Raw genomic sequence first — 71,507 nt, 5'->3', positions numbered from 1 at the left:
TCACTCCACATCTGGAAAGGTCCTGTCTGTCCCAAGGTCAGCTGTCAGCTAGGAGAAGATGCCGATAATCCAGACGTGGGCAAGCCCACAGCGGGTAGGTGTGGGGCTGTGCTTGTCCACAGAGGTCCTTGCCCCCACAGGGCAGGGCGGGGGCAGGAAAGGAAGGCTTCCTGGAGGAGAGGATGCCTAGCATCAAAGAAAGGGTAAGAAAGGGTATTTCAGGGGAGGGAATAACCACAAAAGCCTCACCTACTTGTCACCCACCCCCCCAGCCCCCGAAGCCCATGCATGGACTATTTAATAGTAAAAAGAACAAATACAGATCACTTTATGTTTCAAATCTCATCCTAAGTGTTTTGCATTTATATAATCATCTAACTCTCATAGCACCCCTATGTGTGGTGACATTTGTTATTGCTGTTTTACGGATGAACAAACGCGCAGAGATTCAACAACTTGGTCAAGTACACAACAGAACTCAGGCAGCCTGGCTCCAGAACCCCTTACTTGGAACCCCCGTGCTGGGCCCCCTCTCTTTGGGTATTACGCCTGTGAAACTTACTTGCACATCGTATACAATTTACTATTGCAGCAACATTCGTGTATAGGGTATACATCAAATTTAATACTCACATACAGGAGTTTATATTTTGTTCCAACCCTTCAGTGGATTGTTTCGGGCATCTACACCCTCGAAGCCGCAGTGCGTTGGAGGGAAAGGAACCACAACGGAGTATGACTGAAGCAAACCGACCAGGAGGGGCCTATGTTTTGTAGCAAGTGGTAGTTGGGATGAGAAAAGAAAAATCTTCCTGCGTTTCGAGATCTCGGCATACGTTGGATTGCCTTCAAAGGCCCTCTCCCAACGGCTTGGCTCCCAGCCTGTTGCCATCTTCCTTCTCCTGCCCTCTTGGGTTCCAGAGATCTTGACTCTTTGTTTCCGACATTCTGATAAAGAGTGAGTGAACAGGAAGGAAGGGGGTTTGTAAGCGTCACAGCGAGCTATCTCCACAGACATAAGCAACAGCATTCAGTACACAGGCAGACAGAGAAAGTACTATGTTGGAGAACATTCTCCTCCACCTATCAGTGTATGAGAGATGTGGCTGTACCCCGTGTTTCTGCATTCATTGTTAAGTACCTGTGGTGTACCGGGGACCGGCCTAGGCACCCAGGGCATGCTCCAGCCACACTGAATTTTTTTTGACGCCTCTCTCTATACCACAGTTTCTCATTTCTTGGCTTTCTGACATCCTGTTCTCTCTGTGGGAATGCTGTTCCCTTCACCGCCTGGATCTTTTGCCTGGATGATTCCTATTCCTCTTTCGGGTCAGGGATCAGAGGGCTCCTTCTGTGGGTAGTGATGCTCTCCCTTCCTGAATCGGGGCCCCGTGCTCCCTAGGGTCTTACACTGCCCTTGGCCTCCCTCGGTATCGCATTTCTTAGTACTCTGTAATGTAGCTTTTGGCTTCCTTGTCTGGATCCCTCTCAGGAGGTGAGTAGGGAGAGGATAAGGGTCCTTGATGTGCTCCCCATTGTATTTCCATGGTGGCTGACAGCCATAGAGTAGGCACTTAATGGATTTTCAATCGACTAAAGTAGAACATACGAATGTAGTTTCCAACGGCGGCAACCACGTGAACCTAAGTCATTTCCATCCTTCTCCATTGGAGATTGGACAGGATCCCATCCCCCTTCCTGCTCAGATAGGCATGAGTCCATTCTTCTGGGCCTTCTGTCTCATGGAGTTAATATCCATGGAACGGGTGTTGCCTTGCTCGGCATCTACTAAACAGAGATATTACTTGCCAAGTATTGTTTTACTCCCTGATGGACATGAGCTTATTTGCTTCTTAGAACAACTCTCTGAATTAGGTACTAGTATTAGCATTGTTTTCATCTGATAGATGAGGAAACTGAGGCATGGAAAGGTTAAGTAAGTAGCACAATGCCATATATCTTCTGTTTTAGTCAGGGTTATGGTAGGAAACAGCACATACGCATTGGTATATTAAGGTAGGCTTCAAAAAAGAATAATTTGTTAGGTTGACACATGTGAGATTGCCAGTATTTGATAACTTTTGATCTTCAAAATGGTAATTTTATAAGATCAAACCAAATACAAATCTAAGAACAGAGTTTAAGGCAATGATAAGGCACGGTGCCATACATCTCAAGGAGCTGTAACCACCATCTGAAGGAGTGAGAGGAGGGAGTGGCTACCAGGGCCTGAAGAGAACTGTCTAGAGAGGCCACTCTCGAGAAGATGTGGCCTCCCAGTGAGCCCATAGTGATCCATCACAGAGAGAGCTGAAGGAGTCAATTCCCAAACCTACCTCTCCTCAATTCCTGCATTCTCTCCTGGGGCTCCCCATTGGCTGAACCCAACTGGAAGCTGGAGGTCAAGGGCACCTCTTGATGCTGTCCATGGAGTTCAGCCTCTTGGAGCACAAAGCAGAGTGGAGAAGGATAGAGGGTGGTTTGCAGAAGCACATGGGAGGCATTCAGCACTGGACTAGTGGGCAGTTCTGGGCAGCCTGGCACCAGGGCCCATGCTTGGACCCAGCACCTCTCACTCTGAACTTGGTAGAAAGAGTTGGGTCTATAGTCACTGGGGCACCAAAAGCTCCTCTTAGGGATTTCTACTGAGTTTCTCAGGGACTCAGCCTCAATAATGAATTATTCACCTTTCATATTAATATTTGATTTCTAACAAAAGAGCCGATTTCAAGAGGGCCTTGGTGCCGAATGGAGCCAGTGTGAGCCCAGGGCTGTAGCCCACTCTTTGCAGGTCTGCTTCACCTTGGCTGTTAAATATTTTAAAGGGTGGATAAGGGCCTATAGCATGTTTCATAAATGTTTTAGAAGTTGAGGCTGGCTGTCAAGATGATGGCACATTTATGAACATGGATGGCATCCAACCGATTGAAGGTAGCTCACTCAGACCACCAAAACTGGACTCTGGAAAGAATCATGCGATCCTGGAATTTAAAAGCCCACGCTCTGAGAAAATTTTGAGGTTAAAAACAAAGAACAAACTGGGGATTGCCAGAGGTGAGGGGATGGACAAACTAGGTGAGGGGGATTAAGGGTACGGACGTCCAGTTAGAAAATAAATAAGTCATGGAGATAAAAAGTACAGCATAGGGAACACAGTCAATAATATTGGAATAGCATTGTATGGTGACAGGTGGTTACTCTACTTATCATGCCAAGCATCACATAATGTATAGAATCGTTGAATCATGGGGGCACCTGGCTGGCTCAGTTGGTAGAGCGTGGGACTCTTGATCTTGGGGTCATGTGTTCAAGCCCCACACTGGGTGTACAGCTTACTTAAAAGAAACACTCAGATTAAAAACAAGTAAAAATACGAATTGTTGAATCACTATGTTGTCCACCTCAAACTGAGACATCGTACGTCAACTATACGTCCATAATAAATACTCTCTAAAAAAACCGACTCAGTGATTCGAACATGAACTGATAATGATAGAAAGAAACAAGAATTATGCTTAATCAAATTCTGTGCGCCTGAAGTCCATTAAGGAAGTCAACAAATAAATAAAATCTATGTGATCTGAAAAAAAAAATAAAGTAAAAACCCCACCCAAACGCCAAGTTCTGGGCAACCCAGTGTTCTTCCACAGCAGTTGGGAAGTTCTGGCATACAAGCCAATAGGTCTGGCCTGGAGCTGGAGATGGCCCCGTCATCTCTCCCCTTTTGGCACCTTTGTACTTGATGTTTCCTCTACCTAGAACATCCTCTACCTTTAATCCCATGACCAAATCCTACTCATTCTTCAAGCATCACCTTTTCTAGGAAAGCTCCTGTTATTTTCCATTTCACCCCAGGCCAAGGAAGCATCCTGGGTAATGGGATGGTGACCTGTTTCCCCCACCAAGCTGCGACTCAGCTGTGGCCAGAGACCACGTCGCGGTCATCTCCGAAAAGCTCTAGTCCAGCATGGTGCCTGGTGGTCCACACAGGTTGGTCGCATGAGTAAATAAGTCAGTGGACCCTGCAGTTTCAGAGGAAGCCACCAACAGCTGCTGTGTTGGTTCTGTGGGCGCCATGGGGGTGGGGGTGGGGGAAGCTGCCAGAACTCCAAGTGTTTAAAGAAAGGCAAAAAGTCATACGAGAGATGTGCGTACTGAGTAGCTGGGCTCTTTTCTGGAAGGTGCGTGTGATTCCAGTCCCAGGGGGTCAGTCTGTCCCTAGTTTTCATTTCAGGGAACAACTAGCAGAATCTTAGCAACAGGAAGCCAATGTGCCTGAAGCCCCAAAGCCTTTGGTATCAGACAATTCTGGTTCAAGTTCCAGCTTGGTCACTCACTTGGTGAATGCCTTACCCTCCGTGTGCCTCCGTTTCCTTGTCTGTAACATCAGGGTGATCATTCGTAGCCCTCCGGGCTACTGCAAGGTTTAAGTGACATTATATATGAAAATTAACGGGCACGTATTCAGCAACAAGTAAGGTTGCCCCTTTCCCTCTTCAGGCTGTTTTACCCCAAGGCAGGAACATCAAGGGCAGGACTCTGCACGGTCCCGTTGCCCAGACAATGTGCAGAGGGCTGTCTAGGAATTAACCAGAGTGCCAGTCAACAGGCTATTCCACGTCTCTCGCTCGTCCCTCAGTGTTTTCCATTCTCATTGCAGTGTCGCTGGTCTGTGTCCCCAGTGCCTGGGGATCTCAACCAAGTCCTGAACTGTGTTACCTCCCCGGGCCTGATTTCTACCACCTCGATCCATTTCCACGATTCCAGCAAGGATTATGTTCCCAGAGCACAACTCAAACCAAGCCACTGTCCTGCTTAAAATCTATCTGTGGCTCCCCGACGCCAACTGAGCTGAGCCCGGGCCCCCTGAGATGGCACTCCACTCTTGCTCACCCCTGGCTCCGAGTTCCCTTGCCTTGCACTGCTTTCTCGCTCCCCCCAGTGTTCTGGGGAATTGAGTCTCCCTGCGCCGCTCTTCGTGGAATTCTCAGAGCAACTTGGTCTTCGAGAAACCACTGTCGAATAGCTCGAGACAGAAGTCACCTTGGCCTCCTCTGACCCTGTCAAGGGGTTCTGTGCTGCTCTCTGGCTCACACACCACCACCCGCCTCACCACCACTGGTCTCATCTGAATGCCTGTGTCCACCCCCCACCCCCAACCCCCCAGCAAATTTCTGTGTTGTAACCCGATCCCGATGTGACGGCATTTGGACATGGTGCTTTTGGAAGGTAATTAGGTCGTGAGCGGGGGAGTCCTGGCGGTTGGGATTAGTGCCTTATAAAAAAGGCCCCTGGGACATCCCTGACCCTTCTCCATCCCTGGGACGACGCAGTCTTAGAAACAGGACGCTGGCTCTCACCGGACATCAAATCTGCCAATACCTGATCTTGGATTTCCTGACCTCCAGAACTGTGAGAGATAGATTTCTGTTATTTAAGCACTCAGAACTGATTTAGACAGATACCACCACCATCAGTCATCATCACTGCTTCTCTCTTTATTTACCGTTATTTTAATACGTCTTTTCTGTCATTCCTGGCTGAATGCCCTCACCTTGAGGGCAGAGTTAAATCTGTGTGGTCTTTGTTGTTGTTGTTTTTTTAATGTTTATTTATTTATGAGAGCGAGAGCGAGAGCGAGCATGAGCAGGGGAGGAGCAGAGAGAGAGGGAGACACAGATTCCGAAGCAGGCTCCGGGCTCTGAGCTGTCAGCACAGAGCCCGACGTGGGGCCCGGACTCACGAAAGCAAGTTCATGACCTGAGCCCAAGTCGGATGCTTAACCGACTGAGCCACCCAGGCGCCCCTCTGTGTGGTCTTTGTATCCAGTCCCAATGCCCAACCCAGTATCCATCACAGGGTGTGTGCCCAGGAAATGCGCACTGAGTGAAGGAATGAATGAAGGAGTGAGTTTGTGAGTCACTGATTCCAGGCTATCTGGCTACCGTGGCATTCACAAGGACGACAGCAAAGGAGGAAAACGCACGGCCCTTGCTCTCCCAAGGACCTCACGCCCAGCTCTGTGGAGCGGAGCACAAACCAGAACATGAGGGTGGGGCCGGGTCTGTGTGGGGAAACCAAGGAGGGGTGCCGTTTGCATCGTTCTGCAGGACAGAGCCCCCATCCTGCTACGGGGAGGGGTGCAGGAAACGGGCAGCCTCCTGCTCCAGCTCCTTCAGCCTCCACCTCAGCTTTTGACCTGAGACACAGCCTGCGACCGAAGTCAGCAGGGTAGTCGGGTCTTGCCTTTCCTCCCCAGCTTGGAGCTCCCCCGATGGGCAGCCTACTCCGGAGCTCACTGCTGACGTTCAGATCCGCCCTGGGCCCGGGGCTCTCCCTGGCCGCTCCTGTTTCCTCTCCTCTACCCTTCATGACCTTCCACCCCAATAAGCCTTTTCAGTTCCTCACTTGGCTTTGGCGCCCGCTTCCCGGAGGACCCAGGTGCCGCACTCTCTTGCTCATTACTCTGTCCCCAGTGCTTAGCAGGGCCAAGGAGGGCTCCACAAGGATCTGTTGAAGAGCAAGCAGATGGCAAAAGAAGGTGATACTCTAAGTAAAGAGCTTCCTACGAGTCCTGATGGGACATCCATCCGTGTTCTGGCTCTTTTTTTAGCCAAACTTACTTCTGGTCCTCTTGTCATTGGCAAGGGCGTGTTGAGTATTTTATCCGCCAGGAGCGCCATAATGGCCCTCCTCTCTCCTGAAATGACAAAGCACTTTCGTGTGGATATTGTTTGCAGCAGATGCCATATCCCCTCAGCTTGGGAGGTATTTTCCATACCTGAGGGAGAATATTCAATCACTCACTCCCTCACCCCCTCACTCAATCAACCAATGGTTGCTATGGGTTAGACGCTGTTCCTGGTGCTGGGGGTCCAGTATACACCAGACGTTTAAAGTCCCCGCCCTTCTGGAGCTTCTGTCTCAGTCACAGGACCTTCAAAACCTGCTGTGGTCCGAGGTGGTAGATTGACAGGCCCCAGGAGCTCCAGGCCAAGGATGCCGTGTGTGCTGGAATCTTCCACTGGCCCCTTAGATCCGCCCTCCAACCATCTCCTTCACTGACCTGCATGGACCACCAACAGGTGTCTTTGTCTTCTGCCTCTGGCTTCCAACTGGTCCCCCACCCAATGGGAAGTTCCAGCAGGTGACCAGGGAGCGGGAGAGGAGTCAAGGGGAGATGTCTCTCCCCCTCCCCGCCAGCTCCCTCCCTGCTATACTGCCTGGGTTGGTAGAGTCCCCATAGCTCCTGTCAAGCTGCCCTCCCTTGCAGCTACTTGTCTGGGCTCTGGAGACTTCTCCCTCCCGTGTGCTTTCAGGTTTGGGAGAGTGGTAATAGCCCCGCACTCTCGCTAGCCCTGGGCTACTGCTCCATTCTGTTTCGTTTCTCTTAACCGGCCCAGACCTATGAAAGAACTGGCTCATGCCAGCTGAGTCTGAAAGATGTCTAAAGCTGATTCTCCTGCCAAACTGAGGGCAGCCAGTTCCAACATAGCCATACTCTGTTGGCATGTGCTAATGGTCAGTCAGTTGAACCCTTGTCCTTGAGATACCAGTCCTCTGCGTTACCCACTTATAACCTGCTAGAGCCCTTGGGTGCTCTCTGAGTCATCTTCTTGAAGCCCGTCTTTAGAAGTGAAGGGGGAGACACTGTCCATCCTCCAGAAAAGTGGGATTCACTGCCCCTTGTCCTTTCCGAAGACATACTCCCTGCCAACTATCTCCCAAACTCCATGCGTGACCCTTTCCTACCCCAGTGTGACCGAGGGGCTATCTCGATACCCACTTTGACATCTAAAATCTGTTGTATCTTGGTGCCTCAGTCAAAGCTCTTAGACATCTCATCATATAATTTTTGTGTAGTAGCAGTAAGAAAGTTGGAAATGGAAGCCAACTCTAAGGTAGCTTGAACTCAAAGCTAAGATACCTTACAAAGGATAAGAGTGAATGATGGAGATTTGGCAAGCCTGCCCATGGGAATGGGGGCAAGGGCACCTCATCCCTGACATCTTGTTTCCTCACCAATATGACTTCAGAAGCACTTCATGAAGTGTGATTAAGATTCAAGGAGGCTGTGAGTTGCACAAAGCCATGGCAGGTCCTTGATCGTAGCAGTGGATCACGGTTCTTGGTTATTCACACATAGGACAACTCGTGTGGTTCTCACAACATGCCTATATAGCGCAGACTCTATTGTTAATACTTCCTCTTCACAAGCAAGATCATTAAAGCACAAAGAGGTTGAGTGATTTGCCAAGGTTTTCTGGTTAGTAAGTAGTAAAGACAGGATCTGAACCAAAGAGTTGAACTCGAAGACCTTGGTCTTACTCACTGTCCTCTACAATCTCCTAATCAGTCACAGCTCCATTAGCCCGCCCCTTGAATTGAGGTCAACTGGCTTTGTCCAGTCCTCCCTGCCATATTTTCTACACCCAGTTCTATCTTCATTGTAGCTTGACAAGCAACATAGCCCTGTGGGGTTGATTGTGCCAAAAATGTGGAGTTATAGCTCATGGATGGACATTTAGAGGACTTTGCACAGATCTGGGTTTTGGAACAAATCTGGCTCTTTATATACCTGACAGTGTGCATGCCAGACTTAGGAAGCCAATATATAGTCTCTACTGGGACGGGGATTCCAGGGCATAAAAACCTAGTGGCCAGCTGTTAACCAAGAAAATAAATATTTCACATTTCTTGGCAGGAAGGAGTGCCACATTTCCCCGTGACATCAGGAAAATGGGTTGTGTCTTCTTTCCACCAGCTGTCCTCTTCAGAGATAGCCAGCCTGTAGCTCAAAGCAGCCTGCAAGGTAGGAACCACACCAGGCCCGGCCCTTCTACCCGGTGTCACTGGGGAGCTATGACATCTGGTCATGCCACCTACTCAGAGGGTGACTTTGGGCTAGTCACTTCCCCTGCCTGAACTTGTCTCCCCAACTGTAAAACAGAAGGGGTGGACTAGAGGCTCCTGAAGGTCCCCTCGCGGTGTATAATTGTTAACTCATGGGTCCATGTGCGCTGGGCAGTGAAGGGTTCAGATGCTGAGGAAAGTCCACAGGATGCCAGCAAAATGGAAATCGGCATTGTGTAACCAGGTGTGTTAAGTGAAAGATGGTTGGGAGGGAAGGTAATGCCTGGGTTATCAGGATCTCAGGATAGGTTCATTATCGTTTCTTCCTCCCGTCCTACTGCACATAGACCCCAAGAGATCGTGAGAAGAGATCTGATTGCTATTTACGGTAACACAGGGTTTGTTTTGTTTTGTTTTGTTTTGTTTTTTAGTTCCCAGGACCACAGCCCCCACTCTTTCAAGACCAGCTTCCTCCCACAGCAGAAATCAAATGGGCAACGTAGAGTAGTGCTTAAGCATGGGAGCCCTCGTGTCGATTTTCCCCAGGCTCAAATTGCAGCGTTTCTACTTAATAGCTCGGTTCCATTAGCAGGTCTTTTAAACTCTTCAAGCCTCAGTGTTCCCACCTGTATAATGGGGATGATATTGGAGCTTACTGAATAAAATACAAATGGTATTGCAAATACTGTGGAGTAGTTAGTAAATTTTGGTGACGATGATGATAATGATGCCAATGATGTCTGCTGGCATGCCACAGCTTCGCATTGAAGGGACTGATGTGCTTCCTAATCTTTAGTTCTAATGGCCCCTGCTTGGGTCTGGTGACTGTCTCTGGGCCATTTAATGCTGGGCATGTGAGAGGGTACTCTGACTGGCTCACTCAGGAGCCAATCAAGAGCAAGGGGGAGCGCAGAGAGATGGGGTCAGGAAGAACATGGGAGGTCCTTCTAAAGCCACATCAAGTGGGAGGAGGGCACTGTTGAGAAGAACGATTTCTGTTTTTGCAACCAAGATTGTAGGCGTCTGCTGTAAGATCCCGTAACAGATTCACTGTGAACTAACAAAACCAACATGGCAGGACCTCTCAGACCTGAACGGGCTTTTTACAAGGCCCTTGGTGCGGTGCTAACAATGTTTCCACAGGGTCATACGTTTTGGTAAAAGTAAAGCATTTTAACCACAATGGGTTAATCCTGCTGTCTCTTTCCAATCTGACTTCTCATCTGTCACACTCGCCTCTGTAGGAGGTGCCACCGGAGTGGCTGTGAACATTTTTGGTAACTGGCTAAAAGGATGTTGAGTTAGGGACACCTTTATTTTTAGTTTTGTGAAATAAATGTATGTCATTCACAGTTATTTCCATATATAGTTATATTCCATATATAGCTCGCCCAGTGCAGGAAGAGCTTCCAGGAAAATTGCCACTCATTTAACTGACTTAACTGGCATTATGACCTAAGTGCAAGGCCGCAGATGGATTCCTGATATGAACGTGATCGATGGCACCAGCACCAGAAGTGGATGGTTAATGGAAGAGAAATAAGGCTTGAAATATACAAGAAAGCAGCTTATCTGCAAAATGTCTGACTCTTTCAAGCTTTCAGAGTCTCATAATTGGATGGCTGTTTTCTTTCTTTCTTTCTTTCTTTCTTTCTTTCTTTCTTTCTTTTTTAAGTTTCTTTATTTTGAGAGAAAGAGAAGCATGGGCAGGGGAAGGACAGAGAGAGAGAAGGAGAGAGAGAATCCCAAGCGAGCTCCAAGCATAGCCTGATGTGAAGCTTGAACCCACAAACTGCAAGATTTGAGCCAAACCAAGAGTCAGGTGCTCAACTGACTGAGCCACCCAGGTGCCCCACGGTTGGACAGTTTCAAGCACACATGGTAAAAATCCACATTGCACTCGGGTGACATGTCAGCCTGGCAAACATTTTTGGAGGCTCAGAGGACACAAACAAGATGCAAAAACTTTGTCCCAAATGTGGGTGTAGAGTTGGTATTTTCAATTTGTATTTCTCTGATGATCAATAAAGTTTTCATATGATGATTGGTCATCTGTATGTCTTCCTTTGTGAGGTGTTTGTTCAAGCCTTTTGCTCATTTTTCAAAAATGGGCTTTCTTTTTTTCTTATTACTGAGTTGTAGAAAGTCTTCATATATTCCGATCGCAAGTCCTTTGTTAGATAAATGTATCTTGAATATTTTCTTTTAGTCTGTGCCTTGACTATTCATTTTCTAATGATGTCTTTTCATGAGTAAAATTTTAAATTTTATGAAATATGATTTATCAATTTACTGTTTTCTAATAAGTGCATTCTGTGTCCTCTCTGGGAAATCTTTGCTTATCCTCGGGTGGAGCAGATAGTCCCTTGTGTTTTCTTACAGAAGTTTTCTAGATTTAATCTTTACATTGGTCTTTGACTCATTCCAAATGAATTTTGTATTATTTGTATGAGATAGGGAGTCAAATTTCAATTTTTTCCGATATGGATTTTTTTTAAAAATTCAGGTTAGTTAACATACAGTATAATCTTGGTTTCAGGAGCAGAACCCAGTGATTCATCACTTACATATAACATTCAGTGCTCATCCCAACAAGCGCCCTCCTTAATGCCCATCACCCATTAAGCCCATCCCCCCATCACTTCCCCTCCAGCAACCCTCAGTTTGTTCTCTGTATTTAAGAGCCTCTTATGGTTTGCCTTCTTCCCTGTTTTTATCTTATTTTTCCTTCCCTTCCCCTATGTTTATCTGTTGTGTTTCTTAAATTCCACATATGAGTGAAATCATATATTTGTCTTTCTCTGACTTATTTCGCTTAGCATAATACATTCTAGTTCCATCCATGTTGTTGCAAATGGCATGATTTCATTCTTTTATCGCCGAATAGTATTCCATTGTGTGTTTATATACGTGTGTGTGTGTGTGTGTGTGTGTGTGTACATGAGATCTTTATTCATTCATCAGTTGACGGACATTGGGCTCTTTCCGTACTTTGGCTATTGTTGATAGCGCTGCTATAAACATTGGGGTGCATGTGTCCCTTTGAATCAGCATTTTTGTATCCTTTGGATATATACCTAATAGTGCAATTGCTGGTTTGTAGGGTAGTTCTATTTTTAATTTTTGGAGTTTTGAGGAATCTCCATACTGTTTTCCAGAGTGGCTGCACCAGTTTACATTCCCATCAACAGTCAGTGTGGATTTTCAATTGAAAGAGCACTACTTGATGAAAAGATTTTAATTTTCCCATAAAACTGCTTTGGTACTTTTGTCAAAAATCAGTTGACCTAAGGCCGCATGGGTGGTCCAGTTGGTTAATCATCCAACTCTTGGTTTTGGCTCAGATCATGATCTCATGGTTCGTGGGTTCCAGTCCCACGTCGGGCTCTGCACTGACAGCACAAGGCCTGCTTGGGATTCTCTCTCCCTCTCTCTCTGCTTCTCCCCTGCTCATACTCTCTTTCTAAATAAATAAATAAGCAGTTGACTTATTAAGTATGAGTTTATATCTGGCTTTTCTAGTCTGTTCTGTTGATCCCTTTGTCTCACTTTATACCAAGACTACAACATCTTGTTAAATGTAATTTCAAGTGGTCTTGAAGTTGAGTGGTTTCAATCCTCAGAATTGTTCTTCTTTTTAAAAGTTATTTTGGCTTAAAAAATTATTTTGGCTTTTATATGTCCTTTGAATTTCCATATTCATTTTAGAATCAGTTTGTCCATTACTACCCAAAAAGGCTGCTGAACTTCGATAGAGATTGTGAGAATGAGTAGGTCAAACCTAGGGAAGACTGAAATTACCAATGTTAGTCTTTGAATTCATGAATGTGGAGTCTGTCTCCGTTCAGTTAGATCCTTTAAAACGTCTCTCAGCAAAAATCTGTAATTTCGATGAGCAGATGTTGACCATATCTTAAAATTTATTCTTAATTACTTCAGATTTTTTGCACTGGTATTTTTCTCCCAATTCTAGGAAGAAAGCATTCGATTTTTGACCAGCAATTATAATTTTATCTGTAGTTTTTCTTATTATATACATATTAACACATTAAGAAAGTTTGCTTATATTCCTAATTTGCCAAGACTTAAAAAAAAAAATCATGAACACGTATTGAATTTTGCCAACTGCATTTTCTATGTATATTGAGATGATCAGATGCTTTTCTCCTTTATTCCATTAATATGATGAACTACACTGATTTTTAAATGTTAAACCAACCTTGCATTTCTGAGAAGAACTTTACTTTGTCGTAGCATATTATTTTTTTTATATATCGCTGTATGTGATTCAATAATTTTAGAAGGATTTTTACATCTATGTTTATGAGAGACAATAGTGTATAGGGGCTCATGTCATGTATTTCCCTTCTCTCGGGGATCAGTCCTGCATTGCTTGTTGCTTGATGATATTGAGGACAGCAGGCTTATATATTTTGTCTAGTTTTTAGTTGTTTATGGCAAGAAGGCTGGTCTGGTATCAGTTACTCCATCTGGCCAAAAGTAGGATGTCTGCTCAAATTTTTAAAATCCAGTAATTTGTTGAGACGTTTTTGTCATTATAAATGAGGGTTCACTTTAGCACCTGATTTTGCCTTTGTAATTCTGTGTTATTTTTCTAAAAGAGGGCCCCACACTGTAGAAACTATCAACCCCCAAAACTGAATCTGTCTCTCATTAAGACTATTTTCTTGGGGCGCCTGGGTGTCTCTGTTGGTTCAGCATCCGACTTCGGCTCAGGTCATGATCTCACGGTTCGTGAGTTCGAGCCCCTAGTCGGGCTCTGTGCTGTCAGGGCCAAGCCCACTTTGGATCCTCTGTCCCACTCTCTCTGCCCCTCCCCAATTCTTGCACGCGCACGTTCTCTCTCTCTCTTTCTCAAAAACCAAACATTTTTAAAAAAGACTATTTTCTTGAATGAAAATAAGAGTTTCTACTCCCTTCCTTGGTGCTGTCTGCAGAGGTGGTAGCTATCTGCTACTCAGCTTTACGGCTGCCCTCAGACCTCTGGTGAGGCCCAAGGTCATTAAAAAGGGGACCAAGAAGTTTATATGGCGCCAGGGAGACTGACATGTCAAAATGAAGTGCAACTGGCAGGAACCCAGAAGCACTGACAATAGGATGGGTAGAAGTTCAAGGGCCAGATCTTGGTGCCCAACATCACTGGTTACAGGAACAACAAGAAAACAAAGCCCATGCCACCCAGTGGCTTCTAGAAGTTCCTAGTCCACCACACCAAAGAGCTCGAAGGGCTACTGATGTGCAACAAATCTTACCATACAAAGATGGCTCACGATGTCTCCTCCAAGGACCACAAAGCCATTGCGGAAAGAGCAGCCCAGCCGGCCCTCAGTCACCAAACCTGACGCCAGGCCGCACAGCAAAGCAAGTGAGTAGACAGACAGCTTATGTGTGTGTGGTATTTGTGTTAAGAAAACCATTGGAAAAAAGAGTTTATTGCACAAATACAAAAAAAAAAAAAAGAGCTCTGTGAAAACCCAAGAGGAGGAATATGAGCACCACCAGGTTCAGGAAAACTCCCAAGTTGGAAGGGGTCGGAAATAGAAGCTTCACCCTACCATACTGTATGCATCTTGCTTTGCCTGTATTAGTCAGCTCTTGAGAGGCCACCACGGAAGCTCAGTGTGGTTCAACAGTCCCATCTTATTTCTCATCAATGTCTTCAGGTTGGCGAGGGTGGCTCAGGCTGCAGGCTGTCCAGGGAATTCTGATGATGGTGGCTCATTTTCAGACTCAGGCTGCAGGGGCAGCAGAAACCCAGAGTATATTCTGACTGTGTTGGAAGGTCTAAAGGGAAAATCTAAATGCAGAAGCAAATTCTAAACCCCTACTTGGATCATGCCCACTAGCGTTCCTTTAGCCCAAGCAAGTTATGTAGCCAAACCCACAACAAAGGCTGGAGAATTAACTATGGGAGGTGGGAAGAGAAAAGAGTGTATACGATATCACTATATAGGAGTAAAGAATCAGAACCCATAATTCAATCTGCCACACTGTCCATGTTTCATTTGTTTGTTCTGATCACTGTATTCAAGACTTCAGGCTGTGTGTATGGTCCCTAAGATTTTCCCAGTCCTCCCTACGTCATGAAAACTCTCAGTATATTTATCCTTCTGACGAGATTTTTCCTGGAAACTCCTATTTATATCTCTTGGGAATTACACTGGCCAGGTCCATCTTTCTGAATCAGAGCCCTGTCAGTGGAAAGGCCACCTTTGGGTCACTCATCCATCCCTGGACCTTTGGTGGCTATTCCTGAGCAAAGAAGAGTCTGTCACAGCTTCCTGCGGAGGAATATTGGGGAGGCAGCCTCGACTAGAAGGGGAAGTTGGGCACAGTTGGCATCATGACTGGCATATCCCGTGACAGGGACCATGCTGGGTAAATCATAACGTCTGCAGCAGACTTTTTTCTCCAAGATTCTTCCACTTGGGAGGAAGTATGGGGAGTGCTGACGGGGGCATAGTGGTGGAGGATATAGCAAAGAGTGGAGTATACTGGTCCTTTGTGGGAAGCCTGGGGCTAAGGTAACTGATGGCGGCCAAGTGATATTTAAAATATCTACTCATCAAAACAAACAAATAAATAAATAAAATAAAATATCTACTCATCTATGTGGCATGGGAACTAGCTAATGAGAAGGGGCTACCAACAATAAATCTTGGTGTGCTGCTATCTATTCCTGAAGATACTATTCAGGTAGCATTGCCCCCTCTAAAAAAAAGTGCCTCGACATTTGTCCCAAGGTCATGTAGCTTGTAAGTAGCAGAACCTTTTATTACATAAAAAATGTAACCCATACATTTGCACTGGGAGAACAGATTTACTAAACTGATGACAAGAAAATCAAAGTTCAAAAACATCAAGATTCTGGTCCAAGATCTATAGACGGATCAGTAGCATATTTGGGACTTGAACACAGATTTGTCAGGTTCTGAACCTGACCTTCATTTCTGGATGACTTCCTGGCTCTCAGAAAAAGCTAAGGGGTGGTCATTGGTGACGAGTGAGCGATAGACTTTCTGCACATGCTCATGATTCAAATGCCCAAAAAAATGGACTTACCCACAGAGTTTTCCAGAGAGAAGTGAGATGAGAAAGAACTATTGCCCAGTTCTGGTGGCCAAGCCAACATCAAACCAGAACACCCCACGGAAGCTAAGTTCACACATCTCTTTAATATTGAGGCAGAGTCTTAGAACTTCAGAACCCAAAGTTCTACAGCAGAGTCTTCAGAACTAAAAATACTGATGTGAGCTCCTCAGGACGAAAAACAAAGTTACCAACGAAAAAACGTGGCCAACTAAGGTCAGATAATGACCTCAGAGGCTGGGACAACAGAGGCTCAGATGGCAAGAAGCAGGGAGGGTGATAGCAACCACAGGAAGGACAATCACTCTGTGGGACATTGCTGGACCCCTGCTCCAATAATTATAAATACAAGTCTCTTTGGGAGCTGACTCAGGGTTTGGGTAAGCCAACCATGTATGGACTCCAGTGGCACCTACATGTGTATTCTGGAACATGCAGGTATGTGAAGAAGTACCTGAAATTGACCTTTCCTGCGCTGGATTTCCCACAGATTAAGTGACCTACAGGCATCTCAGCAGCTTTGATTTGTGGCTGGTCCCCATCAATGGGTCTTCGTTGGTCTGTGCCTTTGGCCTTTCACGACAGAAGGGGCCCCTTTCTGATTAAGAGAAAGATGGCAGCTTATGGGTAGGGATGATCTGAGGAGTCATCTTTGGGTCTTGCCAGAATTAAGGCTGACCCACCTCTCTGCTCGTTCTAACTTTGATTTCTTTGGTCCCAATGAGATAGATGCTAGTTAAGGAACTTGTGCCTTTCTTTCTTTACCAACTGCAATGCTTAGGACTGTTCAGCTGTTACCCATAGCTTCCTGCCCTTGGCTGAGAGACGGGATGCTCAGAACAGGACACTGAGTTGTGCTGTCCTCCCAGTGACCAGGACAGACAATGGAGTTGAAAGCCCCAGCTTTAAGGCCCAGTTTACCTACCCGGCAGGCTGTCCCAGGCAGGGAGGTATGTTGACCTTGGATTACCCTGCTGTGGATGCATCTGATCTCTTATTTTTCAAAACTCCCCCATTATTGTCTAACCGTAGAACATACACCTCTTAACAAAGGGTCTTGTAGGGAAAGGTTTGCAGATATCTTGTGACCTTCTCTCTCAGAGCAATAATGTGGCCCTTCTGCCGGGAGTGTGCACAGTTTTGTGTAACTTGTTTACGAACGGTGGAGAATATCAGCAGTCTGCTCATTCCATCTGCTTCCCATGACAGAGAAGAATCGTCAGGTAGTGGTGTCCAGCACCCCCTACCCCCCGCCCACCCAGCTCACAAAGGGGTCTTTCTGGGGATGGCCCACCATAGAAATTCTGCCCTTAGGGAGGGGGAAGCCACTCAGTCCTCTGGGAGAGCACTGTCAGAGGAGGAATCAGGAATTTGACCTCTGGAACTCTCTTCCCAAGTGTGGCCGCAGCCAGTCTGGGCTCCTGAAGCAGCTCTCAGGGAAGTGCTTACGTGGCGGATGGGATTGTTTCTGGCAGAGAACAAGGAAACCAGGAAGCGAGCGGGTTTCCTGATGCTCTGCGGGCAGCCGACGGGGAAGAGAGAGCCCTAAGACTAAGCACGGTTGATGGCAGCATTCACAGGAAAGTGGGCTGAGGCGGGGGGCTGCTTAGAGGAGAGGGAGGAAAAGAGAGGAAACACAAGAGGGAGAAAGAGAAATGCGGAGAGAAGGGGGCAGGAGTGGGGGAGGATGACGGGGAGAGACACTCTAACTGAAAGACTTCCTGTGAGGTCGTATACAGTTGGCGCCAAGACGGGGCACTTGTTCTCCCAGGCATTCTGCTGGGAGCTGTAGCTGCACTGTCTCATTGGACTTTCCTAATGACCTGGGATCGGGGTGTTACTGTCAGCTTTGGATAGATGAGGGAAGCCAGCTGAAGAGACGGAGACTTCACCTAAGACCAGCACAACCACCTGGGTCCCGGGGTCCTGGCCCAGGTCGACATCTGGTTCCATCTGCCTCACTGCCTCCAAATATGCCTGATCACCTGGGAGGCCCTGTAAAGACTGGGGCCAGGCTCCACTCTGGAGCTGGGATCTGGGAGAGGGTGTATGTTTCCTGAGCATCCAGGGGTATCCCACCGTCTCTTTTGTTTGGGCAAGTGACTTCCCCAGATACTGTCCTCGTAGCTGTGGTGAAGGATACCACCGAGACCACTCAAAGGGGTCACGGGAAGGCAAGGGCAATGCTCGGGCTGCTTTTGAGCAGGCTTAGAGGTTGGTTGATAGCCAACACTGTTGACAACCTGACGGTCCAACAGTAAGAAAACAGGGACACGGGTGATGCTACATCTAAACAGCAGGATCCCAAGATTCATTGATACGTGACCATAGTCCGGATTGTTAATGACAACGTATCTGGGAGCAATGTTCATAGCATGGCACCATTTGTATAAATTATAGTTTCTACCTCCTCCCGAGGAAGTGTCTGGATGGCTGTTGACGATGGCTGTCTGGAACGCCTTTGGACCCAGCCGATATGAGGAACAAAGGAAGCTGTCCATTATAACAGGGAATGTGGGGACAATGACCTAAAGACTGTGCCTTGCCTAAACGCGACACTGCTTTCATATTTCAAGGAAAATGGTCTCTCCAAACAGATGCACAGTCCACCTGGTTTATAACGTATACACTAAATATCATCTTGATTCTGGGTGGTGATCTCTGGAGATTATTTTAATTTTTAAAAAAATGTATAGAATGTTTTAAAAACTGCAATTCTTTTCGGCTGGGACTATGCATGTGTGATTCATGGAAAGACAGACAAGGATGAAAGATAGGACTGAGCTGCTGGGTCAACTGGCCCCCTTCTGTTGCAGCATGAAGAGGTCTCAGCCCCCGCTATGCAGGAGGGCACCCCAAAGCTGTGCTCCTTGGGGTTAGGATGGCACATTATGGGGGATAAGGTGGGGGCAGAACTCAGGGTTCGTGGATAAACCATTTGCTTTGCACAGAAATCACAGAAACAGGCAGTGGGAAAAGAGCTTGTGGTCCATGTAGTATCCATGAAACTCTTGTAAAAAGAAAAAAACAGTCTCTATAAACTTTCCCCAGACTTCCCTGGACATCTCTGGACTCGTATGCTACGTGACTTGAAGAGACTTGATCCTGTCTGGGTTTCAGATGGTTTACTGGGTTTAAAAAAAAAAAAAAAAAAGGAAAAAAATCTTCGGGAAAGGGTCTCTGCCCTGCCCCTCCCCCATCCCGTAGAATCAGAGGGACCCCAAATGCCCCCTCTGCCTTCCCAGGGTGTGGGTCCCTCTCACTGAACCTGGAAGGTCTTTGAGGCATCCTATGTCCTCCACTGAACCTCGGGCTTCCCCAGGGATCTTTCTTTCGGGGTCTCAATGCCGCTCTTGGGCTGCAGTGGGGAAGACCGCGCTTGGGACTTAGGCTCAGCGCCTTGCTGCGTGACCTCACAGTCCTCGTGCCTTTGCCAAGTCAACTCACCTTGCAGGCCACACTTTCTGCATCAGTTACGTGAGGTAAACATATCCACCTGATGGGATTAGGGGGCTAGCATCACCCCCATTTCCAGGGGAGGAAAACCAGGGATCCCAGATCACGAGAGCCAGAAATGGGGTTCAAGCCACAGGCAAGCACCTCACAGCTCCGAACCTAGGCTTCCAGGATCGGGCTTTCGGCTTTCGGAGGTCCCCCCTGCAGGGGTTGAAGCGAAAGGCATCCATTCAGCTGTGCTGCCTGGGCCAGCTGTGGGGAGATCAGAGCGAGGCAGGGCTGGTGGGAAGCGTTGGGCCCCGAGCCCGAACTGGCCAGATTCCAGCAAGCTCACCCCCCCACCTTGGGCCCCGCGAGGTGCGGAGCCAGAAGGTCCGATTCCGCTTTTCCCGACCGTGGTGCAACCTTGGTGGAATCAATTAGCTTTTTTGAGAGCCGCTGCCTTCATCGTGTAAGATGGGGAGAAGGATACACATCTCACGGGGTGGTTGTGAGCCCCGTGCCCCCCGCCCCCGCCTCCAGTAGGATGGGCGCAAAGTGCTGGGCGTGGTTGTGATCACTGTTATTAATCCCCGGGCTGGGCTCTGTGCGCGCGTGAAACTGGAGACCCGAGGCCACGGTGGCCTCTCCCTTCCCTGTTCCCTGAAGATGCCCCTAGACCCTCGGGAAGCTGTGGGTTTGCCCAGTGTGCGCTCCTGGGTCCTGCTACACGAGGGTGCAAAGAAGACCACGCAGGCCAGAGACGCGGGCCAGAGCACCTCCCCTCGGCCCGGCAGGCACTGAATGGGCAGCTTTATTTCCAGGCTCTGGATTACGATGATCTAGAAGAACCATCTGGAGGCTGATCCGAGGGCTGGAAGGGCAGTTTCCCACCCCCCCCAATAAATTTCAAATGAGTATACTTGAAAAATCACGGGGGCTTCTACGGCCCAAACCAAACAGGTCTGTTTAACAGAATCACATTCAGGTGTTTTGTTTTTTTTTTTTTAAATAAAATAAAAAATAAGTATAGACAAAAGAATGACAGTGAATGAAGTTTGAAAATACCACAGTGTTAAAAAAAAAAAAGACATTGGTAGTATTTTTTTAATCCATTGCACCTTTATTGTTTACTCTGTTCACTGTTCAGAATTTTCATACAGTCTTTCCAGAATCACACGCAACCTGGGAGATGGCTCCCTCCCCGACAGCCCATTTTATTCCCAACCAGCCTCCTCTTGTCCCTCGTCCTTACTTGTATGATATTCTGCCAGTGTCCAAGGAGTTCCCAAGGGTTATTTATTTTTATGGAGGAAGGGAGGGGGTGAGATGTGCAGAACTGGACTTTCACAAAGCCATCGGGTTTGTGAATGACCCTGAGGGCCCTTTCTTTCCTGCGTCTTCCCCTCCTGTGCATCATCTCTCTCTCCAGCAGCCCCGCAGCCCTCACTGGGCTAAGGAATCGGGCAGATCCGGGCAGATTCAGCCACATGATCTCAGGGAAGTTTCCTGATCTCTCGGAGCTCTTTCTTCTACAAATGGTGGCAAAAGAGCCCCTCCCATCTCGCAGGGGGATTACAGGGTTATAGGGGGATTTCAGCGACCTAAGGGATATAAAGTCTCTGGCACACAGTGTGCCCTAAATGCATGTCTACTTCCTTCTGGGAGGGAAGAGAAGACACCTGATGAATACTGTCAGAGTCAGGTGCTCGGGGGCATCTGCTTTATAAAAGAACCTGGTCCCTTAAAAGAGCACAAGAAGTGACTCTCTAATGGTGGAATTTCAGACACCACAACAAGGGGAGGGAGAGATCTGGCGGTAGCGACCTCCTGGGCATCATTTGAACCCAACTAGGCGAGCTGCTGCTTCTTTCATCCACGGGCAAGTCTGGCACCGGCAAAAGGAACCGTGACCCTCTTTGTCAGGGTATGTCGCCACAGCCAGGCAAAGGCCCTTCTCAGGGAGCCAGGAGCAGAGGGCAAATTTGTATATATTCACCCATCCCTACCAGGGAGGAAGTAGCTTTGTGTGGCTGTAAACCAGGAGCTTTAGGAAGCACAACAATCTTTTAGGGTGATCACTGCATCCCCTTCTAGTGCCCTTAAAAAGTCACCTGTCATGGGGGCGTCCTTGCAGAGCCCGAAAGAGCCACGTGAGCTCTCAGGCTGGACAGCCCACGTGCCATTTACACCCCGCCTCCTTTGGAAAAGGTCCCAGGCAGCTCGCTAACTAAGGAAGGAATTATGCCCCTGTGCTGGCCTTCCCTCCTCGTTCTCCCTAATGTGCACGGTATGTGGCCACTAAAATAAAAATCTGATCAATGTCACCAGAATGAAAAAATAATGCTGGCAATAAGAAGCCGACGATTCTGTCCTAGAGTTGATCTGTGAACGTAGCTGCCCTCTCCTCTTCAATGACAGTCCTTTTTACGTTTTTTCGAAGCTGATCTATCGCTCAGTCCTCGTTCATGCAAAATTCTCAGTAAGGATATGGTACGACTAAGGTCCACATGCCCACAATCGTTTTAGATCTCCCATATAACAACAAAAAGCCGCTCAACGGACAATCTGAAAACATGCATCCACCAGGACCAGGGCTGGTACTATGGAAAAATGTCCTCCAGACCAGAGAGAGAGAGAGAGAGAGAGAGAGAGAAAGGGAGGGGGGGAAGGGAAAAGATTCAAGATGTTCGAAGCAGGACTAGAATGGCTATACCACACAACACCTGCAGTCTACGGGGCGAAGCAGATAAAACCAACGAAAGCTCGAGGACTCGAGGAGCGCCTCTCCAAATATTTGGTTCATGCTAAAAAATAGAGCACATTTATTAAAAATATATATTTATAAACGTTGATATGAACAGATACACACGTCAAGCCAATGAAAAAAGAAAAATAAGTTATCTCCCCAGTATCAAATAGTTAGCCACGTTTGATGGATGGGATTCTGTCAGAGGGTGGCCCCTGTGGTTTCTCGTCCCGAACGGCTCGTGGTCGTCAAGTTAAGGTGAAGCCCGTGTCCCAGGAGACGCACCGACGAGCCTCGCCCGCCCTGTTCCTCCTTTCCAATGCGTGAAATCCATCAGAGACCCGGGATGAGGAGTTTCTGGACCCATCCGCTCACCCATGGCATCAAAGGCTGGTCTTCCGGGTGTTCTTTCGGGCCCCGGGCCAAAGACGTTGAGTTCCTTGTCGTGTGAATGAGTTTTGTTGGGTTCATTGTGCTTTAGTGTCTGCTCTTTGTAGCAGGAGTGGTTTGTTTTTGTGACCTCTTCTACAGTTCGAAGGCGCATTTGCTTGAGCAGCGTGTGTAGGTCAGGCCTGCTCGCTTGCACGGCAGCGTCCGATCAGTCACTTGCCGACACACAGGACTCCCGTCATTCGGCCATCCCCGAGGCCCCTCAGCACCCTCTGAGCCATTCACAGAGTGGTGTATATGTATACAAATATGATAACAATCAGGTTCAGAATGGTCCCGATAATCCCCAGCATCGCCAAGATGCTCTCTTCCTTACTCTCTCTCTCCTGGCCTCCTCTGTCCTCCTCATTTCCACTCGTGATTACCATCTTGGTGGCAAATGTCTTTATCTTCCGCCCCAGGCTAACCTGTAATGGAAAGAGGCAGCACAAAAGACGATCATTTATAAGCATCCTCTCCACGGCAGGGCAGAGCCGGGGCGGAGGGGAGGGGATTTCACGCCTGGGCACTAGACCGTGCGTGGGAGTGTAACATCACCCAGGGATCCCATCCCGGGACGCGCCGCTCTGAGCCACGGAGCAGTAGCAGAGCACGGCTTGTCAATTTCCAGGGTGACTGTCCTGACACTGACACGAAGAGATCGGCCCAGGAGTCCAGCCTGGGTGCCACCTTTTCTACCAAGCTTGTTCTCTCCCCTCTTCCTTGAAGCAGAGGACAGAAGCTACTGCACAGCAGTTGAACGAAAACACAGGCACCCTCCACGGCAGCGGGAATTTTACGTGCATTCACGTCCTACATCACACCCCAGAAACGTCCCGTCCTGCATATGTACAAAGAGGGGTTCCTGCACACGACAGGAGCACTGGCTGCCACGTGGGCAGGGGTGGTCGGGACCCAGGGCAGGTGACTCACTGGGGCCAGAAGGACGGCAAGAGGATGAGAAGACTACCGTAAGAAACTCTAGCAGGAGTTTAAGTTGGAAAGTTCCTTGGCGTTAAAGGGACACATCTTGTACAACTGGGCCGGGCACCTGTGCACTTGGGGACGTGGGCGAGACGCTCGTACAAGCTCCGTTTGTGACAGCAGAGGACCAGAAGCCACCCAAACGTGCATCAAGTGTAGAACAGATAGACCCGTGGTGGTCCGCCCACTAGGCACGTCTGGACGTGATGGAATATTATACGGCAGTGAAATGAACGAGCTGAGGGCACCTGTGACAACGTGGAAAAAGCCCCAGCATGTGATGCAGAAGACTTTGTGCAGCAGGAGTCAAACCACAAAGGCTGAGAACAGGCACAACCAAACAAGATGGTGTTTAGAGACGCGTACAGTAAAAAAGCCTTGGTTTTCGAGCATAATTCGTTCCGGAAACACGCCTGTAATCCAAAGCACTTGTATATCAAAGTGAATTTCAAGAACCACTGGCTCAGTCGTGATCAGGTGACGTCCCGCCTCACGTACTACGCGCCCTGCAAGACATCGCTCGTTTATCAAGTTAACGTTTGTGAGCAATGTTTTCTCGTCTTGCGGAACACTGGCAGAACACGTTACTTGCGGGTTTGGTTTTTAGACAAAGCAAGCGAATAATTAACGCAAAATTCAGGAGAGAGGCTTCTCACAGGTGAGGACGAAGAGGGAGGCCATCTGGAAGGAGCACCAAGAACCTTCAATACACTGGCCACTTGCCCTTTGTTAAGCTGGGTGGGGGACACCTGGGTGTTCATTTTTGCCTCATTATCTTTTGAACTGTATTCATAGGTTCCAGATTTTTTTTTTTTGTATGAGGCATTTTGCAGTAACTGAAATCATTTCTTTTTTTTTAAAATTTTTTCACCTTTAATAGCTCTAAAAGATAATTGTTTAGATGTTTAAAAAAATATCATAGGGTTTATAACAAATGTAGAACTAAAATACATGTAATAAGAATAGCACAGAAAGTGGAGACAGTAAATCTGTTGTAAGGATCTTCTATTTCAGGGGCACCTGGCTGGCTCAGTCGGTAGAACACGCGACTCTTGATCGTGGAGTCGTGAGTTCAAGGGCCACCTTGGGGGTAGAGTTTACTTAAAAAAATAATAATGATGAACAAATAAATAATAAAAATTAAAATTAAGAATCTTATATTTTATGCGAAGGACTTCAATAGGATTTAGAGATCGATGGTGGTAAGATTTATATTCCAAAGACTGGAGCAACTCCTAAAAAAAAGGAAAAAGTAGAAGAGCTAATCAGCCAATAGTGGAGATAAAAACTGAACTGTAAGATATAATCAATTAGTCCAAAAAAAAAAAAAACAAAACCAGGATAAAAGAAAAGAGGAGCAAAGAACAGATGAGACAAATAGAAAACCACTAAAAGAAAACCGTTTTCCGCCAGCCACTAATCTGAACCGTATGTAAAAAATGATCAGTGTGTGTGTCACGGCAGCAGCTTGTCTACTTGACGGGATGGGACTCAGACCAGGCCAGCACCCCACCTCACCCCGGCTGCACTTCCTCCTTTAGAGCCAGAAAGTGTTTCAGGCTCCGGCACTGTGATGGTTAATTTTATGCGTCACGTTGCCTGGGTCGTGGGGTGCCCTGACATCTGTCAAACGTTATTTGGGGCGACTCCATGAAGCTTTTTCTGGATGACATTCACATGCGAATGGAGAGACTGAGGATAGCAGATGGCTCCTCCTAAAGTGGGTGGGCCTCACCTAATCAGCCGAAGACCCAAAGAGAGCAAAAGGGCTGAGTAGGAGGAGTTTCTCCGGCCTGCCTGCCTTTGAGCTGGGGCATCACTTTCCCTGCCTTTGAATTCAAACTGAAACGCTGATTCTTCCTGGGTCTTGAGCTTGTTAGCCTTTGTCCTGAAACTAAACCCATTGGCTCTCCTGAGTCTCCTAGCTGCTGACTCACCCTGCAGATCTCGAAACTCGCCAGCCTCCATCATGACATGGGCCGATTCCTTACAATAAATCTCTTTTTATCTGTATGTATCTGTCTATCCATCTATCATCTATCTACCATCCATCTTGTCGTATCTGTTTCTCCGGAGAACTAATACAGGGGTCAGAAGATATCTCAGGGCAAATACCCGGGAAGGATCACAAACAGGAATCCAGGAAGGTGGAAGGTGTGGTTGCCAAGTGAATTATCTACACATCTCTTCCCCTGGGCCTGCGAATCCCCAAAAGGGCTGGGTAAGGCCGTGTGGATCAAGTCTAGATTTGGAGCCCAGTACATGCGAACAGGTGTCTGTATCAGGGACAGACAGACGATGAGTGAAGACAGGGGAATTAATGCAGTGTGAATGCATGCACAAATGAGTGGATAAATGTCTTAAAGCGAAGTCCCATTTCGTTCACAGCTTTAGTATAACCAGACAGGCTCAGGCTAGGCCAAGCTTCCGGCTGGATCTATTCGGTTGTCTTTCTTCTTTTTCCTAGTACGGTTTTTAATGATGCATAATGCACACACAGAAAAGTGCCCAGACTTTAAATGTATAGCTTGACAAATGTTCCCACCTGTTTAGCTAGCATCAAGATCAAGAAATAGAACCTTCCAGAACCCCAGGAGGCCCCCGTGGCACCCTATTCCATTTACTATCTTTTCTGCCCTCTCCCCCTCTCCCCCCCCAAAAAAAACCCACTACCCTGGTTTCTACACCCTAGGTTAGTTCTGCGTGTCTGTAAATTTTACACGAATAGAATCATACAACACATCCTTGTTCTCCCCCTCAGTCCTATGCTGGTGAAATTCACCTGTGTTGCGTGTAGCTTGTGGCTCATTCATTCTTATTGAGAACAGTACCCCATTATATAAACAGACCCATGATTTATGTCTCTATTTACTGCTGATGGACATTTGGATTTCTTCCAGTCTGAAGCCATCATGCTGCTCGGAACGTTCTTGCACACGTCTGCTGGCAAACGTTAAAAGCGTGCATTTCCCCCAACGTTTTACATACAAGTTTTCAACATACAGACAAGAAAAATTTCCCGTGAGCACCCACACACACACCATCAGAATGCCACCATGAACAGGTTACTACACTTGCTTTAGCAAATATCTGTGCGCCTACCCGTCCATCTTCCTTTTTGGGTGTATTTCAAAATAAACTGCAAATATGATTACACGTCCGCTTAAATCCTGCAGCATGCATGGGTTAACTAGCGTTCAATATTTGCTTGCAATTTTTCTTTTGACGTAAAACTTGTACGTGTGCGATGTCCTACTGGCTACCTGAGCCCGGGAGAGGAACCGCTGAGGTACAGGGCGTGCACGTGTTGTGGTTTACTAGATGGTGCTCGACAGTCCCCCAAAGGGGTTGTGTCCGGTTGTTTGTGAGCGCTAGAGTGATGATCGTCTCTTTTCTTCTGGTCACTCCATAGCCCAGCCTCTGCACCAAGTCACGAGAAGGTGCAAGAACTTTAGAAACCCACTCCTTTCTCTGCTCTGGACAGACATCTAGCCAATGAGTAGCCGTTAGCTCCTTAGAGGGTCTCTTGTGGCTTGGAGTCTCTTTAGCTGGACCTCGAGCCCCAAGAGAGCAAGAAAGTTCACCTCCAAGCACGGTGCCCGGCGTGGGCCGGGCGCTGGGAGAAGCGTGCAGAATGAATGTGTACTGCGGACGGACGGGCATCTCCCGGTCTCTGCAGGGCAGGGAATGCATCGCCACGGTTGGTCTAAAGAGACGCTGTTAGTGTTGCCCTTAAAACCCAAGACCGATCATCACAGTCACTCAAGCAAAACAAAGTGCCTGTCAGGGAGGCAGCTTGGCTTCAAGGCTTAATTTAGCCTCTTCCCTGAGTTAACCCGAGATAACTCTGACTCAGGGGGAAGTGGAGGGGAATAATCAGGTCGACCGTATTTACTTTCTGAGGGCTCTGCAGCAAACCAAGGCCTTCTCCGCCTCACAGAAGTCCGTTACACCCCGAAGTCTGTTTCTACAGTGCTTGACTCATCAGCCTGAACTTCCCCGCGGAAACCAGGCTGGGAGTGAAGCTCCCAGGGGAGCTACCGAGGGCTTCCTAGGAGAGAAGTGGTTGGAACGTTCTTTTCCTGGGACAAAGTTGTCTGGCCAGGGTGTGCAGGATGAAGAGAGGAAGATTAGCCTGGAAGCCACAGCAGTAATAAACGTGGGAGGAGAAACAAAACCAAAATAACACAGAGAGCAAAGTCTGGGGCTGAGCAACGCGGGACATAAAGCTTTCTTCCATTCCTTCACTCCCTTGTTCACTCGTCCCTCCCTGCCCGGGACTGGGTGGGAGGGGAATCAGAGACTGACTGCCTGATGGATGATAAAAGCACTTCTTTTGGGGTGAGAAAAATGTTCTAAAACCGATTTTGGTGACGGTGGCACAACTCTGTGTATATACTAAAACCATGGAATTGTACGCTTTAAATAGGTGAATTTTGTGGTTTGTAGAGTGTATCTTTTTTTTAAGTTTGTTTATTTATTGTGTGTGAGAGAGAGAAGGGGGAGGGGCAGAGAGAGAGAGAGAGAGAGAGAGAGAGAGAGAATCCCAAGAAGGCTGTGCACTGACAGCACAGAGCCCAAAGCGGGGCTCAATCCCACAAACCGTGAGATTGTGACCTGAGTGAAAAATCAAAGAGTTGGACGCTTCACCAACTGAGCCACCCAGACATCCCTTCTGCATCTTAATGAAGATTTATTTAAAATAATCACAAGCATGTGTAAAATCTTTATAAAGAATATCAGAAAACTTTATCAATAGACTTAAAATTAGACCAACACAAAAAGGGAGAGGTATACCATCTTCATGGAGTGCAAGATTCCACATCCCCAAATCATCAGTTCTTTCCAATGTGATCTACAGATTTGCTACCCTCCAGGCAAAATTTCTTCAGGGTTTTTGGTGCTATTTGACAGGCTGGCTCTAAAATGTGTATCAGATTGAGAAGGGATAACAATAGCTAAGATCTTCACTAAAGAAGAATAAGGGAGGGGGATTTGCTCCAAAAGACCTCAAGAATCACCATGCTGCTTTACTAATGAAATCTTAGACAGACCAAGAGAACAGAAACAGCTACATGTGCATGGACAATGCTGATCAGTGGGAGGAAATAGGCCTGTGGATAAATAGTGCTAGAGTAACTAAGCATCCGGTGGGGGGAGGGGAATGGAATTGAACCAGTGTTTCATCAATTCCCGATGGATTAGAGACAGCTGTGGAAGGGAAAACTTAAGACCTTTTAGAAGACAATAGAAGTGACTATCTTCATGACCTTTTGGTAAGGGATATCTTTTTTTTAATTTAATTTAATTTAATTTTTTTAATATGAAATTTATTGTCAAATTGGTTTCCATACAACACCCAGTGCTCATCCCAACAGGTGCCCTCTTTAATACCCAGCACCCACCCTTCCTTCCCTCCCACCCCCCATCAGCCCTCAGTTTGTTCTCAGTTTTTAAGAGTCTCTTATGGTTTGGCTCCCTCCCTCTCTAACCTCTTATTTTTTTTTTCCTTCCCCTCCCCCATGGTCTTCTGTTAAGTTTCTCAGGATCCACACAAGAGTGAAAACATATGGTATCTTTCTCTGTATGACTTATTTCATTTAGCATAACACTCTCCAGTTCCATCCATGTTGCTACAAAAGGCCATATTTCATTCTTTCTCATTGCCACGTAGTATTCCATTGTGTATATAAACCACAGTTACTTTATCCATTCATCAGTTGATGGACATTTAGGTTCTTCACATAATTTGGCTATTGTTGAGAGTGCTGCTATAAACATTGGGGTACTATATATATAAGATATATATATATCTATATATACATATCTTATATATATATATCTTATATCTATCTCTCTCTCTCTATATATATATCTTATATATATCTTATATCTTATATATATCCTATAAGATCTTATACGGCTATCTTAATAAGACATAAGACTCAAGCTATAAGAGAGAATACTAATACAAGCAATCCCATTAAATTTAATGTTTATGAAAAAAGACCATAAAAAGTGAAGTTATTAAATGTGTTATATTAAAGTTATATATATATATATAATATACATATAAATTACATAAATTATATATATAATATATATTATATATACAAAGTTATACATATATTAAAGTTATAAATGTGTCATATATACACCTTATATATACTCTATATATCACACATATCTTGTTACAGTCAAGTCAGTGAGAAAACGATAAACTTCCAGTAGAAAACTGGGCAAAAACCACGTTCGGGAACTTCCCAAAAGAGTGAACAGCCATAAAGAAGCTAAACCTCAGTAATCAGAGAAACGCAAATTAAAATACGAGCTGCTCCCCAACAGTCATCGGCTTCACAAGAGCTATAAGGTCCAACCAACCGCCCAACACGGACGACACAGCTTCTGAAGTCGCAGGAGCACAAGCTGGATGCTGTCACTCGGGAAAGCAGGATGACATCACCTTGTAAAGCTGAACATGCGCAGGCCCTGTGACCCGCCTCCCACCTTCGGGCTCCCACCCTGAACACACCTGCGACGCCCTACCAGGTTACACGGCCGTGAACGTTCACGGACAGGGTCACCCGCGGCAGCCTGGACCTACTGTCCCGTTTCACACACGGCACTTACGTACGGCGGTGAAAATGCCATCGCACACACGTATGGATGGCCAAAGAGCACTCGAAGGGTGTTTCCCTTTAGAGAAAGTTTGGAAACAGCCCTACGTTATCCAGAGATATAAATGTGACAAAATTCCAAGGAAAAAGCGAGAGAATCGCAAACACGAAGGCAGGCGAGCCCATACTAGTGAGTGGAGAGGGGCAGTGGATGGGGTCAGGGAAGGGTGCTGGGGGAACCCCAGAGGTACTGGCGATACTCCTTAAGCTGGAGAGTGGGTACGTGGGTGTTTGTTCTTTATACTTTGCATTTTGTAAGGATGCTTCCGGTATCTAAGAAACGATCAATCAATTAATTAATAATCATTACAGCGGAGTAACTGTAAAACAATATCGATATCAAAGTAACAATAGCCACAACGGTAACAACAGGAGTCGAAAGACCGGGGGCATCGAGTCTGCTCAATGCCAGAAGCAGCTCCAACCGGGAAGGGGGCCACCCAACTGACGGACAGCTCCGTTCCGAGCCCACGTGCCAGCTGGTCCTCTGCTGGGCCGCTTCTGAAAACCACGCTCATAGTTTGCCCAGTGGGGACGTAGGGCCTTGGAAAAGAGGCCACAGGAGTACAGGATGCGGGGTGCGGCCCGGGTGTGGGGGCTGCAGGGCCACGTGGGAGGGGAGCCCGGACAGAAGTCAAGGGCTCCGTGTGGCCCCTGCAGTCACAGCCCGTCAGGGCCAGCAGGCACTGCGGTCGCTGGCCACCCGGCCTACCGGCGTCCATGCCCTTCTTTTGGTGACATTTCCACCCAGGCCGAGTCCATCAGAAGCTCCCAGAGCCCAACCCCGGGGTAGGGCACTGAGGGCGGGTCGGCTCTAAATGCTGGGTCATCGCGGCCACGGCTCCAGAAGGAGCCTCCCGTGGCTGGTGCCACCTGGGTGCCTGGAGCCAGCCTGACTTCTGCCCTTTTTCAGGTTCTGTTGCCCGTTTCCTTCTGTCCCATAAATGACCTTCTCTAACTACCCTGAAAAATACTGTGTTTTTGCTGAAGGCAGTCAAACCCATTCCTTATCCACATCCGCTGCTTATGACCAAGGAACATGTACTCGCACAGAACACACATTAAGTGCATTTTGTTTGCTTCCTCATCTGCCCTTCGAATCCCCCCCACAGGAGCTCCACTGTTGTTTTCTGGGTACCTCCTGTCACTCGAACTCACCACTGTCAGGCCAGCTTATTCCACCTGCCCACAGCTCAGTCCAGAATGTTCTTCCTTGCTTTCAAACGGCACATCCTCGGGGCACTGGGTTGGATCAGTCAGTTGAGCATCCAACTTCAACTCAGGTCACGATCTCACTGCCCATGGGTTTGAGCCCCGCATTGGGCTCCGTGCTGACAGCTCGGAGCCTGGAGCCTGCTTCGGATTCTGTGTCTCCCTCTCTCTGCCCCTCTCCCACTCACGCTCTCTCTCTCTCCCTCAAAAATAAACATTAAAAAAAATTTTTAAATGGCACGCCCTCACTGTAACCTACATCCACTGGAACCACGTGTATAACTGGGAACTAAGCAAAAACAAATCCCCAGTATAACTGGGAACTAAGCAAAAACAAATCCCCATTGTCTTCTGCAAGGCGACACTCGGGTTTTGAAAAACTGATAGGAAGTGAGAAGCGCTGGCCTCAAATACATCAGCCCTGACTCCGTAGTTCGCTAGTTGCGTGACTTGGCCAAGCTGCTTCAGCTTGATCAGTTTGAAGTCAAAGGCAGGGAAAGTGACATCAAGACAAGGGGAGGCACCAGATCATCCAAATTCTTTCCACGACTCGCTGACCGCGTTCTCTGGAGTGACTCAGGCTCAGCCACCATTCCAAGTGGAAGATTCACTCCGATCCACTCCTGCCTGGAAATTCACAATCACCGGAGTGGCCCATCGAAGGGATGCGGCGGAACCCCTCCCCAGAGAGAGAGACCTCAGGGGTCACCTAAGGACCGTGCTTCCAGCAAAAGATGCCCAGAGCACCCGTGCTGATCCAAGCTCCGGACTAAGCCACAGGCAAACGCCGAGAGACCCAGGCCTTTGGCGTTCAAGGACCTCAGGGCCCAGGGAGGGGAGAAGACCAGCAGATCACGGTGGCGATGTGAGCGCCAGGCACAGGGCGGCACGAAGAATGCAGCAGCCTCAACCTGCCTGGGAGGGCACATGGGGAACTGTCCCTGAAAGATGGGCAGCGTCGAAGCGGACGTGTGCAAGTCTAGTGGGACCAGCTCGGCGACGGCAGAGGAGGGGCGTGCAGTCAGGAGGCCAGCAGGTGCAAAGGAAAAGCAGGAGGGTGGAAGGCTGCAGCCTGGCGGGGTGATGAAGCATCCTGGCGAGCGAGGGAAGAGCCGAGGTTGCAGGCGGAAAAGAGGCCAGAATAGCAGCTCTTGCAAACAACACAAAAGAATTTTGGAATTCAACAGGTGCAACACACCCGACTCGTATTTACTTTCTCGACGGTACATGTAGGCATGTATACTCTTTGGTATGCCTGAGATACCTCGTCATAAATTTAAAAAACCCATTTGGCTCCTATAATCAGGCAGGCTGCATTAACCGGAAGCTGGTGACCTGCTCTCTAGGTCAGACGGAACGTTCTAGATGGAACGTTTCCATCGGATGGCTCCTGGCTCTGCCACCATCTGAGGCCTTGCTCTTTGCCTTTTCGGGCCTCGGGAAATTCACTGGGAGCCTCTCTCCAAGGGACAGGACCCCCGCACCCAGCTGAGGTCCTCGGCAGGGGCTGGGCGTGTCTCTAGAGGATGAACCCCTCTGCATATGCCCGCGCCCAGCCCGGGGGGCCACAGAATGGCCTGGGTGCCACGGATGGCCACTCAATGGAGTGGCAGACAGGACAGCCCCAGGGACCGGAATTTACTCCGAGTCCCCAAGAGTCACTGAAGAGAAGGAACATTTGCAAAGCGTTTAATCTGCTCAACAAAAGTTCATGATTCTTCTTACGAACAAGCAGAGCACTGTCCCTCTTTAACCGCCAAAGGGTTGCCAGATCTGCCTTTGCACACGAGGCCCACCTCTGTCATGCTGTGGCTCATAACTGCTCCTCTGGCTACACACGGCCATAACAATCATAGCCGCTAATTAGTCAGCACGACGTATGGGCCAAGCCCTGTACCATTCAGCTGGCCAGCCGCTCAACACAGGTTTATCCGGCACCTGCTATGCTCTGGGTCCTTTTCTAGAATATTGGGATACAGACAAACGGAAGTGTTATGCCTATTTTAGAGATACAGAATTGAGATTCAAAATAATTACTCAACACCTACAAGACGCCAGGCACCGTTGCAGGCAGGAGGGAGCAGCAGTGAGTAAAACAAAGAACTCCTCAAACAATGGAGTCGGGATTGAACCCAGCAGCCAATTCTGCTACCCAAAGCTGCCCATCTCCTGCCCTGCCCCCGGTGCACCCCCCACGCGGAGCTCCTGCCACAGTGCTGCCTTTGCTCACGCTCCCTTCTTGGCTTGGACAACTGCCGCCTGTCCTTCCAGGCTCAGCTCGGTTGACAGTATCTCCAGGGACCCCCTCTTGATGTCGGGAGGCCGCTGCAGACCCCATCTGAGCATCTCCTGCCTGAGTCCGTAACTATCCCTTTATCTGCGGTCTCCCCCACTGAACTGTGATGCGAGTTCCTCAGGAGGGACAGGCCTGGGTCCCATTCATCTCCCTGCCCCTGCCCCCGCCCCCGCGCCTGGAGTTCAGATGGTGTTCAGTGTACCGAGTGGAAAGGAAAGATGGACCTCAAGCGAGCCTGGGGAGGCCCAGCTTCCAGGTCAGGGGAGGGCAAGGCATGGGAGGCAGCTGAATGGATGACAGGGATGGTCCAGCCCAGCCGGCTAGAACTTACCAGAGAGAGACAGGCCGTGAGAAGAACCTACGGTCAAGAGGACACGCCCTCTTCCCTGACTCTCCAAGCAGGGGGTCCACCAGGGTAGGCAGACTGGGCTAGTTTGTGTGTGGGTGGGGTGGTGGGGGACACCTGGTGGGGAGCCCAAGGGGTCCTCTGCTCTGGGACCAGGTCAGAGAGACCCCTCCTGCCCCAGCAGGTCCTGCCCTCTTCCTTCTCTTGAGTGCAAGTGCCACACTCAGAGCCCTGGACAGAGTGGGACCTGCCTTCCCTTCTCCTCCTTTGCGGGAGAAAGAGCCTGGGTAAATCTCCCTGGGCTCAGTTTGGTCATGTGACCAGGGAGCGCAGGGACCCAGATGATAAGGTACAAGGGCCTTCGGTGGACTTCTTTCTTCCCTAACTAAGGAGGCTTAGTCTACTGTGTGTGGAGTAAGGAAAGTGTGAACACTGATTACAAAGAGAAAAAACAGCTCCCGGTACTAACACTTAAGGGTAAACTAATCAGTATTTCCCATGTTCAGATGAGAGCACATTCCTTAGTTTTGGGGAAAATTAATTATATTAGCCTAGATTTCCCCAAGGAGCCCAAGTCATGAGGTAGCTCTGTGATGAGGTGGCTTAAACCAAGAGGTGAAAATGAGACTCAGGCCTGTGGTATGGCCCACCAGCCCCATGGACAACATCACACCTACCTGCCAAGCACCCACTTGGCCATGGACCCCACTTGCCTGTAGACTCCACCCCCATTATCCAGGGCCAGCAGGAAACAGGGAAGGAGCCTGGGACTCTAGAGAGCTAGCTTTGAGTTCCTGACTGGCCCCCGATGAGCTGCGTCACTGAAACACATGACCCGCCCCCTCTAATACTCATCTGCGATGGACTCAGGATGGACACGAACCGGTGACTTGTAACAAGAAACAAGTATTTTCCAACAGCTGAGCAAAAAACTTATCAGAAAGGCAACTTTGCAACAAATGCACTGGCTCACCAACGTAGCGACTCGACTCCTTGGACTCTACCATGAAGATAACCCCCAGCTCTACAAAAAATACACCTGCAAGTTCATTCACCGAAGCATCATTGGTAAACGCAAAACTATGAGGAGCAACCTAAGTGCCCGGACAGAGGCAAGTGGCTGAATAAACTCTGGTACCTGCACCCGTGGAGCACTGTGCAGCTGTAAAGAAGCGGGGGGGGGGGGGGGGGGAGGTGATGTGAACAGATGTGGAGAGAATTCCACAACATACCATCCCGTTAGAAAAGCAAAGGGTGAAAGACTACTATGGTCTGCTACCAATCGCGGAAGAAAGGGTTACAAAATACACAACCCGCTCTTTGGACAGCAGGAGTCAGATATGGAAGAGACGGGCTCTCTAGAGGGGCGGGCGCTAAAGGAATGGAGTGATGGGGATGGGATTGGGATGCAGAGGACAGAGGGGGTGACCCTTCTCGGAGTAGGTCTTTCAGGACAGATCTGACTTCAAAGCACTGTATCGTTCCACGCGGCCCTCATGTACCCAACACACAAAAAAATGACTGTAACCGACCAAGACGAGAGGGAAACCCAAAGTGGAGTATTCATACCAACAGATGGACCAAACGAGTACAAATACATAGCTTACCCACATAGAAGGGGATAGGGAAAAAAACAAAGAACCAAACAAAACGAAATAAAACCACTCACCTAAGAGACTTTGGAAAACAGGATCCTGACCAAACAGTGGAGAGCCAAAGACAAGACACCAAACACAGACGCTGTCACCCTGTCACCGACTGGGAAAGTGTTTCCCACCGGGGTGTGGGTTAGCAATTGGGAACTCCCGTATACTTGAGTTAAGAAAATACATTGTAGCTACTGAGGACGGCCTCTCCGGGCTGGAGAAAGAAGTTAAAATAAGGAAAGGGGAGACCGGGAACATGGAGCTCCTGATGCTGGGACTAGAATTTGAGAGCTCCGAGCCGACTCATGGTTCTCAATGTACAGACAGGTGGGCAGACCCAGAAACACATGTGATGTGTTAGTGAGCGTCCATGTTATCCCAGCTCTGTCCCCTGAAGGGGCCTAAAAGCAGTGACGTCCCAGAAGCAGTGAGCACACTCGGCCTCCAGACCTTGGTTTCTAGGCACCTGCTCCAGGGACAGGACCCAGGGCTCCTTGGAGAAGGACTGATTGTAGGGCTGGGGAAGGGAAAACAGAAGCCGAACCCTGAACACCTTGTGATTCGAGAAAGCAAGAACGTGCCCCCGGAAAGACAAGGGGGCACGGGCGGGCCAAAAACACGAGCACAAAATTGAAGAAGATCCTGATATTAGGCCAAGTCTGACACAATCTGAGCCAGAAAATGAAAAACCACCGTATCAGATTGTAATTCATAGAAGAAAGGAAATACCCGGGGGTCTATACTGATGGAAATAATCACATAAATACACACATGGGGGAGAAGGGCTAGTTCTTTCTTACAGTAGAATTTCTAAGCATTAAATGTGGAAGGAAAGCAGGAATTAGGAAAATCACCATTAGGCAAACTTTGCAACAGTAACTGCTGGAGGCAAGATCCGCCGACAGATGCTAAAACTAACGGGTGGAAGTTTAAGGAGAAACCGGATTTGCATGGTCTCAAAGTACTTCTCCCAAGGAATTTGTAGGAAAGATGGGGACTTGAGGGTAGAGGAGCCTGGCAGACACCATCCCGGCCAGCGATCAAGGTCATCATCAGAATGACAGGACACGGACACCATGACCAACCCCCCACCCCCCGCGCCCGGCAGGAGGCACGGTTCTTGCCCAGAATGCACACCTCCGAGCCACTCCTGACGAACCCAAACCTCAGACAAACCCAAACTGAGGGACATCCTACAAAATAACTGGTCAGCACTTTCCAAAAGCACCAGGCGCGTGGGAAACAAGGAAAGTACAAGAAACCGTTCCAGACGGGAAGGGACCAGGAGACCCAGCTAAGAATAAAGCCCTGTGGGGTCCCGATGGGGTCCTGGGGCAGAAAAGGACACGAGGGGAAACCCTGGTGACGTCTGGACCAGGTGTGTGGTTCAGTCGGTTGCGTCGTACAAGGCTCCCTTTCTGGGTCTGGTGACCTCACTCTGGTCATGCACGCTGAGGACCTGAGGATAAGTTGGGTGAGGGGAACCTTCTCAACTATTTCTACACCTTTCCAGTCTAGCTCGGTGTCTTTGTTTGGACATAAGAGGCCATGTTTACTTTTATTTTTATTTTTTTAAATATGAAATTTGTCGTCAATCTGGTTTCCATACAACACCCGCTGCTCGTCCCAACAGGTGCCCTCCTCCATGCCCCTCACCCACCCTCCCCTCCCTCCCACCCCCCATCCACCCTCAGTTTATTCTCAGTTTTTAAGAGTCTCTTATGGTTTGGCTCCCTCCCTCTCTAACTTTTTTTTTCCTTCCCCTCCCCCATGGTCTTCTGTTAAGTTTCTCAGGATCCACATAAGAGTGAAAACATATGGTAACTGTCTTTCTCTGCCTGGCTTAATTCGCTTAGCATAACCCTCTCCAGTTCTATCCACGCTGCTACAAAAGGCCATAGTTCATTCTTTCTCATTGCCACGTAGTATTCCATTGTGTGTATAAACCACAATTTCTTTATCCGTTCATCAGTTAAGACGTCATGTTTAAATTCATCATTCAATTATTCCACTAACACTCATGCCAACCCACCAGGCCTTTGCTGGGCCCTACTTAGGATTTGTTTCAGTGTGAATCCTTTGTGGGGGAGGCAGGGGGACAGATGCTAAGGGGTCTTAGCTCCGAACCAGAGCTTCCAGGGACCTTTGGTCCCAGGTCCCAGGTTGGTCCTTGGTTACAGAGAGATCCCCAGAACCTAAGGGAACTTCTGGAACATTCTGCCCAACATCTTCAGCCAGAACCAGAATCCTGAAGGGAAGGGGTCCAGAGTTAGGCCCTGTGGGGTTCTCTCGAATTCCTGGATCCCCCTGCAGACCCTGCCCACCGTGGTTCTTAGAAACAGTTGGGATCCGAAGCCACCATCATTCAGGAGCTCCGTCTCAAGGGCCCCGGGTTCCGGTCACTTCGGATTCTGTGTTTGGGAGCTAATCATACCCAGGCTCTGTCAGCACACATCTGTGGCTTTCTTTTTAGGACCAGCTTCTGACTGTGCAGGCTCTGTTCCTGTCCCAGAAGCCTGCTTGGCGACCCTGGGTCTGGGCTGTTGACTTCCGTGCCTGTCCCCCACCCTCCAGGGACAAGTGCCCTACTCTAGAGCCCCAGCTGTTCTGCTCCTGAGGCTGTGGGGGGTGGGAAGGAAGGGTCAGGCTGCCTGCCTTCCTGAGTCCTGCCTGTGTTCACCTCGCCTCTCCTGCTCCTTTGCTCCTTAGTCCTTCATCTTTCAGCGTGTCCTCCACTGCCCGGTGCCCCACAGACCCTACATGCCGTCTGGCTTGTCTGGTCTCAGTGTGTGTGCCAGATGGGCTTTTCCCCAGCTCCCCAAAGAGGCAGATCCCAGTCTAGGCCAATCACCTGGGCCACGCAGCCTGTCTCCAGGTGTGGCAGGCCAGGCTCCCGATCTTTCCTCAGGGACTCAGCAGACGCTAGGTCCCATGGGAGTGAGCAGTCAAGGGCGTTCAGACCCCGCAGAGCCTGCCAAACGCCTCCTCCCCAGCTGTGGCGATTATAGATCACAACAAGCCTGCCACCCTCGCCCATCGAGACGCAAGCATCTGTGTCCCCTCCCCGTGGGTGACAGCCCACAGTGGCGGTGACCCTGGGAAGTCTCTGGGCCCAGCCCTAGGAGACTGGCCGCTGGCACCTGCCGTCTCTCGGAGCGCACCGCTCCGGGGGGGAGCCAGTCACCAGGTCAGAAGTCCGGTGACCCCGGGACTGCCTGCTACGAAGAAGCCCGAGCGAGCCACCTGGAGAGGAGCGTGGAGACAGAGGCCAGCCGGCCACCAGATGTCCCAGCGGGGGGTCCTCAGCTCCAGCACAGGATGGCCCCACGTCAGAGCCGCCCCGCTGAGCCCACCCACCCCCAGAACCGCGACAGATAATGACGACTTCTGTCTCAAACCGCTAAGTTGTAGATCGGTCTGTTACATACCAATAGGTAACAGGACCCTGGCTGAAAGAGGCTGGTGTTCGAGAGCCTGAAGGAAAGGTTTTTCTTCTTCAAGCAGAAGCAAGCGCTCCCAGCAAGATCTGATAAACAGGCAGCCAGAGCCTTCTGCGGAACAGCAAAGATCATGAACATTCTCATTTGTAAAGTGAGAGTCATGGTTCCCTGGGGAATCAGATGAGCCCCATGTCAGCCGGAAAATGGACCGAGCTGGCTATGTCTGGGATTATGTCCCTGTGTGTCACTGTCTGTGTGTATGGGGACTAGGGGACGGGGGGAGGGCCAGTCACCTCAGTTACAAGTCTTTTGCACATCCCAGGAATCAAGCAGAGTCTCTGCATTTCAGGTCTGGTCGTCCCTCACACGGACAGCCCTGCTTGGCTACCTACGCGCCTCCCTTCCTGCTGGCCGAGCAACTCGGATGCTGGGAAGCCAGTTCGAGGAGCCTCTGGGCTACTGGGCACTTCCTGGGGGTCAGGCAGTGATCTGAGCACTTCAAACCCACTGGCAACTTTAATCTCCACAACAAATGAGGTGGGGGTGGTGCGGCCGGTCTTCACATTTATAAATGAGCAAAGCGGGGCCAGCAAGGTGGACAGACTTGCCCTGGCCGGTCCCCCAGCCGGCAGGTGGAAGGGAGCTGGGATTCGAACCCACGCCTCGGACGGGGCCCACGCTCCCAGGGGCCCTGCTCTATGGTTTCCTGGCGGGTGGCCACAAACCTTCCTCCTTTCATCCCTGAACCTATCTCCTTGTCTGCAAAATGGGGTAACGCTTACCTAGCTCTCCGTCAGCGCGCTTTATGGCTCAATGAGGCACATAAAGGGTATTTACTAAGAAAATGTACGTTCCCTTTTGTTTTCTCTTTCTTCCAAAGTCCCACAAGGGAAAGGAGAATTCTTTTTCAAGAAATCTCACTTGAAGATTTTGATCAGATCAGAAAGAGAAGCTGAACGAGTATGAGGGGAGGTGGGACCTCCCTGAGCAATACGGAGGTATCAGATTTTTTTAAAAAAATGTTTATTTTTGAAACAGAGAGACAGCGTGAGGTAAGGGCAGAGAGAGAGAGAGGAAGACAGAGAATCCCAAAGAGGCTCCACGCTGTCAGCACGGAGCCCGCCATGGAGCTCGATCCCACGAACCGTGAGATCATGACCTGAGCCGAAATCAAGAGTTGGACGCCCCAGGGAGGCATCGGTTTTTATTCCTTCTCCCCAAGGTCTATGGTGAGAGGTCCAACTGGAAATATGGAAAGGATGTGGCCAGAAAGTCCTTCTAAGGAGCCCATCCCATGATTCCCCAGTGCCTGTGAGTCCCCACGTCTAAACACCACTGGGGAGACCCCAGGGTTTCCTAATAGCTCCTGTAACTGAGATTTCTTAGCAATTCCCATCTTGCTGAGCAAATGACTCAGCCCGTGAGCTGTGGCTCAATAGTGTGTATTTCATGAATATTTTTCTTTGGAGGGCTGTACCCATCAACATCTCACTTACTCAGGAACATCTGCATTTTAATGTGATTTTTTCGACACAACCAGACAGCTGGGTGGGTTTTACCCACTCCTGAGGTACAAAAATCTCATCTCTGCAGATGGATCTCTCCAAGTGTGTTTGTGTCCAGACTGGAAATCGCATCCATCTGAATGACAGCATTTTTTTTGCAGAAACTGCTACTGACACACCGAGGAAAGTCAGGGTTACAATTTTGATCCAATACTTGTCCAAAATGAACAGGGGGGAAAAAATAGCTTAAATGGATTTTGCTACAAAGTGTCATCACTGAAAAAATTTACATGCTGTGGCTCCTGCCTGCCTCTCCAAATTCCTCTTCCTTTTTCTCTCAGTCATTCCTGCACCAACTAGACCAGCACCCTCTATTTTTTTTTTGAAAATATCACCCCAGGGCCTTTGCACTAGCTATCTCCTCTATCGGAATTCACGTTGCTCTAACTTCTGTGCTCACTTGCTCTCTCACGGTGTTCAGGCTTGGCTCAGACCTCCCGTCGTCAGGAAAGCCTTGCTGGCCACCTTGTGGATAAAGGCCTGACACTTTCACTCACCATGCACATGCCCTACTTGATTTGCATCAAAGGGCTGATCACGGCCTGACCACTCCTCGCCACGTTGAAGATAAGCTACGATAGCAATCATGTCCTCCGAGGGAGCCCCCACGCCAAGAACAAAGCATCAAGAGTACTGCAGAGACAGTCAGTTGTTTCCGAATGAATGCGCTAAGTGCCCATTTTCCAGAAGAGGAAGTTGTGACTCACTGGGGGCATGTGATCTGTTCACAATGGCACGGCCAGGAGCCAGGGGCGTCAACCCTTGGTTTGCCACGCACTCAAATATGCTGGACGAACTCCTACATTGTACACTTGCATAACTTACTTTTTCTGACTCTATCCAAGCACACGGGCTCGATCCCACGAACCATCTGCATGAGGCCTGATGCCCAGCAGATACTCAGAAAATGCTTGTGGAAGGAGGTCTCGATGCATGAGCAGAACCCCTCGCCCCTGCTCCTCCTGTCCGGCCACTCACGGAACCCTCGACCCTTTGGGTAGCAGTCTTGCTGCGTGACCGCCCACCTTTCTGCTGGAGCCCCTCGGGGCTGCCCGAATCCTCGACTGCCTCCCGTAAGCAGGCTCTTGTCGGCGCCCACAGTGGGGAAGTTCTCAGCCCAGCCAGACGACGCCGCTTGGTCATTTGGCTGATCGCCTCCTACCATTTCCAGCATTATTGTAGAAAACAAAAGAGAATCTATAAATGATCACTGAAATAAAAAAGAAAGTCAAAAATATGCTCTTCAAAGACAGGGGAGGAAGGCGAAGGGAAAGAAAGAAAGAAAGGAAGAAAGAAAGAAAGAAAGAAAGAAAGAAAGAAAGAAAAGAAAGAGGGAGAGAAAGAGAGAAAGAAAGGGAGAGAAAGAAAGGAAGAAAGGGAAAGAAAGAAAGAAAGAAAGAGGGAGAGAAAGAGAGAAAGAAAGGGAGAGAAAGAAAGGAAGAAAGGGAAAGAAAGAAAGAAAGGGAGAGAAAGAAAGAAAGAAAGGGAGAGAAAGAAAGGGAGAGAAAGGAAGAAAGGGAAAGAAAGAAAGAGAGAGAGAAAGGGAGAGAAAGAAAGAAAGAGAGAGAAAAAGGAAGGAAAGAAGGAAGGAAGGAAGGAAGGAAGGAAGGAAGGAAGGAAGGAAGGAAGAAGGAATCACAAAGCACTTGCAAAGCACATGCCGTCATTCTTGTCTCACCTAAACAAGCCATATTTTCCTTCCATGAGCCTCTGTCTGCCTATCCGTGAAATGGGGATTTGGGCCAGGCGGGCTGACCCCTTACAAGCACACGCTGCTTCCCTCCCTTTTGCTACCGTTTGTTAATGCCGACAGCATTCGGAAATGCAGCAAACGACTAGGATCCTCAGCCACCTCGTCGTATGTGGTAACGGCCCGTGTGGATTAAGCGCTTACTGTGTCCTCGGCACCTGCCACCTGCCCCGGCTGGCTCATTTACTCCCCGGCACAGCCCCGTGCACGAGGCAGGGACGGTGCCCTGCATCAGACAAGCCACCCAGGCCTCCTCGTGGCAAATCCCCTGCTGTCCCGGGCTCCCACCCACCGGGGCCGTGCCCTGCCCCCCTCGCCGGCTCCACCAAGAAACCCGAACTCCTGCTGCGCGCAGAGACTAAGACCCAGCTGAGAGCAGAAACTAGGTCTTAACCGCCTCTGCGTCCCCCACACCCCTGGCCCCGTGCAGCTCTGTGCTTACGGGAAGATTCCATGCACATTAGCTGGGTAGACGAGAAAAATACAGGATGAAGACCAACTCCTGGTGAGTGCCTCCGTCTCAGCTCCTGCGTGAGATCTGAGGGGCTCCCCGAAGCCGGGGGACTGTTGTGAGTGACTCTGCCATCGCCAAGTCGGAACGTTCAAAGGAGAAAGTCTGCAGTAGCGGAAGGTGAGGGGAGATGACCCGGAGTACCGACGGTTAGTGTTTAGCGCACGTTTTCGGTTTTACACCTGTCTGGAGTCACACACCTGCTGGAATCCTGTATGCAGGTGGAAGTCCGCGCCCCAGGACCCAGGGGTCCCTCTTGGGTGTCCCTCCATAGGCAGCCAGGGAGCATCCTGGGCTCCTCACATAACATCCCCGATTGGAGGCTCTCCTGTCCTGCAAGGGACAAGCCCAGGTCTTCACTGGGGGCTGTGGCGAGCCCTTGGCAAAGGACCCCGGGCAGGGGGGAAGCAGCCATCTCAGGATGGGGCTGCAGGCCCCCTGACGACCCCAGAAGCACAAGGAACCCCGGCAAATCTCGCACTAGGGCAGCGGACACAGATGGGGGGGAAACGTGAAGCCGGTCGCAATGGAAAAAGAGAGACCCAAAAGGGGTCTGCACCTGCATGGGGCGTGGAGAGCACACGTGGTCTGCTCACTGGCCAGCTGTGTGACGGCAGGCACGGCACTCCCCCTTTCTGAGCCTCGCTGTCCCCATCTTTAAATTGAACTGGAGGGGGCGCCTGGGTGGCTCAGCGGGTCGAGCGTCCGACTTCGGCTCAGGTCACGATCTCACGGGTCTGTGGGTTCGAGCCCCTCGTCGGGCTCGGTGCTGACAGCTCGGAGCCCGGAGCCTGCTTCCGATTCCGCGTCTCCCTCTCTCTCTGCTCCTCCCCCACTCACACTCCGTCCCACCAAATCCACACCCCGCTTTCCTCTGGTACAGAACCCAGCGACATCCCCCGTCTGTCCTGCACTTAGGGGTGGCTGCGTGGCTGAGGTCTTGACGGAGGAGTATGAGCAGAGAGCCGTGGGCAGGCCCGCAGCCAAGCTGCTCTCTTTGCCGTTCGTCCCGCCCGGAACAGATGACAACAAGGATGTCAGAGGATCCGGAGTGTGGCGGAGCCAGAGGCGAGGGAGCCCGGGTCCCCACATCACCCCACGGAGGACAGTCGTCCACCGACTGGGGAGACCCACTGAGGCTATTTACCCGTGAGAAACTAATCTTGGGCTGGAGCCACTACACTTTGGGGCAGTTTCTAACCTTTGCTGGTGGTTTAACCCCTCTGCTGGATCTAATTAACATGTTATTTCTACCCTTCAAAAATTTTAAAAGAGAACTGCTGAATTTTGAAAGGGGAATGTAGTAGTCAGAAAGCTTAGTGGAGCCTCCGTTTTCCCTTTGGAACTGGTGTTTCTGGGGCTTTGGGGATCAAATCACTCGTCCTCTTACTGACACACCAGGGCCACACTTGTCCCACGGCGTACTATTTGCGGAAAATTCCGGTCTTCATACAATCAGCAAAGCAGACGGATCTGGGCCTAACGTCTACCTAAAGTCAATCAGGTCTTTCAGGAAGAACACAGATACTGAGGGCCTACTATGTACAAAGCACCAGGAGGGATGCCCTAAATTTGCTGTCTGTCTGTCCAAACCCTAAAATCAGGCTATGCAGTCTGAGAAGCACAAGTCAGAAGCAGCAGAATAGAATAACTAGTTTCTGGAGAGTCCCAGAAGCCTCCAAGATGTACGGTTGCCGGAGGAAGGACATTTAGGCATGAAAGGACCCAGGCCTGCCCCCCCCCCCCCCCCGGGGGCTCAGTGTATTGGCGAGAGGTGTTAGCCAGGTTTGAAAAGAAAGTATTCTCATGCTGCTGAGAAGCAGAACAGCCAGGAGAAAGGGGGCAGGTCAGAAATCCAAAGGTTGGGGTTCACCAGCTGTGTCATTTCTGCTGTGTGACCCTGGCCACTGATTCAGTCCTTCTGAGTCTGATTGCTTACTGGCCAAGGAAGAAACCCAAAAGCCGCTAAACTTACCTCAACTCTGGACGAGCAGGCACACGAGGAAACGAGCAACACGGAGAAAAAGATCAAGATAAACACAAAAACTGACCTTAGAGAGGAGGGAAATAATTCATGAATGAAAGCAAACAAACAAAAACTCTAATATTTCACTACTCAGTATGTTAACAACTATAAAACAAAGTGAGATTCTAAGAAAAGGAGCAATCGGAGAATAAGCAAAAAGCTCTTAGAAATTAAAAATACTCGTGCTTTAGGGGCACCTGGGTGGCTCAGTTGGTTGAGCATCGACTTCAGCTCAGGTCATGATCTTATGGTTCGTGGGTTCCAGCCCCACGTCGGGCTCTGTGCTGACAGCTCAGAGCCTGGAACCTGCTTCCGATTCTGTGTCTCCCTCTCTCTCTGCTCCTCCCCCACTCATGCTCTGTCTCTCTCTCAAAAATAAATAAACACTAAAATTAAAAAAAAAAAATACTCGTGCTTTAAAAATGTTTCTTTAAAAGTAAACAAACAGGGGCTCCCGGGTGGCTCAGCTGGTTAAGCGTCTGACCTCGGCTCGAGGTCCTGATCTCGCGGTTTGTGAGCTCATGCCCCACATCGGGCTCTCTGCTGTCACCACAGAGCCTGCTTCAGATCCTCTGCCCGCCTCTCTCTCTGCCCCTCCCCCACTTGCACGTGCACTCTCTCCAAATAAATAAACTTTAAAAAAAGGAAACAAACAAAAAAGGTGGACCGGAAAATGAGGTCAAGAAAATCTAGATTAAGTAGTACAACAGCAGTGAAATGAGAAAACAGGAGAAAAATGCAGAAGTAAGTAGGCCCATTCTGGAAGGTAGAAGAACCAACAAATGAGGGGTTCAGAAATGCAGAATGGGAAAAAAATGGAGATATAAAAAAAAATCAAATACATTAGGATCTCCCAGAGTTCAAGGTCTCATCTTCAGCTTATACTAAGTATCTGGAAGAAGGGATGGGGCCTCCCCCCTCAGTATCTTCATGTAATATATGAATGTCAAGGATAAAGAATAATTACTAAAATCCGCCAGAAAAGAAAAACAGAAAATGGAAAAGCTACAAAGGACCTAGAATCAGACTTCTCATCAGCAACATGGAAAGCTCCGAAGTCTTCAAAATTCTGAAGGAAAATGATTTTGAACCTGGAAATCTACCTTCAGTGTGAATATAAAATACAGACATTTTCTGATGGTTTACTAGCCACGTAGCTTTTCTCTTAGGAAGCTCCAACCGAGGAAAACAATGAAGGATGAGCCCAGGATGACCTCTACGGAGCAGGTGTGCAGAGGAAGTACAGGAACAGAGAGGGTCTTGAGAGGACAACAAATCAAAAACAACACACACACACATACACACCCACACACACACACACACACACACACACACACACACGGGGAGCTCAACAGACCAGGTGGTATGAAAAAAGGGAGAATACGATAAAGATAGATGAAGCAAGAAGAAAAAAAGAAAGGCAATTAAAAATTCCAGGAAACACACACACACACAATCCTGCATAATCCAAACACCAGTGAAACTAACAAATAGCATGATTTTAAGCAAAGGATGGAATGCAAGCAAACAGAATGCATTTGACTCAGTTACAGGACATTGTGCCTTGAGCGATCCAGGGGTTGTTAAACTGATCTCTGGAGAAGGAAATGTAATCCCAACACATGGTTTAACATAGCATTAGACACTCCTGATACAGCAGTCACTTTACCAACGTCGCCTAGCAGTTTTGATTCCTAGAGTCAAGCTCTGGACAAAGCAAATGGTAGAGTCCAGGACAGGATGTAAATATAACCAAGTCCGATGCAGTGTCAACCTTAATGCAGAAGGTGCACAATGCCGAAGGCAAGAGGAAAGGGAAAAACTCTAGGGCACTAATCACCTCTTCTTACAACATGAGGTGACAGAGTACCCCGAAAGGGTGATGGAGAAAGACACTGATTTCAAGATTAAAAAGTAACAGATGGAAGCACTTCAATAAAAACAAGAACGGGCAGGGGCACCTGGGTGGCTCCGTTGGTTAAGTGTCCGACTCTTGGTTTCTGCTCAGGTCATGATCTCACGGTTTGTGAGTTCAAGTCCCACATCGGGCTCTGCGCTGGCAGCATGGAACCTGCTTGGCACACTCTCTCTCTCTCTCTCTCTCTCTCTCTCTCTCTGCCTCTCCCTCACTTATACCGTCTCCGCCTCTCTCAAAAATAAATGAATTTTAAAGAAAAAGAACGGGCAAAGGAGGAGTCAAATCTTCCTTTTTCGCTTTAGAGCATCCACAGTTACGGTGTGTAGGTGACAAATTCACTGCCTGGATATGAATCCTGGCTCATGCAGAAAGTGGAAAAGGGTTGCACTAAGGATTAAATGCATTCATATGAGTAATATCCACAGGGCAGTGCCTGGCACAAAGTAAGCACTCAAAATATATCAGGTATTTTATTACGCCTACCCCTGCCTTACAATGTGCAAACACTGATTGGAGAAGAACTTTAAACGTTGCATAAAAAGATATGCCACACAGAGCGATTTAAAGAAATGTATGTAAAAGTGAACTTGAATCAGGACATAAAGTATGACGACTATTTTAGAGACTGCTAAGCAGGGTACGGCATATGGGAGGGGAGCTTTGGTGAGGAAGGCTTCCCAGAGAGAGCCTGGAAAGAGATTCTGCTCTCTGCACTAGCCAAGTGTTTGCAAACTGTAGAGGTCTCTACCGCTGCCTTACACGGACATGACCGAGTATTATTATTATTACTTTTGGTTTTGCAAACGGAAAACATGTCTGGATACACCTTTTGGGGATGCTGGGCACTTTTTAAAAACTACTTGCCAGCAAATTCAGACTGCTTCTCTGTTGCTTACATTATTGTGCAGGGGAAAGCAAATGCTTGCAGAGGCTCTATGTCTCCGTGAAGAGAGGAACAACTGAGGCTCAGAATGGAGGCCGGAGGGCGCGGTGCAGCTCCTGGCTTGACTCTGGACTCCCCCAGGCCTTTCCCAGAAGTCCCAGCTTTATTCTGAGCCAAACAGGGGAGGAGGTACCTCATCCTGGGAGGTGGGGCTGGAAGGAACCTTGGGCCCAGAGTAAGGCCTGCATACTTCGCCAGTTAGCTGGACCAGCCCAACGCCTATTTCTGGACCTCTGCCTTAGTTTCCCCACAAAGCCCAAACCGGGCCCTGACACTGTACCTGGCTCATCCAGTGCCCTCCCTCCATGAGACCAGTCTCTGAGCCCCTTTTCTCCCCCCGTTGGCCACAGAACTGTTCGGGTTGGCGAGGGCAGCGGAGGCTGGGTGTGCTCCCCAAAGCCCACAGGTGTGGAGCCACAGAAGGTTCAAGGCCAGCTCTGCCACTTGCTGGCCATGTGACCTTGGGAACATTTCTTAACCCCACTGACCTGTGGCCTTCTCAACAATTCATTGATTTATGTAACGAATACTTTACTAAACACCTGTCCGGGGCCAGGTACCATGCTAAGTGCACGAAGCTCGTGGCCGGCTTGCAAGGAACTCAGCAAGGACAAGGCCACTTTGCATGGCTACTTCTGGAAGCGAGAAATCTGCAGGAGAGCTGCCCAGAGGGACAACCCGTGGTGGGCGGGGCCGAGGGCAGGGAGAACGGGAGGCTGAGTTAAGATGTGAACGAGGAGCAGAAGCAGAGAAGTGGTCCAGAGGAGCAAACAGCAGGTGGAAGGTTTGGGGCACAGAAGTGGTGTCACTGAGGTCAGATCAGAGGCTCGGTTGAGCCCCTGATGGGACCTCGTGAGGATTCTAAATCATTGGTGAATGCAGACGATAATTCTCACTTTGTAAAAACGTGAGGTTTAGGGAACCATGACCCGGGGGGGCGGGTCACTGGGCCCGGGGACCTCGCACGATCATGTACTGGGAGCCACCCTGTAAGTCACACGGACTAGCTGACTTGACCACCCCGCTGCCTGGATTTTGGCTCGCTTCATCCTACAACAGCCCTCCACCCGGACCCCTACACACACGCGCGTGCACACGCACCGAATGCAGGCACACGCTCGCACTTGGCTGGAACCGAGCTCTCTGGACGCTCGGCCTGACTGGGGTCCCAGCCCGTCTCCCACCAAAGCAAACCCGCATGCAAATCTGTCTTTCTCGCCCTGGGCTCAGCATCCCTCCTCTGTGCCTCTCTTCCGGGTGAGGACACAGAGCCCTTGCTCCCGCCCGGACTGTCCTCCTGCAGGGGGCTGACTGCTACTCCCTCCTGGAGACACAGCTCAGAGGTCCCCTCCTCCAGGAAGCCTCCTCTGACCCGCGCCTGCTTTCAGGGCTGGTTCTGCGCTCCCCGCACATACCTGGCTGGCTGCCAGCATTTGCCAGGAATCTCTAGAGACGCTGCTGTCTGACCCGACTCCCAGAGAGGGGACAGCGTTCCTGATCCACGTCGCAGCTCGGCACGGCTGCACGTGGTCGGGCAGTCCGCCTAAAGGGGACGCCACACGGCACCCCACACCGCCCCGAATGAGGATGCCTGGGCGCCTGGGTCCTCTGGCCGTCCTCTGCCTTAACTACACCTGCGCCCTGGCTGCACCTCATGCCAGGGCCACCCGAGGCTCCCTGAGGGGCCGGCAGCTCCTCTCTGAAGAGGTCCTGAAGCTGACAACGGTGCAGAGAGAAGCAGGTCAATCGTGAGAGGCTTGTTCTTTCCGGCATGGCCTTAGGGATTTTTTTTTTTTTTTTAATGTAAAAACCGAATAATCCATAGACCCACAGCTCAGCACCTGCAGAAGGTCACTGGCTTGATTCCAAATCTCCTCTCGAGGCCGACTGAAAACGGTTTACACCAAGGTAAAAAAAAAAAAAAAATGTCTCCGTGATCACGACTGCCGCCCGTGGCCTGCACGCCCGGTCCCCGTCTGCCTCGCACCCGTCCCTCGCGGGGCTGGAACACGGCTCTCCCTCCCCTGCTCTCCTGCCGCCCTGGGTTGAGACGGGGTGGCAGGAGGGGGGGGGGGGGCAAGCACACGGGGCTCCAAACAAGGCACGACTTTGTCTAATGCGTCTAATTCGTTTAGAGGTCCCCAACCCCTTGTTCAGATGCGGCTTGTTAACAGGAACTGTGCACGAGAGACGATGACAAAATGGCACCGGGTTCTCCAAGAGGAGGCCCATTTCCCTCAAACACCCTCAACATATGGCAAAATCAGCTTCCTACTTGGGATCAAGAGTGGCGAGGGCGTCTGTGTGCAAGGCACGGCGTTAGACCCACCACAGGCACCATGTGCATAAGGCCATTCCTTGCGCCGTCTTCCAACGATGAGCCAGGCCCAGCAAGGAGGCACATGGGCCCAGTGGTGCGACTGACGGGCCAGCCCTGAGCAGTGTCAGTGGGGAGCTTTTAAAAGTATCGGTGCCCAGGCCCCATCTGAGACCAGCTGAACCATAATGCCAAGCGAGGGGGCCCAGGCCTCAGCATTTTCCAAACGCTCCCAGAATTCCGGTGCTCAAGCGCGATGCCTCAGGCATCGATGAGGGTCTTCTCATCGTCTTAACTGCACCCCTGCTCTGCATCTCTGGGGCAGCTGGGGGCGTCCTGTTGGTCTTTCGGAAGCGCCCCCCCCACCTGCCCCGGCCCAGCCTTCGGGGAGCATTCAGGCAGCTTGGGAAATCAGGGTCCCTCACGGAAGAGGGCAGATCTATGTCCTCAAAGATTTGTGCAGGGAGTTTGTGCAGGACGGCCCCTTCTCTGCAGGCTCTGAGCCACTCCAGATTCTTCTTGGCAACAAAACTTTCCTGAAAGGGCCAGGCAGTTGATATTTTCAGATCTGCTGGAGCCGTGCCCACCCACGGTGCCCCAGAACCTCGTCTGCCGAGACCCTGAATCCCCATCCTCCGAACCTAACCTTGCAAGGGTGGCTTCTGTGCTACCCGCAGGACAGACTGCCCCTGCCCAAGCTCCTGCACCGCGTCCTACCCCTTCCGCTGCCGCTGCCCCCCCCCCCGGTCTCCTCCCGCCCTTGGCAGAAGACCCCCTAGCAAAACTCTTGAGAGGGTGCCTGTTTCCCTCCCTCTGGGCTCCTGCGGTGAGAACATTTTCCCACAGTCACTGCAGGCCTGCCACATGGTGACCAAATCCGAAAACACGGGGCAGTTGCCACGTGTCTGAAACCGTGCTGGAGCGAAGACAAGAGATGGCCAGACGTCCCTGCCCTAGAGAGGTCTGCGGTCTGCGGGAGGAGAGGAACCAGACCGCCCAAACGTCTAAGCTCTGCCCCATCTTCCCAGACTCGGCTGTCCCTTGGCCGCCCCGAGGTCGGAATGATACCTGGCGGAATAATGTGCCAGGTGCGGTCAGAAGCCCTGAGGGAGGATGCTATTATCCAGCCGGGGGTGGCCCTGCTCCCCAGAACACGCAGTGTGCCCAAGCCACCGCCTACTTGCCCCTATTTGGGCGGCATCCCAAACAGATGCCAAAGCAGCACGACCCGCCCCCATGAGCTCGAAGCCGGCAGCAGCTGACTTCACGGCCATCTCAGCAGAGGGGCCAGAGGACACAGGAGCCCAGTGGGGGGCATGTGCCAAGGCAGCCTGAGCAGGGGACGGGCGAGACCCCCCCATGGGCTGATAGAGCTAATGCTCACAGAACCTTCTGGTTGAGGGCGTGGTCCACGGGGGGCCCGCCCCGGCGCAGTCTCTCGGTGTGAATTGTGTCTCCTCAAGAGCTATGCCCAAGTCCTAACCGCTGGGACCTGTGACCTCATACGGAGATAGGATCTTTGCAGATGTAATCGAGTTAAGAAAAGGTTGTACTGGATTAGGGCGGGCCCTACATCCAATGGGTGGTGTCTTTGCAAGAGGAAGGAAAGGGAGGTTTGTACAGAGGCAGGCACACAGACACACAGGGAGACATCTTCCCACGTGAAGGTGGGGGGGCAGTGTAGATTATAGGGGTGCAGCCACAAGCCCAGGAGCGCCAAGAAATTGCTGGCAGCCTCCGGAAACCAGGAAGAGGCATGAAACAGGTTCCTTCTAGAACCTTCAGAAGGGGCCAGCACCTTGACGTCGGACTTGTGGCCCCCAGAACAGCCGGAGAGGACGTTTCTGTTGTTTCAAGCCACGGAGCTTGTGGCTCTGTGAATGCAGCCCAAGGAAGAAGCACTCAGCAAGGGCACACGACACCAGAGAGCTGAGATTGGAAAATCCCTCCCCCCTGCGCACGTCCTGCATAATGACAGGGGACGAAGTCCTCCGGGGTTAAGACCTGGCAGCAGAGAGACCCTGGTCCATTTTCCTGCCCCACCTGTGTGACCCTGGGCCCGCTCCCAAGGCAGCGTCATCTGTCATTTCGGGCCATTAAGCCCTGCCCCACTTACCCAGAGTTGCTGAACTTGACTGTGCCCTTGATAGGGCTTCAGACGGAAAACTGACCATGGGAGTCAGGGGACACTTGCGGAAGAGGACGGGAGTTAACTCTAAAAGCCAGTGTTTTCTCGGAGAAAGGAATCAACGTGAAGTCCACTCTCGAGGTCACCCCCACCCCCCACCCCCACCCACGCTGGTGGTGTCTTTGGAGCCCGGGAGGAGGTAACAGACAGGGCTCCACTCAAGCTCCACAGACGGCACAGACGTGGGACCTTCCAAATGGGAACGCGTTTTCGGAAATCAGTCGATTTGAGTGCATCTGCATTCGCCAAACATTTGCTCTCTTCAAAGTGTTTGCCAGCACAGATTTCTGATTCGTAAATGTTGGTTCAATCTCCACGTTGTGATAGGGCTGCCCTTCCAAATCCCAGCCTGCATCATGTGGCTTCCTCGTAGCCCAACCCTGCTCTGCCCTGATAGGAAAGCCCGGTCTGGGCTCTGTATGCTCGCTCAGAGCTGTGTCCGTGCCTCTGTGGCCGTCCCCGGCCTGGATGCCTCTATCTTGTTCCAGGCCTGCCTAAGCCAACACCTCTTCGGGGAAATTTCCCGAGCCCCTCCCCCTCCCCCCCCCCAACCTTACGGTCTCCGAACAGCTGGTGCATTCTGCCACTAGCACCCCCACATCACAGCTTGCCTTTGCTCTAAATGAGGGGACTCCACCCATCTTCCTCATCTAAAAGGACCCTTTTTTGAGCAGTCAACAACCTGGAATCAAATCTCACTCCTGTTCTCACTGGCTGTGCACCTTGGACGAGACAGGTGACCTCCCTGAGCCGCATCACGTCCGTCTTACAAGGTGCGAGCAGCCACAGTGTCCTGTAGAGACTCAGGACTGAACGTCAGGCTCGGAGCCCAGGGCTGGCACGTGTCAGCCCTTCCCGCCGCTCAAAGTGTGCTGCTGTTACGGCTAAGTCACCTCTGCAGACACCTTAATGCCCGTGGGTCCCCAGACCACCTCAGGTCTACGACCAAAGTCTTCGAAGCACTTGGCAAAATGAAAACACCAAGAACCATGCACGCTGATTGGCTAATGAGTTAAAATTAATCAAATGAATTGATTAAAAATTCGAAAATTCTAGCATGAGGCTCTTCCTATTTTTTTTTTTTTGAGATTTGATTTTTAAGTAATCTCCATACCCAACGTGGGGCTCGAACTCACAACCTAGAGATCGAGAGTCACGCGCTCTGCCGACTGAGCCGACCAGGTGCCGCCCTATTTTTCTTATGATTTATTGCACCGTGGTGGGAACACGGGGCGACTTCAAGTCTGGCAGTCTCGCGCAAGTCTTCGATTAAACAAACTTCCTCGCCTCTGTCCATCAAAAGGCCGGCAAGTACGACCCCGCAGTGAAGCGGTTTTGAGGCAGGGTGTTGTGACGTTGCCCCATCTTTCTCCCCCGCCTCCCCCCTCCCCCCCTCCGGGCACGCCCTTCCTGGGGAACCGTCCCACCTGCCTCTGCGCCAGCCAGCTCCGCAGCCACGTGACGGCACCTGCTGTTTAGACGAGAGGAGCCCCCCCCCACCCCGCACCCCATCCAGGCCGCTAGGTTCCCCTCCTGGGAATCCGGGCCCTGGCAGAAGGAGCGAGTTGGGAGGTCGGTCATACGGTTGCAGGGCTGAGGCTGCCGCTTTGGAGTGGGCGTTATTCGGCCATGTGCTCCAAGGAGCAGGAAGAGACGGCCGGGGGTGGGTGGGGGTGGGGGTGGGCACCGCCAGGTGGTGGGACGTGGCATTCCAGACGGACAGGAAAGAAGGTGTCCCGGCCGCTGCTGCAGATCGTCCTGTGACCGTTTCTCCTCTGTGAAGCCAGGCTGCCCCGCTCGCTTTTGGCTTCCGTGAAATGCTGATTCCTGATTACAAATCTCCCATCGCTTATCAAATGCATGTGTTGATCTTTCTGTTTTTGTGCCCTTCTAAGCTCCAGGAGGACAGAGACCCAAGAGGTCCTGTTGACACAGAGCAGGTGCTCGATGAAGCTTCTAGATGGATGAGAGGGCGATTACAAGCTGGCCGGGGGTGTCTGATTCTTGCCACCCCACACGCGCCAGCAGCAGCCTGGGTGGGGAGGGCGGGGGAAGAAGCCTCCTCTCTCAAGCTTTCAGGGAAAAATGAAGTGAGGGGTTCCAGAGACAAGCCAGAAGCCAGAGGGGGTGACTGCTCGAAGGCTTAGGGCGGGGCAGCCTCTGCTGAAGTCCCTTCTCATAAGGAGGGTCCACCCCCAGGGAAGGGCCAGGAGAGAAAAGAGGCCCAGGGGCAGCGGGGATGCTCTGTGCCCAGTGTGGGTACCAGCCCAAGGGACACAGACAAGAGCCTGGAGTTCACAGTCCAGGAGAGGTGAGTGGCCTGCGACACGGGGAATGAAGAACTAGGTAGTGCAGGGGGAGGACTGACAAGGAGGGGGAGGTAGACAGGGGAGGAGGAAGAGAGAGAGAGACAGAGTGAGACAGAGAGAATCCCAGGCAGGCTCCACACGGTCAGGGTACAGCCTGACTTGGGGCTTGATCTCAGGAACCGCGAGATCATGACCTGAGCTGAAATCAGGAGTCAGACGCAGGGGGGAGGTGAGGCGAGGGAGACCGCAGCAGGGTCTGTACCTGCACCTCTTTGAACCACAGGAGCAGACGCTCTTACACAGCTCTGCTTGCTTCTTCAGGGGGGATGCCTGACAGGCGAACGGGAAAGGTGTGGGGGCTTCCTACGGGGCAAGGTGGTCACTGTTTATAAATGCCTGAGGGTGACAGGATGTGCTATGACTGCCGGGGTCACACTCTACTGCCCATCGTCTACCCTGTGCTACACTGGCTTAGCACACACTGCAAATACCCCAACGCTCCCCCCCCATCAAAAGACAGAATCCAAATGCCTCCAATGTGGGAGCCTCAGGAACTTGCTTCTAAGGAGCAGGGTATATGCCAGAAGTGACACTGTGTGGTTTCTGAGCCAGGGCCATACGAGGAGGTACAGACAGACCCCCCTCCCCCCCAGCTGGCTCTTTCCTGAAACTCACACTGAAGCCTGTGTCACGATGTAGGAATCCGGGCTCGCCGGGCCAGCTGTGCTGGAAAGACCACACAGAGATCCGAGGAGCCTCCCCATGTCCCCAGGCCGTGTGCATCTTCCCAGCCTGGGTGCCAACGTGTGAGCGAGGAAGCCTTCGAGATGATTCCAGCCCCAGCCACGGTCTAAATGCAATCTCATGGGAGGCCTCCAGCCAGAACCACCGACCGGAGCCCAGGCAGCCCTGGACTCGTGGGCAAAATAAAGAGGGCTCATGTTTGAAGCTGCGATCTGGAAGCATTTCGTGTGCAGCAAGCAACGCTCTCTAAACCTTGGTTTCCTTGTCTGTAAAATGGGAACCGTCAAAGCAACTACTTTATCGAGCCGTTGCTCCGATGAAATGAAACGGTCCCCGCAAAGTCCTTATTTAGCACAGGGTCTCCACCCAGAGGAAGCCCCGAGGATAGAAACGCTCTGATTATCACTCACTGTTATCATGGCCACTGCACGGAAGAGAAACAAGGGCTCGGAAAGACCAACGCCAATTGTCCAGGAATCCCACGGGGCGTTAGATGCTCCACAGTCCGACCCTGAGAACAGCCTCAGATACAACGTGCGCGCTCCCGGCAGCGGCCGTGACCGTGATCACAATCACGCCGAAGAACTGTCATTCCTATCTGGGAGGTGCTAGGTCCACGACCAGAAAAACAAGAGGGGCGGAGGTCAGACGCTCAACACGTCTTCGTCTTTCTTCCTCAGCCCCTGCCTGCCTGGTTCCCACACGCTTGGCACCCGCTAAGGCTCCGGTCCCCTCTCGCATCGACAGTAAATAAGGTAGCGGCATCTATGAAATGTGCCAGCAGGCGGGTCCCTTCTTTCCCAAGCTGCAGTAACGTGCAGGCCTCCCAAGATTATTCGCCTAACGCGTGTGTTTACTAAGCGTGGGGGTGATAACCTGGGAAGGTCTGCAAACAATCCGTCCACAGTCGGCAGGGCCGTGACAGACGCATTTTATGAACGGGAACCGCACGTATATTTCTACCTAATAAAGCCTTGAAGGTTTTACTGTTTCGGAGTCAGCCGGCAGCTTCTCTGGCACCTGGGAGAAGCTACTGGATAAGGCGAGAAGCAGCCAGGAGAGCCGGGGAGCTCCCGAGGCTCGGCTGGGCTGGCGTCGGACAAGTCCCTTCCCACCCTGCACCCCTCGCTCAGCCACCAAGAGCTCTGCAGCGGCTCCTGGTGCTGAGCCAACTCTGTGCCCGGCGCTGGGGGGAGGGGAGGGCAGGGGAGCACACAGCTTCGAGGAGACAGACACGGACAGTGATGCCACAGGGCGCTTTGTGCCACACCCAGGTACGTCGAGGAGCTCTGAGCCAGTGTGACCGGTTTTCCCGGGACATTTGATGGGGCTGTTTGTGATACTCAGAGCTCCAGGGACCTCATCCTCCTTTGCTTCCATGACCAGATCCTGAGAACTGTTCGAATTTGCTCCAATTTTTTTTTTTTTTTTTTTGAGAGAGAGAGAGCACAAATGGGAGAGGCAGAGAGAGAGAGAGAGGGAGACACAGAACTGAAGCAGGCTCCAGGCTCTGAGCAGTCAGCACACAGCCCAATGCAGGGCTCGAACCCACAGACTGCGAGATCATGACCTGACCTGAAGTCAGACACTTAACCGACTGAGCCACCCAGGTGCCCCCCACCGCCCCAATATATTTTTTCTAATTTTTTAAATGTTTATTTATTTGTGTGTGTGTGTGTGTGTGTGTGTGTGTGAGAGAGAGAGAGAGAGGGGAATCTGAAGCAGGCTCCAGGCTCTGAGCTGTCAGCACAGACCCCAGCATGGGGCTCAAACTCACGAACTTCGAGATCAAGACCCAAGCGGAAGCTGGATGCTCAACCGACTGAGCCACCCAGGTGTCCCAGTATTTTTTCACGTTTACTTATTTGTTTCGAGAAAGTGAGCGTGCGTGAGCAGGGGAGGGGCAGAGAAAGAGGGAGAGACAGAGAGAATCCCAAGCAGGCTCCGCACTGCCTGCACGTGGCCCGATGCGGGGCTCGAACCCATGAACCGTGAGATCATGACCTGAGCCGAAAAAAAGAGTCAGACGCTTAACTGACTGAGCCCCCCAGGCGCCCCGATGCGCTCCAGTTTTGCTCTCTTCCTGCATTAAACATCCACACCAGCCTCAGAAACCAAAGAAGTGGAGAAACGGCCAGAGATACAGATGTCATGCCCAGCCCCCTCCGACTCTGACTGCCCAGGACCTTGGCTCTCGCCCTGGCTTCCCAGACAAAAGGCACAGGAACAAGGAGAAAGCCACGTCCTCCGTGCCCGGTTGGTGGCAAGGCGGCGCGAGTACAAACTGTCCGTGGCCACGTGGATGCCTGCCAACACTGGGCGCTGGCCAGCCTCAGAGATCATGGCTGACTCCAGAATGATCTGCTGTCCCGCTGGGCTACAAGCCCACTGTGCAACCTTGGGCCAGCAGCCTCTTGTCTCTGGACCTCGGTGTGCTGACCTATAAATAGGGCCAACGGGAGGGTGGAGTTGCATTCCTTCCTGGGCCCACGTTGCGGGGCAGTGAACTCTCTAGCACACGGCAGCTCTTCAAACTGCCCGGGATGCTCTGCCCTTGACATGATTTGGCAGTCGGCCTGTCCCAAGGAAGGCCCTTTGCCAGGGCCAGACTCCCCAGAAACAGCTAAAAATTTACCCACTGGCCTGTGGAACACGCTTGCTCTCTCTCTCCCTCTCTCTCTCCTCCCCTTAGCAATGAGAAGGCGGAGGCCAAGACGGGTGAGGTAAGCCTAGTGACCCCTGGAACCTTCTTCCCCGCGTCCCCTCTGCCCCGCCGGGTCTGCGCCCATCACCGCCCTGCCGAGCACGAGGACTTCACAGCAAATGGTCGCGGCACCCAGTGGCACACGCTTCAGTTACTGACACTGACTCCCTTTCCCGCCCATCGAGCCCGTCGCTGGGGGAAGCTCCGGGAAGCTGGCCGGCGAAAGTCTGCCCTGGATCCTCTCAGCTGTGGATGTAGGTCCGGGAGCATTGTTTTTAGGCCAGGAGCAGCCTGAACGCTTCTGCAGAGGCGCAGGGAGACCCATGGCCCGGTGAATCAGGCTGGGACACTGCCCGCTCCATTTCCTGTTGGCCAGAATCCACGACGGCCGGGCAGCGAGTGCCTGAGCCAGCGGCTCCCTCACCTTCCCTCCGAGCCCCAGCAGGGTCGCTGAAGCTGGGGTCTGGGCAGCAGGGGCCTGGAGAATCGCTCAATAAATACAGACCAGTGGACACGGTGCAATCGAGAAAACGGCCTGGAGGTCACAGCCCAGACAGTCACGCTTACATCCACACGGCACGTCTTCCCGAACATTTCACGTGTCTTCACTAGGATGTGCAAGTTACGGAGGGAGCGTGAAACGGGACCACCAGCTGGCTTTTTAAAACCCACACCCTCACTCAAACACCTCCCGTGGCTCCCCATCACTTAGGAGATACGGAACGCTCCTTATCCCGGCGTTTCAGGCCCACGCCCACCAGGCTGGGACTGATACACCTGCTTCCGCGGCGCGACGCTACAGCCCTCCGCCACCCCCGGTTCACCCACCCCCAGCGGTCCAGCGTGTGCAACGTCTGCTCCTGCTTCCCCTCCCCGAATGCCCTTCCGCCTCGCCGCGAATGGCAATGGCTTGGCGAACTGCCACTCATCTCTCGAGGTCAGGTGCCCCCAACCTCCTCCGTCCAAACCCATCTTTCCCACCTCTGCTCAGGCGCGCCGACCACTCTAAGGAGCTACAGGTGGTTACACGACACGGTTCCCGACGGTCTCGGGGTCAGCTGAAGGCAAGGAACACCTTGTCTACCGTCATCCTCCCGCCTGCGGGGACTCTCCGTAAAGGCCTGGTCAGCATACACAGAGCAGGAATCTGCAAGAGGACCAAAGCTGCACGTGAAAACTCCCCCTCGTAGAAGATTCGAGAAGCGTCGACCGTGGGCAGGCAGGGCCCGGAAGGGTCCGAGGTTCTCGTGGCCTTCTCCGTGTTGACGCACTGCTGGGTAGGCTGTAGGCTTCAAGAGGACCCAAACTAGTGCCTCGTACTGACCACAAAATCCCGCCTGCAAGACTCCTCGTAGCTCGTGTGTCTCCACCCAGTTAGGCACTCAGCTGGCCTCGGAGGCAAATGTTACAAGACGGTCCATCTCTCCCTCCTACTCACTATGCCATCGATATTTCTGGGTCCGGTTTGCTGTGCTTCCCCCAGGCCCCAGGAGAGCCACTCTTCACCCACAGCCCACGGCTCGTCTTCTCTGGTGGGAGAAGATAAAGGCCGGAGGAATACTGTCTAGGCCTCACTGTTCCATCCGTAGGAAGGCCAGAGCAGGAGTCAGAGAGGAAACCAAGCCAGCTCTGCTCCTCTGGAACTCGCGTCTCTCTGGAGCTTCACAGGGCCTAGAACGGAGCCTGGAGGTAGCTCTAGGTGTTCTGGGAGTGTTTGTGGAAGGAAGGGGAAGAGGGATGGCAGGATCATTGGGATCGGTGGCCGCTGAGGGAACTTTCCAGCCCGAGGTGGGGGAGGAGGGAAATCTAGCCTATTTCTAGAAACTTCGTTGGAAAGAGATTTCTAGGCCCACTTTGATAACCCCGTCTGGTGATGAGTCATCCTAAAATACGGTGCCCAGTTAAAGGGCTGCTCCTGAAACCACTTGTACTCTGGGGGAAGGCCTTTGAGATCTGTCCCAGTGAGCTTAAGCGTATCGATCTCATGGGTTTACACAGTAGTGGTGGGGCAGAAAATGGCAGCTCCTCAGGGCTATTCCCCACCCACCGAACACCCCGCCTCGTCAGTCCCCGGCCCCTGAGGGCTCTCGCAGAGTGAGCTGTGCGGTTTTAGGAACGACACAGAAACCAGTGTGGCTAGCAGGGCAGAAGCGAAGGCCAGGAGGCAGGAGAGGCAGTCAGACCCAGGGCCAGCTGGTGCAGGGCCCAGGACCTTCCCAAAGTCACTAGCCACCGCCCTCGGGGACACAGCGAGTAATGGAGAGCTCTGAACAGAAGGCAGTCATGAGCCTGGGGCCCCGCTGGAAAACAAACTGTGGAGGGCAGAGGGGAAGCAGAAAGGGTGGCGAGGAGACAGGAGGGTGGCCTGGGTGAAGCTGAGGAGAGTGGCCAGCACGGGAGGGGGCGCCACAGTCTGAGGACTTTGCAGCAGGAAAGGCCATTAGTGATCAGCCAGCCGTGACAACCAGCGGGTCTAGAATTTCGCTGTGGCTGAGACAAGAATTACTTGGAGGGTGTTAAAAACACAGATTCTGGTTCTGATTCAACAGGTCTGCAACAGGGCTGGGGCATCCGTACTTTAGTAAGCTCCTGGGGGTGTGCATGGAGGTGGTCCCCCAAACCCACTGGGGAAAAACCCTGCATGGCCCCGTCCTCGCACGGACAGCCTGGGAAGCCAAGGGAGGAACAGAGTGGGGCAGAGGCTCGTCCCCAGGCGCCCAGGTGAGACAGACAGAAGGCGGCCCGATGGACAGGCCCCTGACTACCCCCCAGGGAGAGCGTGTATTCTGCTGCCATAGCCAAGTCTCCCAGATTTTGAATGGACTGCTGAAGAGCGGGGGGTGGGGAGGATGGGGTGCCATCCCAGGGCTCGGGCAGAACCAGAGGCGGGCCCGCCGATGGGAGGAGACGGTGCCAGGCCCGGGCAGAGGGACAGCACAGCTCTCAAACTCCACAGCCATGTCGTGGGGAGGGCCTGAGGACAACCGGCCCTTGCATCAGCATCTACAGGGAATTTCGGGACTGAGGCGACACTGATCTTGTCAATAACACCGACCAAGGAGAGTCTCAATGTTTCCTTTTAGAAATCAAGTGTGCTGTTCCACTCCTGCCTTCTGGGTGGAGAATCCAGGGTCCCGACTTCCATTTCTGCCATTAGATTTTCACGTCGCAAAGCCAGGCTTACTTTTTTTAGAAGTTATTCAATAAAGCCCTCTCAGCACGTTAACGGCACTGTGTGCCTTCATAAATCATTTTCAGCGTGTGCGTTAGGCTCCCAAGACACATTCATTCTATTTAAAAATAAGAGACTTGTCAATGCTGATGATTAAAAAGAAGATGATTGTCGTTATCATCCACTTTCTGAATTAAAAGCAATAGAGGATCCTCCGGCGGTCACGTCAAGGCCACTATGAACTGAAACAATGTAACCTGTGGCAGAATGAAGCAGCGTGTTGGTCGGGATCTACGTTAGCAGAGAGAGGCTGAAAACCTGGGGTGACCGAAAAACCACAAGGCCCTAGACATTCCTTATTTGCTTTTCTGCTGCAGAATACTGAGTGCGGCATATATCAGCTCATCACAGATCATTAAGAAACTGAGCCAACTGGGAAGGCTGCGACCCTCTAAACACCACCACTGACCCTGTGATTCAAAGTTCAGTAACAATCACAGAAGCACGTAGCCTGGCAAATTACCAAGACCCACCACTCTGTGCCCACCAGGAGGGTTTGTGAAGGTATAGGCTCTACCCCTGTGTAAAGGTGCCCCTGCCATCTGTGCTCGTCCTAAGCCACAGACAGACAGCAGGAAAACATCTGAAATTCTTTAGTGAATTTATTCTAGGATCCTTGGTGCTGTAGATGGACATTCCATCATTTCCACGACCACGTCCTAAATTCTGTTCCTCGTAATCACAGAGCAAAAGTCGCAGACCTCAGGGGCGCCTGGGTGCCTCAGGCGGTTAAGCACCCGACTCGTGACTTCGGTTCAGGTCATGATTTCACAGTTCAGGAGTTCGAGCCCCTCATCTGGTTCTGCACGGGCAGCACGGAGCCTGCGTGGGATTCTGTCTCCCTCTCTCTCTCTCTCTGCCCTCCCTCGCTTGCTCTTTCTCTCTCTCAAAAAATTAAATACAAATAAACTTAAAAAAATTTTTTTAATAAAAAAGAAAACAATAAATAAGTCACAGACTTCCGTGCCCTCCTGCCTTATCCCCCGATGCCTCTGCATGGCTGCTTTTGTGTTTTCTGCCATTTAATAGCTGTACGTACTAGAAATCTGGCCCAGAGCTGAAAACCCTGGGCATCTGTTCTCTCAAGGTTTGGGGGCAAGAGGTACCGACTCTATGGGTCTCATGGGGGCCATGCAATGCTATTTCTAAATCACCGAATCAAAAAATTGTGCTGGCTGCAGAGAGGTTTGGGTATCTTACAGATGACAGGTGAATCACAGTGGAGATTTGCAACACATTGGGTCTCTTTTTTCTCGTTAATCACCTCTCACGAAACTTGAAGCTCTTGACAGATAAGCAGTTTAGTAATCCAGGGGAGGGAGAGGGAGGGTCCTGTTTGTTAAGAGGTCACTCTCATGACACAGGCAAGGCCAGCATCAGGGCTGGAAGGATGTTAAGCTGCGGTGGAAAAAGTAGCCTGGGTGTGGTTACTAGAATGTGAAGCCAGGTGACTTCAGTGACTCCCTAGCTGTCCGTACATCGTGTGTCTGGAACCTCCCATCCTGGGTATGGATGACACTCATCCAGATCTGCTGGCCTATCAGCAAAGAACAGCAGCGGCTCTAGGAATGTGTGTCGACTTCCGCCAGCCGCTCGAAAAGCCTGTTATGATGGCATCTCTATTCAGTGGCTCGAAAAGTTCTTCAAAACCTGCATTTCCCCCAACTTCCTGGAAGTTCTTAAAAGCTGCAGGTGAACCTTGAAATTCTGGTATCCTTTCCTCCTATTTCCTTCTGGCTTGTTCTTTCGGGAGGATTAACCCGTGTGGCAACTTGGAGAAGCAGTCAGGCTCCTTTGGAAAGCCTGTTACATAACTTTGATTCTGAAGCCCTTTTAAGGGGTGCACGCTAGCAACGCCTTCCGAAATGTCCCACGTGCCGGCTTGTGATCACTTCCCCCAGAACCCCAGGGTGACACGGGATCTCGAGGGGTTATTTTAGCCTCCCCTGAAGGACTACCAATACTAACCCTTTTTGGGTGGCACTTGGCTTATTTCTGAATATCTTCGGAATCTAATACATCAGGCACAGAGGGACAAGAAATCCAACGTCCTAACAAAAATGCCGGTGAATTCAGAAATCTCTGCAGGAAAATCACCCCCCACCCCCCACCCCCCGCCCAGGTCACCCACGTCAAATTGCCTAGACGCTTTCTCGGTGCCATGGTGTTATTTAGAAATTTGGAATGAAGGACCCAGTTTGGTTGCCAGGCACACTGCAGTGACAGCAGAAATGAGGTGTGGCACGGGTGACTTAATTTGAAATCCTCCCCGGTTCTGCCATTCACTAACTGCGCGGGTCTGAGCGACACGTTCCCGGTGACTCTCGAGCCCCGGGTTCCTCATCTGGAACGGGAGGTTGGTGGCGTCTACAGAAGACAACGTGTTTAAGGACTGCTGGATCCCTTCCCCACCGTCTCCTGTCTCCTCCCGTACCCTCTGTATCTGCTGGTCACTGCGGCTTTGTCCGGAAAGCCGACCTCAGACGGCAGTGACTTCCAGGGTTGCAAGAAAACCCTCGCAGAGAACCCGGCAAAAATACCACTGCCAAATCCACGAACTTCTCACCACTTTTTCAGCTTCAGCTGAGTTCAAGGCTCTAATTAAAGTACTTTCCATTTTCAAAACAACTGCAAACAGTAATTACACACTTCCCCTCCCTACCTTCCAGGAACGGCCTGAGATGGAAGCAGAAGCTCCGAGTCCCCAAGACTTCAAGTTACACAGACAAAACGACATATTCTTCCTCCCCCAACGACCCAGAGTATACAAAGCCTCCCGCGCCTCCTGCCACATGGACCCTGGAGAGGGTCACGGCTCACTCTAGGCTTTTCAGACGTGCCCAAGACGCTACCCTGAAAGGAACCCCGATCGGAGAGTTGGCATAATCACCTTTAGGATGAAAGTCCCATCATCACACATTCAGATCAGGGTCCCCACTTAGGGTGATAAACGGCATGTTTTATAATGACCGGTTCTCCTTACTGTTTATATGGATGTCTAATTGAAGATGTTACGTAACCTTAAAGTACGGAGCATTCCAGAGCTATTAATAACCGGCTGCATCCCAATCCGAGGACTCTTCAAGCTTAGAGTAGGAGAGATCACCTCCTACTAACACACACACACACACACACACACACACACACTCATGCACACACATGCACGGAAACATACATACTCGCTGCAGGTGCCTGAACTGAGGCCTAGAGAACAGGAAGAATATGTCCAAAGTCACAGAGCCAGTGAACAACAGAGTCAGGAACAAATCCCGTGTTTCCTTGACTCTGGGGATGTTCCTTTCATCTGTGCCTCCCATAGATACCTCTGTCCATCCCTAATGTTGTAGGAAATCTCTGGCACTTGAACTGAGTTCTCAGGATGCTGGGCATGTCAGCTCCGAGCAAGACTTCAGGGTCTAGATCCCGGTTCAGAGACGGGATGCCAACAAGGGAAAGCCTCGTTGTTATTATGCATTTGGGACACATGCCTGTCCCGTCATCCCAAAAGAAATCGAAGGCACCCAAAACATATCTGCACATGAGGCCACTAGATGTATGGTGTGCATGAGCTCAGTTTTAGAGCTCTTCCAAAAAGAGGTAGGTTCGAGACAAACCCAAAACTGAAAAGGGAGAATTTATTCCTCATTGTACATTTTCATGCTAGAGATGGGGAGCAAAAGAAAACAGGAAAGAACCGACAAATTATAAACTAAATTATCAGGAACGGGAGTACTGTTTTACTGTGAGTACTGTGGTTTCAGATTTCGCGGTGTAAAAACTGTTCTTTCGTAATTACATTAGCATTTTCAAAAGTAACTCAACGAAGACTGTTTCTCTGCATTCATTTTTATTCAAAGCCTGACCAGTTAGCCATGAGGAGCCAAAGCACACAATGCTGGGACTGATACGCCCACAGGAGATGCTTTATTAGCTGCTCGCAGGCCCTATGAGCTATGAGCATGTCGCAATGAAAGCTTTGCTCTGGTTTTGTGAATTTCAAAGTCCCGAAACCTGGGAGCTTAGTTTCTGGGGAAAAGGTGAGACACATGCCCATTTCACTGGGGAGTCAGTAACACTTTAAAGGACTGTTAATCCACCTCTTTAAAAGACCTATGACAACCCCATTAAGGGCCCATAGGTCAAGTTGACGGATTTAGCTACAACAGGCGAAGAATAAGTCAGGGTCTCAACATCCCTGTGACCCACCTTCTTTTGTCACAGTCCCTCTGTGTCCCTGCTTAGGGATAGACTGCACCCATCACTAATATAACCGGCAAACAATGGGGGGGGGATCTAAACATCACTTTATTTACATGACTAATTGTTTAGGCTAAAAAAGCTTTACCTATGCAACTATGATGCATTCTTTCTGGAGGGCAGGCTCACCAGCTTGCCACTTTCTGGCCGGCTGGACATCTAATTGACGCACTGTATTTCATCAGTTCGTAGGGGCCAATGTCATTTCTCCCAACGAAAAGCCTAACCTCTCCCATAACCTCAATCTGGCACCTTGGGACATTTTACAGCCGCCATGCTTTAGACCAATAAATAATCCACCAAAGCACCGCTCAACCTTCCCTTCTTTCGGGTGGACCCCGAATCTTGTGGGTCCCCACTTCAACCCCTGCTTAGGGATAGACTGCACCCATCACTAATATAACCGTGTCCTCTTCCTGGAGATCAACAGCCTATTCAGTGCAGAACTATCAGTCCAAATGCATGTGGCTGATGAGCTCACACACCCTGGCTCAGGCCAGTAACCCGCTCTCCTCCCGCTCACAGAATTGTTTAGTTGGAAAGGAACGGAGAGGTCATCCAGTCGGACTCTGGGAATCGGGAAACTGAGGTTCCCCGCTGCTAAGGGCTTTCCCTGCCCTGACACGAACACTGTCCATGTCATGACAACCAAGCCTAATGCCTAGACACTCAATCGATTAACTAAGCCGCTCAGACCAGCACCAAAGGATTCCATGTGGCTTCCCCCTCCAGGATCGACCTAAGTGCACTTAAGCAAACAGTGAAAAGCTGCAAGCCTGACAACTGGGGACAAGCAGAGAGAGCCCCATGTCTACCGTAAACCCCCCCATCCCCTTTTCTTCTAGGCTAGAAAGTGCGAAGTTCTGCTGAAAGGGAGGGTTGGCAAGCATGAGCCAGGATAAAATTTCTGACAGGGTCAGTTCCTGAACGGTGGCCATCTGGGATCAGCCCCAGCGCCTGTTAAATAACCATCTCCAAGACTTACACAACCAGGGGCGGGGAGCCCTGATCAGCCCTCACCCCACAGAAAGGTTTAGGTCACGGCTTCTGAGGCTGAGCATGTGCAGGCAGGCACAGCCCGAAAGGGGCTCAGGAGAGGAACCAAATACTGCCCTTGGCATCCTTGAAGAGGCCTGGGAGACACAGGACTGCAGAAAAGACAGCACCCCGGGGAACATTTTTATCCTCCCCCCCTTTTAACTAAGGGAAGTAACCTTCTGCCTGCAATTCACATTAGGGGCTAGCAGCCACGTGAGGGAGGAATGGACAAAAATGACAGGCTACCGGCAATGTATTTCACCAGAGCAGATACTCACTGGCACAAGTATTTCCACACACATGCAAATGATTCCAGAAAGAGGCAGGTAGCAGAACTGGGACAAGAGTGTGTTTGCTACGAAAGGGATCAGCTTGGTGGAGAAGCCGGTTTCCAATCCTGGTCTCTCACATGCTGGCCCTGTGACCTTGATTAAGTCATTCAACCTCTCTGGGCCTCAGTTTCCAAATCTGAGCCATGGAAGAAGGGGAACCGACTTACCCAGCTCGGCTTGGACACCCATTACGTAGTCACTAGATAGGAGTCGTCTCCCTCCACCGATGAGTCTCCCCCCACCACCGATGAGTCTGAACCAAGATGCATATATCCCTATCTGGACCAAACAGGTCTCCCGCCTGCGTGACAAGCCCGCATCTGCCTCCCCGATGGCAGAGGAAAGCCCCGCGTCTCGAAGGCGCCAGGGCTGTTCAGCCTCCCGGGCAAGGTTTGAGGGTGGAGGAAATGGAGGGGTTCCATCGGAAGCCCCGCTGGCTTCCAGGCTATCGGTGGGGGCCGGGAAGGGGGCTCAGAGGCGGCCTCCCGGCCGGAAAGGGCTTTGTTCCCGAGGCGGAGGGCCTGGCTTACCGAGCAGCGCATCCGGAGGCGGGCGGGGGGCGCGCGGGGCACGCAGCAGAGCCACAGCCCGGCCCGGGCCCGAGGCGCCGGAGCCGAAGGAAGGCGAAGAGGAGGAGGAGGAGGAGGAAGAGGAGAAGAAGGAGGAGGCTGCCGCGGGCTCCTGCCTCATTCTCCCGGGCAGCGCTGACCCGCTGGCCGCCGCCGGCTGGGGCTGGCCGCCGGGCGCCGGACCCCGCGCGCGCCGCTCATGTCCCCGTCCGCCGCTGGCGAGGTGTGCGCGCAGCCGGGTCGTCTCCGGGCGGCGCCCCGGGGCTCCTCATGCCCCGCGCAGGGGCTCGGCGGGAGGATCTCGGGGAGGCAGCGCGCAGGGAAAGAGAGAAAGAGAGCGTGAGAGCGTGAGAGCGCGCAGAGCTGCACCCCGCCGGGGCCGGCGCCCCCGGCAGGACCGCGCCGCCCCACCCACCGTGCCGCTGCGCCCTGCGCTGTGCGCCCGGCGGGGCGCCGAGCCCCAGAAACTTTAGCACATGGCCGGGCCGCGGCCGCGGTGGCGGGAGCTGCCGGGCTCCGCGCGCGCCCACCCCCACTCCCTCCCCGCCCCAGCCCCGGCCTCCGAACCCAGCTTACCGGCGGCGACGGTGACCGCGGCGGTGGGGCGCCCACCCGGCCGCGCGCAGAGCGGTGCGCACCGGCTGGGAAGGAGGAGGGGGCCGGCGGCGTCGGGGTCCCTGCGAGGGAGGGGCACCTGGGCGGTGGCGATCCGCGCCGGTTAAGGCATCCTGGGAGGGGGGCCGCGGGCGAGTCGGGGTCTGCGGCCGGGATGCGGGAGGGTCCGTGCGTCCCCGCCCGCGCCCCGCGGCGCGGCTGCTGACGGCGCGCGCGGGCTTCCCCGGCCGCGGGTCTGCGGAGCCAGCCCCGTTACCTAGCGACTCGCTCCGGGGAGCCCAAGCTGACGCGCGCCACGAACGGGGCTGCGGCAGCCGAAGGGAAGGGAGGGGAGGGGGAGTGTAGGGGAGGGGAGGGCGGGCGGCTGCGGCCGGAGCTCCTCCCTCCCACCGCCTCCCACCAGCGCTGGAGAGGGGGCCCCGGGGAAGACGTGGCCTCAGCCTGGCCGGGGCCGGTGGGGGCCGGTGGGGGCCGGCGCCGGGCGGGAAGCGGATGGGGGAGGCACGGAGATGCTCCTTCCCCCTCACCGGGGACGCAGCAGCAGGTGGCGGCGGCGTGGCCGGCTGAGGCCCGGCGCCCACAGGCTCGCCGAGATGGGCCTGGCCCGGGCGGGAGCGCGGCGAGTGTGGCTGTGGGCGCGTGGGTGTGTGTGACATGCTCCCACCCACGTGGCGTACATGGGACCTGAGGACGCGAGTGAAGGAGGAGCCTCCCCCTTCCTTGGTCTCCCTCCCTCCTTCCTGGACATTCTGCTCCCTGCGATGACTGTCTCTCATCATGGAAGTACAGGTCGCTCTGCTCCCTGCTCTGAGCTCCTCCTACCTTCCGAGAACAGGAGGTCGCGGGCAGCTACGTGGTGATCAAACCTCCGCCACCACCTCCCCTCCCTGGCCCCACCTCATCTCCCCTGTCTCCTTGCCCGCCTCGTCAGGGGACTTTCCTGTTTCTGCATTGGGGGCCTCTTAGACTGGGGTTCACATTCAGGCCATTTCAGTTGTATGATGCTCCTTAAGTTATTTAACATCTTCACTAAAACGAAGTGCTTGTCCCCCAAAGTCTTAGCTAAGTACTAGCATCTAAGGTGTTCCATGAATGTGCTCAGCATGTGTTTGCTGGAAGGTTTGCAGCCTGTCTCTTGAGCCTGTGGAACCTCACCAAAATACACCCCAGCACCCAGGAAACGGTGCTATGACATACGAAACATATGCTAGCAGCAGGGACCCCTGCTTTTACAGATGAGAGAGGTAACTTGCCCAAATCCACTGGGTGCTTCAAAGCAGAGCTGGGCCCGGAACCCAGGCTTCCTGGTTCCCAGGAACTCAATACCCCACCACCGCCCCCTCTTTAACACCTGAGAATAGCAACCACCTGCCAGGTCACCCACAGGACCAAGGCCATGGCCCTTTCCCACCCTGCTCTCCTCTCTTCCTGTCTGGGATGGCTGTGGGGAGAAAGAAGCAGGGGATGGTCCCTGAGGCGGACGAGGGGGAGCCTACCTACCCTAGAACAATCATTACCCCCCGCTGTGGGTCTCCAGGACAGGATATGTCCTCCAGCCATCATCATCATCATCATCATCCAGATGCCGTAACTCATATTGAAAAACCCTGCAAACACAACCAAACAGAAACCTGTGTCTTAAGAAACTGAGGTCAAAGGCAGCACTTTTCTGGGAAAACCACTTTGCATCTCAGCCCATGTGCAAGTGTTGAGATGTGACATCTCCTAGTGAAATTGGAGGCAACGCTCTTTAATCCCCTGAGTCCCCAACCAGATTTTATGGTTGACGACAGCCAGCTAGCTGGCCTATAGGAACTCTAGGAGAGCTGTGTCCTGGGGCCATGGCGGCCGCTGGCTCCGCCCTCAGCACAGACTGAGGGGAACCGAGACCTAATTTGGTCAGAGAACCCAGTGCTAACAGCAAATGAAACCTCAGGGCTCGTTTTCCGCACGCAACTGGTATCTGGGCCCTGCTCTTCCGGGAACCAAGGCAGCCCGTGGAGAAATGTGATTTGATGGGACACTCAACTCATGCACAGGACGCAAAGATTTGAAAAGTGCTAGCTTATGCTGTAGCCAAAGCCAGGGTGTTCCTTTGCCGCATGTGCGTGGGGGTGGGGCAAGGAGGCAGCGGGGAAGGCTTCCCTTAGGTCGCCTTGTCATTCGTGAGCATCAAGATCAAGGAGGCCCGTGAATCCCTAAGGCCGCGTCTTTCCAAGATGTCCACCTGCAATGCGGTGGAGGAACGTGTCCCCAAGCTTGCAAGCGGCATCCACGCTGCTCGGCACTAGGGATGCAAAGATGTATCAGAGAAGCCCTCTGTCTTCCGGGTCCTCCTAGGGACATTTATGGGGGGGAGGGGGAACCCATGCAGATACTCCAGGTACGAAGTGCTTTGCCTACAAGAGCTCATTTTAACGTCACCAAAGCATGTAACGTAGGTCCGTTATCCCTTCCCCGAGGGAAGATTTAAAGGCTTACTTACGTGGGTTCCCTAAAGTCGCACAGGTGACAAACGATGGACTTGCCAGCTGCAGTCTGGTGTCCCTGACCCCAAAGCCCACGGTCCTAGCCATTACCCTGTTTTGTCTGCCAGGCTAAAGGAAAATGGGGACGGTGAAAATATAGAAAGTGCCTACCCGACCCCTGAAGATTACAAATGACACGTGCGTGTAAAGTCCCCGGGAGAACAGGGCCCCAGCCTGCAGGCAGCCCGATCTCCCATCACACCTAGGGACAATGGGAGTCGTGATCCCTGCCAGCCTCAGCACTTTGCAGTGCCACTGCGAGCGACATAGTCCACCACCAGGGGCGCTGGATGTGACGCAAGGCTTGGAGACCTGTAATGGGTGCATCGCACACAAGGGAGGCCTGACTAGTTCACCCACACGCAAGTTTTCTCACCCAATTCATTCTTTTGTGCATTTGTTCATGTGATGAATGTGAACTGAGCACTTACTATGTGCCCGGCTCTCTGTTGGTCCTAAGCATTGAGCCAGAAACACGCCGTGGCCCCTGCCCTCATGTTGCTCACGGTCTAAGGCAGGGGGTGGGGAGAGACCAGCCAACGGGATGTGTAGCACGACCCGGGGTCAGTGCTGTGGTGCCTGTGGGCTGCGTGGTGGTGAGAGGGGCCCTTCCCTGGATTTCAGGGATCGGGGAGGACTTCCTGGTGGGGAATTTTCTAAGGTGAGTGGGAGTCGAGTGGAAGGGAATGTGTAGGGGGAGGAGAACTGAGGTAGCATGGAATGTTCCATGTACAGGGATTACACTTGGCAGGGGCCTGCAGGTGAATTGTGGGGCACTCCAGAC

At 51.3% G+C, this 71,507-nt stretch overlaps 1 protein-coding gene across 1 annotated transcript; it reads right to left on the bottom strand.

Moving 5' to 3' along the window:
• Positions 1–22,194: 22,194 nt before the first annotated feature.
• Positions 22,195–68,794, bottom strand: LOC109274527 (protein TUNAR). The gene is made up of 3 exons (XM_053889767.1): positions 68,157–68,794; positions 67,542–67,880; positions 22,195–23,004 (listed from the first exon to the last, which is right to left on the bottom strand). The coding sequence occupies exons 2-3, from the start codon at positions 67,551–67,553 to the stop codon at positions 22,819–22,821; spliced, it is 198 nt and encodes a 65-aa protein (XP_053745742.1). The 5' UTR covers positions 67,554–67,880; positions 68,157–68,794; the 3' UTR covers positions 22,195–22,818.
• Between the last annotated feature and the right edge of the window lie 2,713 nt (positions 68,795–71,507).

The sequence above is a fragment of the Panthera pardus genome, unplaced genomic scaffold, assembly GCF_024362965.1.
Source record: "Panthera pardus isolate Hobbes unplaced genomic scaffold, ASM2436296v1 HiC_scaffold_24, whole genome shotgun sequence".
In the NCBI taxonomy this organism is placed as follows: Eukaryota; Metazoa; Chordata; class Mammalia; order Carnivora; family Felidae; genus Panthera; species Panthera pardus.
Note: the sequence above shows the minus strand (reverse complement) of the source record. Positions and strands in the feature narration are given on the sequence as shown.